Source organism: Salmo trutta, chromosome 39 (genome assembly GCF_901001165.1).
Source record: "Salmo trutta chromosome 39, fSalTru1.1, whole genome shotgun sequence".
In the NCBI taxonomy this organism is placed as follows: Eukaryota; Metazoa; Chordata; class Actinopteri; order Salmoniformes; family Salmonidae; genus Salmo; species Salmo trutta.
In genome coordinates this window covers 3652469-3708396 of record NC_042995.1, presented here as the reverse complement: position 1 = coordinate 3708396, position 55928 = coordinate 3652469, and the positions used below count along the sequence as shown (strand labels likewise).

General features: G+C 42.5%; 1 protein-coding gene across 5 annotated transcripts; it reads left to right on the top strand.

Annotated features, from left to right (window-relative positions):
- The first annotated feature begins 428 nt into the window (after positions 1 to 428).
- Positions 429 to 54607, top strand: LOC115179197 (prolactin receptor-like). 5 transcript variants are annotated; one of them, XM_029740572.1, is made up of 9 exons: positions 429 to 558; positions 32808 to 32920; positions 44966 to 45107; positions 46990 to 47159; positions 50505 to 50683; positions 51341 to 51494; positions 51648 to 51735; positions 51993 to 52065; positions 53633 to 54607. In XM_029740572.1, the coding sequence occupies exons 2-9, from the start codon at positions 32830 to 32832 to the stop codon at positions 54356 to 54358; spliced, it is 1623 nt and encodes a 540-aa protein (XP_029596432.1). In that variant the 5' UTR covers positions 429 to 558; positions 32808 to 32829; the 3' UTR covers positions 54359 to 54607. The 5 variants fall into 5 exon arrangements, with proteins under 5 accessions (XP_029596432.1, XP_029596429.1, XP_029596431.1 ...); XM_029740569.1 differs by lacking the exon at positions 429 to 558 and adding an exon at positions 1070 to 1774 and having other exon boundaries at positions 53636 to 54607; XM_029740571.1 differs by lacking the exon at positions 429 to 558 and adding an exon at positions 1071 to 1774 and having other exon boundaries at positions 51996 to 52065; positions 53636 to 54607.
- The last annotated feature ends 1321 nt before the right edge of the window (positions 54608 to 55928 follow it).

Below are 55928 nucleotides of genomic sequence, written 5' to 3'. Positions count from 1 at the left end.
CTCTCTCTCCCACACAAAGTAGCCCAAATCAATGAGGGAATAGTCCTACATTTCAGCGTTGGGTTTAAAGTTTAAACCTTGGTAGGTTATATATGCTACAGTATAGATACAGTATCTGTCACCGTGCAGCAGTAGGAGCAGAATCAGCCTACCCTAACCTATCATAACCCCATACCGATGGCTTTATCATAACCACATGTGCTTTAACACATGTCTAGATGTAAGTCAGAGGAATGGGAGATTCATAAGAAGCCTGTATCCCCGGGGAGAGTCTCCTGACTCTGGCTGATTCTCTCTGGTCATGGGTCAGGCTGCTGGCTGGTAGGGAGCGGCCCCCACCCTGCCACCGTCTGCGGGGGACACAATTAGACCCTTGTCTCTGGTTGTAACAGATAAAGCAGATTACACCAGGCAGTTAAATGTAATTAGGATAACACTTCTCTCTTGTTTCGTCTCCGGTCCCAGCAAGGCCAGCTAGCAGCACACTCCAGTCCACACAGATGCAGTCAGAGGCTCCCACACTGAGAGAGTGAGGATTCAACTCTGAGAAAGACCACGGTTTGCTTATCAAAATGTTTACAGTGTTGGGATTGTGTAGGGGCCTGTCTGTGTGTGTGTGTGTGTGTGTGTGTGTGTGTGTGTGTGTGTGTGTGTGTGTGTGTGTGTGTGTGTGTGTGTGTGTGTGTGTGTGTGTATTTAAGCAATAAAGGCCGAGAAGGTGTGGTATATGGCCAATATACCATGGCTAAGGGCTGCTCTTAGGCACAACACAACGCGGAGTTCCTGGACACAGCCCTTAGTTAGCCGTGGTATATTGGCCATATATCACAAACCCCTGAGGTGCCTTATTGCTATTATTAACTGGTTACCAACGTAACTAGAGCTGTAAAAATGTATGTATTTTCATACCTGTCTTATAGGTCTGATATATCATGGCTGTCAGTCAATCAGCATTCAGAGCTCAAACCACCCAGTTTATAATATAGTACATAGGAGATGGGACACACATGAACCATCTATAGATACCCAACCTAAATACAGGCTAACGTTGACCTGACATGCTTGCAAGCCATAAAGTATGCTAACGAAAAATGCAATGCATGTAAAATGATTATTAGGCTACAGTAAGTGAACTGCCTTCAGTCATATCTTACTGAGTGAGTGTGTGGGGAGCTGTCATATTGCCGAGACCAAGTGTGTCAATTTGCAATCAGCAGCAGACACGTTTACTTGACTCCAATTGCACAGATTTGTAATTATGTGTAGACTAATAACTTGGCCGCAGGTCACTTGTAAAAATAAAGGGAGAAAGCCATAACAATGTGTCAAGGTATTGGAAAACACGAGGGGGCCGGGCAATAATCCGTGAGGCGCGCGCCAACCAACCGCCAACCGGTGCGTTGGCTGCAGAGAGATAACGTGCAGATGAAGCAAGGCAAGATACGAACATAGCGAACAACCGTTGACCGCGTACAGACACCGATGGTTTGAGGAGTTTGGCGTATGCGTTACATATTTTGGCATGTCACTGTGACTCGTTATTATTTGAAGAATACATATCTTTAGGACCACCTTCAAGGCACAATTACATGAGCGTGTGAAGCGGGTGACTGGCCATGGTCTTGTCTAACTACCCGAAGATTTCCTCGAAGGTCTCTTTGATAATTCCGTTCGCCATCACTGAGAAAAATCCGCGTGAGAAGCAGACAGTTGCTCAGAGTTTTGGACCAGGGAGATTCCGAAGGAGAGAGGGAACATTCATGTTATTTCTAAGGTAAATTCCCACATCCGGGTGTCACTTTTAAATCCATTGTTTTTGTTTTCATTACTGTAGTTTAGCCTATTCTTATTTTCTGTTTTGTTTTATCTGTGTGAAGTTGCTATTACTGACTGTGCATTGTATTGGCTACATTGTTGCAATGGATTAATTAGTTCTCTGCATTTGTCTAACACATGCAATAGCCTAACACCAATAGTAGTTTAGCTTACTACATTTCATTGCAGGCAGCTTCTAAATTTAAAAAGTTGTATGGTAGGCTAGCCTATATTTGAGGCAGAATGTTGTTTAAAAATTTCAAATATTTGAAATATGTGAATTTGCATGTGAAAACATTTGGAAAGGCATCACGAGCTGAAGCATAGATATTTAAATGAAATTAGTATAAAATCTGAAAGCTGCCTAACCAAATTCCATCAATATTCATTATGAGATGCAATGTAAATTAATCTGTAATAGATTTTGTGTGGAAATCAATAGGTCTCTTGTCTTCAAGAAACAACATTTGGGTCCATCCAAATTGATAAGCAGCAACGCCGCGGACCAGGGATGGAAATGAAGCTAGCCCATAGCTAGTGCTTTTCAGCAGGGGCGAAAATCTGATATCAACTTTGGAGGGGACAATTACATGAAATTTTCTCAAGAGCAATTCCTGAGGGGGACACCAAAAGTAGTGCTGTAACACATAGCCTACATTGTAATAGGGTAAATGTATATTGAGGAACCAAAGAAATAAGGTGTTTGCCTTACTCCTAACTACCGGTACCCAAAACTACACAACTAATCACAACAGCAATACCATTGCCTTTAACAAATCTTAGTTCAGTTACCAGTTTAAGTTGAGAGTGGGGGGTATCCATGGCATTTTCCAATTATGTTCCTATTTTACAAGTCCAAAAAATTGAGAACCTTTCATAACTCAACAAACTTACCTGAGATTCCCTGTCTCTGCCAGTCTGTCCCTGCATATCTGTCCCCAACTCTGCTGTCTGTGTGCCATCTGTTGCCTGCTCTGCCTAATGACATCATTGTGAAACATTTCCATTAGAATTTCATTTCTTTCTTATGAACATTTTATCAACTAGTCTTTGAGATATTAGGCTACTAGGGTTCTTACTTTGCGTTTTGGTGTACTGAAAAATACTCTGATGTCCGTCTTTTATTTTTCTGCCATTTTTCTACCTGGCTGGCTGGCTACACACACACATATTGTGTAGGTTATTTACAGTAGGAGATGGGCTTCTATCATCTTATCTTTTATCATTCTAGTTGGGCTTCGATCTAAAAGGTAGCTAGCAAATGTGAAACGGATTAAAATGACAAGAGTTGACAGCTGTATGAGTTCACCATTTACACAACATATGCTGCAACCTTTTGTAATTTTAATAGTTTGTTTCATATTGGCTGGCTTCCAACAATAGCTGAATTTGCAAAGCTAGCGAGCACCAATTCCGTTTCAGTGGTGTTTGCTATAATCTTTGCTACCCGGGTTAAATAAAGGTGAAATAAAATAAATAAATAAAAGTTCCCTTGCGACAATTTAGCTTTTGCAACGAGACCATTAAATATATTTAAGACAATGGTAGAAGAGAGTGTAGTTCTGTTCAGTTTGGACTTCAGTTTATCGCTAACCTTATCACAGGGACTTTGAAGCACTAACTTACATCATCTGCATGCTGATCTTGGAATAAATTGACGATAGCAAAGATTCCATCTTTGACGAGGCCACATAAATGGAATAATTACTAGTTAGCTTAAGAGTTCATATTTGCCCGCTAGCTCTGCATATTCAGCTAGTGTGTGTGCGCGATTGACTGGATTAACCTCACGTCAGTTACGTTCATTGAGTGCCTTTCAGACAGTGGATACGACCCCTCTGTTACCTTGCCAACTAAGGAACTGGCAGTGGATCAAATCATTGTGAGGCAAAGGGTGGGGGGGGTCGCAATCTTTTGAAACTTAAAAACGCGCTATTAAGTGTCTATAATCAGCACAATTGCTTTCATTGCGTATTATTAATATTATTTACATTACATAGTTATGTTTCAGTGATATATTGGGGGGGACAAATCATATTTTTCCCAGGATGGGGGGGTCGTGTCCCCCCCGTCCCACCCGGGATTTCCGCCCCTGCTTTTCAGACTGGGCTTTTGGACCCTTGGCTACAGAGAATGTCATCAGGGCTAGTATAAATGTCATTCTACTAACCTGGCTGGCCAGTGCCCAAAATCCTTAAATTCCCTTCCTGGCGCCAGTATGTGACAATAAAACAAAATAAAATAATAAAACTATAGCCTACCCAGCTGTATATACACAGCTCCTCAGCTCAGCCAGACTTTAGCACCACACCATTATGCCAAGGAGTTGTACTTGGGTAATGCTAAAATGCAACAACACTTCCTTAACAAGGCAACAAAGTTGCTTTTTCGAATGCTTAAATAGCATTTCATAAAGAAAGGAATCACCTGAACACAATTTAAAGGTGCAATCTGCAACTTCTCTGTCTCATTTGGCAATAACATTAATAAAAACACAGCATGAAATAAATAACATAAAAATAGTAAACAAACAAGCAAAAATTCATAATATGCAATTAAGTACCTCTTCTCTCATTTTGGAGGACAGAGAGCGTCTTTGCCAGAGAACCACTTTTCAAATCAACGGATTACACCTTTAAAACATACCTATTGCTGCAACTTGATGTCAAAGAAGGTTACAACAAAAATGTACAATTTCTCAATAATTAAGAGGGAAATGAATGCGCTTGCTTCTTATTTGTAATTTATTTCAGGGACGACTTCCATCTCTTTGTCAAGCATGTATTCACAGTCTCATGAAGCGTATCATTAACCAGTTCCCAATGGGCCAGGTTGACTGTAGTGATCATGCATACAATCATCAACATATGTCTTATACAAGCTGGAACTACGGAACTCTGGGTCAAACATTCATCTTCTTGATACATTAGCTATTGAAACAAACAACACCCTCAACGTTATATAAATACTTATCTCCATATCATATTCTGTTAATAAAACATTTAGCATATGATAAGGGTGTTTATCTGTTTAATCACAAAGGGTGATTGTGATTAAGAAGCCTTACAGCTGTTAATACATAACTGATTCAGTAAAATAATGAGCAAAATAAGTAATTCCAAAAACTCCCAGTAACTCTGTTATGCCGATAACTCTGTTATGCTGATTGAATGCCTCCGTACCTCTGGCTGCCTGCCTGCGTTAGTACGCTGCCCGGGGGTGCAGAAACCAGGCGGATAGAGAATGGGTCAATCCGGAGCTCTGTGCTAGTACGTAGACACACACTTGTGTGCTAAACCTCATCAGCTGTGGATCAGCCACGGCAGTCAGGAGAAGGCCAAAGATAGCTGTGTGTAACGTACCTCTCCAGACCTTCTGGTCTGAGCTAACGGCAGCTCAAGCGAAAGAGTCGGCCATGACAGAGTCATTTTGCCGGATCCAAACTGACCTGAAGTGTGTGAAGAATACCTACTGGTCTACTGTAGGACTGATGAGGCTGATGTCCTGACTCTTTCTCTGTCAGTGAGGACCGAGGAGGAAATGATAATTCAATCAATGTGTGTAAGTAAACAGTGGGAAAATGTGTTGCACATCACGCAATCGTCAATTGTAGCATTTGGAACTGGCTTCTGATGATGTGCTGCTGTCTCCTCTAGTTACAATGATATGGGGGTTTTGATCACTGATTGTTTTTGCATGAACAAAATGGGAAAGTAAAAGTGTGAATATGCATATTTAAACATACTGTACATATATACACGTACACAGTAGACACATATATATATACACAGTGTACACGTACACATATATATACAGAGGATACACAGAATACTCATACACACACACACACACACACACACACACTTTTTCTAGTCAGGTCACATGGCCCAACAAAAAGGAGTCTACATATGAATACTAAAACAAATGCAGAGACACTAACATTACATTGTAGTTACAAGGCCACTAACATACTCCTTGTCCTGTATGTGTGTGAGCGTGTAAAGGCTTTGAGGGTGTCTTGAGATTACCGTTGGACCATATGTTTAGGTCAGAGACTTATCTGGACTGTAAAACACTTGTTGACCTTCCAAAGGAGCAACTTTCTGTATCAATCAATCAATCAATCAATCAATCGTTTGATTGATTGAAATTCTATTGACAAATCTCTTCAGAGCCACTGTAAATTGAACTGTCCATTTTCCCTTCAAACATTGTTTGTCAGTACAACACATAGTTTTGATGGCTGAAAGAAAATCTGTGTGGCTGAATCGAATTCATTGCTACTGTCACGTTCGTCGTTATAGAGGGACCAAGGCGCAGCGGAGGTTTGGTTCATCATCATTTTTATTAGAACGGTGAACCAGCAAAACAATAAACGATACCATGAACGAACAGCTTCACAGGCTACGAATAGCAATGCAAATACAATTCCCCACGAACAGCGTGGGGGAAAATGAACTTAAATGAGATCCCAATCAGAGACAACTAGCGACAGCTGTCTCTGATTGGGAAGACAGAAACCAACATAGAAATACTCCCCAATAGAGCCAACACAAGGCTCCAACGCAAAACAGAAAACAAACACAGGAAAACCACCCAACATAAACCACCCTGACCCAAAACACCTGAGTTCACCCGGTCAGGGCGTGACAGTACCCCCCCCTCAACGGTGCGTACTCCCGGCGCACCAAACTTAAGTCTATTAGGGGGGGGAATCCGGGTGGGCGCCTCACCCTCGGTGGAGGCTCTGGCCCCGGGCGTGTTCTCCCCCCCGCCTCCACCTTAGCCCTACCTCTCTGGCCCGGACTGGACCACTGTGGAGCGGCATGCCCAGGCTCTGGAGCGGAGCCGTCGCCCGGAACAGGATTGGGCACCGGTGGACCGGACCCGGGCCGTGCCGGACTGGGAACACGCACCACTGGTTTGGTGCGGGCAGCAGGGACGGGCCGGACAGGACTGGGGACACGCACCACTGACTTGGTGCGGGGAGCAGGGACGGGCCGGACAGGACTGGGGACACGCACCACTAACCTGGTGCGGGGAGCAGGAACGGGCCGGACAGGACTGGGAACACGCACCTCTGACTTGGTGCGGGGAGCAGGAACGGGCCGGACAGGACTGGGGACACGCACCACTAACCTGGTGCGGGGAGCAGGAACGGGCCGGACAGGACTGGGGACACGCACCACTAACCTGGTGCGGGGAGCAGGAACGGGCCGGACAGGACTGGGGACACGCACCACTGACTTGGTGCGGGGAGCAGGGACGGGCCGGACAGGACTGGGGACACGCACCACTGACTTGGTGCGGGGAGCAGGGACGGGCCGGACAGGACTGGGGACACGCACCACTGACTTGGTGCGGGGAGCAGGGACGGGCCGGACAGGACTGGGGACACGCACCACTAACCTGGTGCGGGGAGCAGGAACGGGCCGGACAGGACTGGGGACACGCACCACTAACCTGGTGCGGGGAGCAGGGACGGGCCAGACAGGACTGTGAACACGTACTGGTGCCCTGAAGCGTGGAGCCGGTTTAGCCACTCGTCCTGGCTGGATGCCCATCCTAGCACGGCATGTGCTGGGCATGTCCACCGGACGTACCGGGCTGTGCGGGCGCACTGGCGACACACCGCGCAACTCCGCTTCCCGTGGCCTGGAGCGGGGAGCAGGGACGGGCCGGACAGGACTGTGGACACGCACCGTGGGTTTGGTGCGGGGAGCAGGGACGGGCCAGACAGGACTGTGAACAGTATAGGTGACCTGTAGCGTGGAGCTGGTTTAGCCACTCGTCCCGGCTGGATTCCCATCTTAGCACGGCATGTGCTGGGTCTGTCCACCGGACGCACTGGGCTGTGCGGGCGCACTGGCGACACAGCGCGCAACTCCGCATACCAGGGCTCCTCCTCCAGATCTTCCCTCTGCAGGTCCTCAATCAACTGCCTCATCCTCGTCTCTTCCTCCGCCGTCATCCCCCACGAGAGCAGTGGTCTGGGCTCTTCCTCTGCCCTACCGGACCACCCCATTAGCCCCCCCCCAACATTTTCTTGGGGCTGTTTTCCGGGCCTCCTCGACCGCCGCCTGCGACTCCGTCTACCGGCTGGCTTTTCCTCCTCGACCTGGGAGTCCGTCCGCCAGGGTCCTTTCCCCGACATGATCTCCTCCCAGGTCCAGAACTCCTTTCCCTCGCGAGCCCATCTCTCGCGCTCCTTTTCCTCCCGCTGCTTGGTCCTGGTTCGGTGGGGAATTCTGTCACGTTCGTCGTTATAGAGGGACCAAGGCGCAGCGGAGGTTTGGTTCATCATCATTTTTATTAGAACGGTGAACCAGCAAAACAATAAACGATACCATGAACGAACAGCTTCACAGGCTACGAATAGCAATGCAAATACAATTCCCCACGAACAGCGTGGGGGAAAATGAACTTAAATGAGATCCCAATCAGAGACAACTAGCGACAGCTGTCTCTGATTGGGAAGACAGAAACCAACATAGAAATACTCCCCAATAGAGCCAACACAAGGCTCCAATGCAAAACAGAAAACAAACACAGGAAAACCACCCAACATAAACCACCCTGACCCAAAACACCTGAGTTCACCCGGTCAGGGCGTGACAGCTACCCAGGTATTCACATGAAAGTGAATGCCTGAATGCATTGGTTCTTAATTGGACTAATGCATTGGCTGGACTTATCAGGGGTAATGCAGGAGTGATAACAGGCATCAGGTCTGTATGTGGTCAGCCTACTCCCTTCTGTACCATCTGAAGCATTGAAATAGCCAATTGCTGTCCAGATAGGAGCTTATTTGATTGGATTGATTGGGTGCTGATTGATTGCATGTATGTGCATTCTCCAGCCAACCTGTGACATTGGTTGATCAATTAAGTGCCAAGGAGGAAACAATGAGACAGAGGAACTGATCTTATAAATACTGTACCTGTGTACACAGTATAACAACATTGTAATGCCATTTATATTTGTAATTATTCTGCTTAGTATTTACATGGTAATGGAGTCAAACCTTTTACTCTTTTAGCCTTGTGTTTTTAAGTATGAATTTCATGAATAAGATTTAACAAGTAACTAAACATGGGCTTTTTGGGGATTTGATCAAGTCTGACAGCTGAGCTGATTCCTCTCCTTGGTCTTGTGGAAGAATGGTTGTTGCTTCCTGAATTTCTGACATTTACAAATAACATGTAAATAACCAATCTTGTATTTCTTTATTGTTGTTGTTTACAAATGAGTTATGCGAGGCTGCTGGGTGGCCGTGGAGGTGTGTTTATCTCAGTAGATCCTTTGTGAAGCAGTGTGTGGCTCTGCATTAATTAGTAGGTGTCTAATTAATGGCTGAAGACTGCAGTGCTTCTCTGGTTAATCACGGGTCAGCACTGTTACTCTCTCAGGGAGTTTGTGCTTTGGTGTGTGTATGCCCATGTGTCTTTTTTTGTTGGGCTTTAGCATTAGTTTGAGTGTGTGCCTAGCTATCAGTGTGTATATGCAACCTGCGGTGCGTGCATGCGTGTGTGTGTGTGTGTGCGTGTAATGGTTCAGTGCAGCTCTCTGACCCAGACGGGTATGTGTACTGGGCACTGGCTGCTGGCTGCTTGCTGGCTGATCCACACGCCTCAGTGAGCTGTGAAATCCCTTCGTACCATATCGATTTGTCTTCCATCTATATTGACAGAGATCAACAGAGCCACTGTAACCCCCCCCCCCCCCCCCCCCCGCTCTTCTGAATCCAGCTATGGAGGGAGCTATGGTAACTGCAGAAAACAAGGCACCCAGATCTCTGATTGGTCAGCCCTGATACCAGCTGGGTACCAGGGGATTTAAGGTCAAGGGTTAAATTGGGCCATGTCGCGCAGGGAAAACACATTTGAAAGCCGTTTTAATGGCCATTGTTAAAAGTGGAGTATCACACCTACATCTATGAGCGAACTGAGCAAGCTGCACCAGAGTTTTTAAAGGCAGCATGATTTAAGCTCCACGATTCACCATGAGCACATACTGTAGGGAAGACGGTGGGGAAATGTTACACTACATTATAGTGTTTAAACCAGAGTTTTTTTGTGACATTGAAGTCATCAATATATTGCTAACTTTTAGCAAGATAATGTTTAGAGTTTGATCTAGGTCATGATTAGCCTAATAGTGTAAATGCAGATAGGCAACCCTATGCTTCAGCCTATTTCTTTATCAACCCTATGCTTCAGCCTATTTCTATATCAACCCTATGCTTCACCTATGCTTCATCCTATTTCTTTATCAACCCTATGCTTCAGCCTATTTCTATATCAACCCTATGCTTCAGTCTATTTCTATATCAACCCTATGCTTCACCTATGCTTCATCCTATTTCTATATCAACCCTATGCTTCAGCCTATTTCTATATCAACCCTATGCTTCAGTCTATTTCTATATCAACCCTATGCTTCACCTATGCTTCATCCTATTTCTATATCAACCCTATGCTTCAGTCTATTTCTTTATCAACCCTATGCTTCAGTCTATTTCTATAGCAACCCTATGCTTCAGCCTATTTCTTTATCAACCCTATGCTTCAGCCTATTTCTTTGTCAACCCTATGCTTCAGCCTATTTCTTTATCAACCCTATGCTTCAGCCTATTTCTATAGCAACCCTATGCTTCAGCCTATTTCTATATCAACCCTATGCTTCAGTCTATTTCTATATCAACCCTATGCTTCAGTCTATTTCTATAGCAACCCTATGCTTCAGCCTATTTCTATATCAACCCTATGCTTCAGCCTATTTCTATATCAACCCTATGCTTCAGCCTATTTCTATATCAACCCTATGCTTCAGCCTATTTCTATATCAACCCTATGCTTCAGTCTATTTCTATAGCAACCCTATGCTTCAGCCTATTTCTATATCAACCCTATGCTTCAGCCTATTTCTATATCAACCCTATGCTTCAGCCTATTTCTATATCAACCCTATGCTTCAGCCTATTTCTATATCAACCCTATGCTTCAGCCTATTTCTTTATTGACAGTATGCTGCATCAGTTGGGCTACAGGTGATAATGCTTATTGCTAAATAGCACAACTTTCTGATCAAATGGACCAATATGTGACTTGGATTATTTCTGGATGGAGAAATGATATTTTAGATTGGTGTCAGCCTAATTTAATAGTCATTCATTTACCTTTTAAAAAGTCCGCAGAACCGACCATCTCACAGTTGTTCAGTATGACTTGGTACACTGCAGCTATAGGAAAGTCTCCATGTTTTCCTGTCAACACTGATTCAGCTGGTATGCCTGATGCATCTTCAACCCCACACTGTTTTTAATAATCCAATTTCTAATTGGTTTGAATTCAATATGGCTGATAAAAACGTTCAAGGGGATCTTGCGTAAACGTAAGGGAGAAAAACCCCTCCAGGCATCTTTGGTCTGGATTACAACCTGTTGCTGAGACCAGAGCCATGTTGGAGAGTTTGGCTTCATAACTCTTTATTGATTCATTCATCTGTTTGAACACATACATGGGCAAACATAATGTTAAAATAACAAATAATTGAACAAATAATTAAGATGTTTTAAAAGAATAATATTGATAGAAACTTACATAAAAGAATAACCCTTTTGAAATAGTCAAAATCCATGGAGAAAATGATTAGCAGAGAAGAAGATTACCAAATGGGAGAATAGAATATTGATGAATTAGAGGCTGCCATAACCGGCCCCATGGGGAGCAGCTAACAGAAAAGCTCTGCTTCATTAGATATGTCGGCATGACTACAGCTAACACTGTGTGTATGTGTGTGTGTGTGTGTGTGTGTGTGTGTGTGTGTGTGTGTGTGTGTGTGTGTGTGTGTGTGTGTGTGTGTGTGTGTGTGTGTGTGTGTGTGTGTGTGTGTGTCTCAGAGCTAGGCTCTGGCGTTGTCATGGGTTCTGATCCCCTCTCTCCTCCGCCTTCTCAGTGTCTCTGATACATACTGCATGTGTGAACTGAATACAATATGGATGGTTTATCTGTCAGCCAGGTATTATCATATATTATCATAATGACTACCTATAGAACTCCCTCGTACCCATAGGGCACTTTTACTGAGCCAGTAGTTTGAAAATATATCCACAAACTACGTTCGAGATTGTATATAGAAGTAGCAATGTACTAGTATCACTTACCTAGAGGCCAGAGAGACAGAATTACAGTGTGGTCCAGGTATGCACATGTAACACAGTGTGGTCCAGGTGTGCACAACCCATATGCACATGTAAGACCGGCCTAGTCATCATAACAGGTTTAGGATGACTAAAGAGCCCAGAGGGTAAAAAGTGTCTTGAACTTGATGCTCATTTACAATAACAAAAGAACAGCGTGAGATGATAATAATAATATGACAGAGATAATAATGATATGATGATACTGTCTGTATCTGAGGTGATTGGCAGGTGGCCACTGGCCATGCTAGTATTTATAACCATTATTGGCTTTTTATTTATTTATCCAGGAAGTCCCATTGAAGTCAGGCTAGTCTTTTACGAGGGAGACCTGAAATGATTGTATCAAAAGCACAATAGAACATCTACTCCTTCACTCATTTGCCAATGATCAGATTACTAGACATTCTGTTGCTCTTGCCTCACCCAACCCCTAATACAACGGGTCCCACTCTTCTTTCCCAGTATTTGGCCGATGGCCCTGTTCCACTAGGTGGTATGTCTGTTTTCACACGTTTGTCTTAGATGATCGTGTTCCTCCTCTCCAGCCATCTGAACACATTACATCATCACTTATAAAACACCAAATACGCTGCAGTTCAGAGGTCACCGAGTTCAGAGTTCACCGAGTTCTGAATGGCATGTGCAGGGGGACTTTGAGCTGGGGCTTTATCATGGACAGAGTGTGAGATAAACGTGTGAAAAAAGAGAGGGAGAAAGGAGAGAAAGGGAGAGGGACTTTACGAGAGCTTTAGTGTCACGTGCAGCCAGGCTCCAAGGACATTCCCTCAGCTGTCAGCACGTTGTGTAAATCCCTGGCCTTCCAGAAACAGAAACACAGACAGACAGACAGACAGACAGACAGACAGACAGACAGACAGACAGACAGACAGACAGACAGACAGACAGACAGACAGACAGACAGACAGACAGACAGACAGACAGACAGACAGGGTTATCATAAATAAAATAGAACCACATGTACAGTGCTTTGCAAAAGTATGCTTTTTTAAACAGATTTAAGTCAAAACTGTAACTTGGCCACGTAGTAACATTTACAGTCTTCTTAATAAGCAACTCCAGTGTAGATTTGGCTGTGTGTTGTAGGTTATTGTCTTGCTGAAAGGGGAATTCCTCTCCCAGTGTCTGGTGTAAATCAGACTGAACCAGGTTTTTCTTTAGGATTTTGCCTGTACTTAGCTCCATCCTGTTTATTTTTATCCTGAAATGTTTTGATGTTTTGTGTTGGATTTACCCCAAACATAAGGATTTGCATTCAGGCCAAAATGTGTATTCCTTTGCTGTGTTTTTTTGCAGTATTACTTTAGTGCCTTGTTGCATACTTACTTGGTATCTTTTTTTCTGTATATTTGTGTTTCACTGTCATTCAAGTAATTATCGTGGAGTCACTACAATGTTGTTAATCCATCCTCAGTTCTCCCATCACATCCATTGAATTCTGTAACTGTTTTAAAATCACAATGGCCTCATGGTAACATCCCTGATCAGTTTCATTCCTGCCCTGCAGCTCAGTTCAGAAGGACGGGGGTTTAATACATCATCCACAGCATAATGATTAATGACCATGATTAAAGAGATATTCAAAGTCTGATTTGTTATTCTTACCCATCTACCAATCACTGCCCTTCTTTATGAGGCTTTCGAAAAGCCCCCTGGTCTTTGTAGTTGAATCTGTGCTTGAAATTCAATACTTGACTGAGGGACCTTACAGATGTATGTATGGGGGACAAGATGTATGTATGGGGACAGAGGAAGGGTTAGCCATAAATCATGTCAACCCCTATTATTTCACACAGAGTCCATGTCATTTATTATGTGATATTTAAGCCAAATTTGACTCCTGGTCTGATTCAGGTGTGCCTAAACAAACGGGCTGAATACTTATGCAACAATTATATTTTAGTTGTCATTTTTTATTTATCTAAAAAATGAAAATAATATATTCTACTTTGACATTAGAGTATTTTTTGTAGATTGTTGACAAAAAAATGACAACTAAATCCATTTTAATCCCACTTTGTAACACAATAAAATGTGAAGAAATCCAAAGGGTCAGAATGCTTTTGCAAGGCAACTGTGGCATGTATTTTTTTTTATCTCTGAGCGAGACAGGGAGATCATCAATGTTTATTTTGAGATGTACAGTGCATTCAGAAAGTATTCAGACCCCTTGACCTTTTCCACATTTCGTTACGTTACAGCCTAATTCTAAAATGGATTCAATAGTCCCCCCCCCATCAGTCTACACACAATACCCCATAATGACAAAGCAAAACTGGTTATTATAAATTTTTGCTAATTTATTACAAATAAAAAACAGAAATATCACATTTACATAAGTATTCATACCCTTTACTCAGTACTAGTGACGCACCGATATGACATTTTTGGCTGATACCGATATCCGATATTTTCCTTGCCAAAAAAATACCCGATACCGATAACCGATATTTAACATTTTAGGGGACTTTTAAGCATTCTAGTACAGTTAAATAGTTAACACACACACGGACGCAGCGGTCTAAGGCACTGCATCTCAGTGCAAGAGGCATCACTACAGTCCCTGGTTCGAATCCAAGCTGTATCACATCCGGCCGTGATTGGGAGTCCCATAGGGCGGCGCACAATTGGCCCAGCGGCGTCCAGGTTTGGCCGGGGTAGGCCGTCATAAGAATTTGTTCTTAACTGACTTGCCTAGTTAAATAAAGGTTACACACACACACCACACTGGCCAAAAAGTTATTTTGTTGACATTTACGTATGTCTCCATTACCAGTAAAACCTATTTCTTTCACTTACTTGCTGTGCTGTTTCGTTGTTCATTTGTTCAGTCATTTCATTCTCAACCAGGATTTCTATGGAACACGGTTTGGGTCTTTGCGTGTCAATAACACTATTTGATGTGTCAAATAACACTATTTGACGTGTCAAATAAGCTTGTTGACCAATCAGGACCTGAATATGACTGCACATCACGTAATAATTTAACGTGTTCATTAATTTCTTACGTAGTTATTATACATTGATTACACTATCAATCATATTTCATATTTCACAACGATTCATCGATACGTGTGCTATGATGCTGGTAAAGTTGTCTCGCGCACCTACAGATCTGGTCATAAAAAAAAGCTAGCTACTCATGGATGCAAACAATGTTCTTCCCCAAAAACATAGCAAAATGACGTCATCTGTTTCAGTAGCTATAGTTAGCTATATAGCTAGGTGTCATCATCTAAAATAACCCTCATTTATAAGACAGTTCTTATTTGATTAATAGTGGACAAACCCATCTATGTGAAGCTAGCCACAATAAGGATTAGCCACAATAGTGGACTTTGCGGTTAGCCTTGAAAATAAAAGTATGTCATTGACAGTGATGCAAATGAATACAAATAGTAGAATTATGCCATTATTGAATAGATCATGCTAAACGAGGTTGGAATGTTGTTATATAAAATCAACAAAAGACAATAATTTGTTAATTCTGTTGAAATCACACTGGATGTATTATACTTTAGAATTGCATTGGGGGCATACTTATTTCACTGTACGGCTTTACCTATGGATTGTGGATCAATGACATGGGGTATCAGTCTACTCAGTGACACACAGAACATTAGCTCTTATTGCAGGACTCTGAAACAACTGTGAATTGAGCCACATTTATTGTCAACCTATGTGTATTAAACACTATTCCTGAGGAAAAACAAAACTGCGTGAATGTTTTGGAGTCTGATAACTCTGAGGAGGACGTTGGGAAAAAATATATTGGGTATTGAGTAGACTGATACCCCATTTCATTGATCCCCAATCCTTAGGTAAAGCTGTACAGTGCAATATGTATGTCAATACACACAATAGGCTGACTGGGTAGGTGATTTCACACAGTCACAGTCCTGTGATAAGAGCTACAATGCTAATATTTGCGTAAACTCTTAGACTGATACCCCATTTCATTTTCACATTCCAACCTTGTTTAACATTATCTAGTCTAAATATGGCATGATTCCACCAATTGTAACCATCTACATCACTTTCGAAGAGGTACTTTTATTTATTTATTTTGCAGGCAAACTGCAAATTCCACTGTTTCAATCCATATTGTGGTTAGCTTCACAACACATAATTCGCCAGATGAAGCTAACTGGCTGCTTATAACGTTAGCTTTGAGCAACAGGGTTAAGTAGCTGGCTAGCTATTTATTTTATGAACTGAAGTTCAATTTCAATAGGCGAACAACAAGTGGCTACCTAGCTAATACTTACTCACAAGGATTCCTAAATCATTGATAAGAATAATGAAAATGACTGCAGTTTCTACTGGTCATTGGTTTCAGACTGGTTTTATTGGTGCTTGCTAGGTACCAAGCTAACGCTAGCTAGCTACCCCAGAATTTGCGGTCGAACAAATAATGCTTTATTACCAACGCAGTATTGTAAACACATTGTTCGTGGCCAGTGTTTGCTAGTTTACAGACTTTTTTGTACAGTTTTGACAGCACTACTGATAGTAGTGGTGGCGCTTGGCTTGCACGTGCAAATTCAGAACACACAACATTCTATAATAGAACTGTGTTATTTGACGTGTTTAATTTAAAGCTTATTTAATGTGTCAAATAGTGTTATTTGATGTGTATCTTTTTTGACACGCAAAGACCCAAACGGCATTCCATAGTATGTGGTGAAGCTAATAGCAGTGACGCTATTACTGTGTAACTCCGGTATGGCAACATCTGAAAAATAGAGCACTTGGTAGTGTGTACCGGCGATCGACCATTCGGCGAAAGCCAACATCACCCACGACAGAGAACGGTTGATTGTCAAGGGCAATGAATTCCATAATCTTGCCGTTAATGGATTTCACCTTTGAATTGTCTCGCTGAAATTTTCTTACTCTTTCAAATGACTGCTCGACTTGTTGACTGCTCGATCCACACAGCAGACATTGTGGGCTAGGTTAGGAATGCTGTGTTGCGTGTGTAGTGCGTGTGTAGTGTGGGGTCATTACGTCATGTACCTACGTTATATAGGTATGCACGTCAGCTTTGACATCGGTTTTGCACATTGCCGTTAAACTAGACATCGGGCCGATACTGATGTTGGCATTTTTAGGTAATATTGGTTGATTCCAATATGTTCACTGATATGTTCACCGATGTATCGTGCATCCCTACTCTGTACTTTGTTGAAGCACCTTTGGCAGCGATTACAGCCTCGAGTCTTCTTGGGTATGATGCTACAAGCTTGACACACCTGTATTTGGGGAGTTTCTCCCATTCTTCTCTGCAGATCCTCTCAAGCTCTGTCAGGTTGGATGGGGAGCGCCGCTGCACAGATATTTTCAGGTCTCTCCAGAGATGTTCAATTGGGTTCAAGTCCGGGCTCTGGCTGGACCACTCAAGGACATTTAGAGACTTGAAGCCACTCCTGCGTTGTCTTGGCTGTGTGCTTAGGGTCGTAGTCCTGTTGGAAGGTCCTGAGTGCTCTAGAGCAGGTTTTCATCAAGGATCTCTCTGTACTTTGCTCCATTCATCTTTCCCTCAATCCTGACTAGTCTCCCAGTCCCTGCCGCTGAAAAACATCCCCACAGTTTGATGCTGCCACCCCCATGCTTCACCGTAGGGATGGTGCCAGGTTTCCTCCAGACACTTGGCATTCAGGCCACAGAGTTCAATCTTGGTTTCATCAGACCAGAGAATCTTGTTTCTCATGGTCTGAGAGTACCTTAGGTGCCTTTTGGCAAACTCCTAGCGGGCTGTCATGTGCCTTTTACTGAGGAGTGGCTTCCGTCTGGCCACTCTACCATAAAGGTCTGATTGGTGGAGTGCTTCAGAAATGGTTCTCCTTCTGGAAGGTTCTCCCATCTCCAAAGAGGAACTCTGGAGCTCTGTCAGAGTGACCATCGGATTCTTGATCACCTCCCCGATTGCTCAGTTTGGCCGGGCGGCCAGCTCTAGGAAATGTCTTGGTGGTTCCATACTTTTTCCATTTAAGAATGATGGAGGCCAGTCTGTTCTTTGGGATATTCAATGCTGCAGACATTTTTTGGTACCCTTCCCCAGATCTGTGCCTTGACACAATCCCGTCTCGGAACTCTACGAACAATTCCTTAGACATAATGGCTTAGTTTTTGCTCTGACATGCACTGTCAACTGTGGGACCTTATATAGACAGGTGTTTGCCTTTCCAAATCATGTCCAATCAATGGGATTTACCACATGTGGACTCTAATCAAGTTGTAGAAACATCTCACGAATTATTAATGGAAACAGGATGCACCTGAGCTCAATTTTGAGTCTCATATCAAAGGGTCTGAATACTTATGTAAATAAGGTATTTCTGTTTTATATGTTTAATACATTTGCAAACATTTCTAAAAACCTGTTTTCGCTTTGTCATTAGGGGGTATTGTGTGTAGATTGATGAGGAAAATGTTTTATTTAATCCACTTTAGAATAAGGCTGTAACGTCACACAATGTTGAAAAAGGGAAGGGGTCTGAATACTTTCCGAATGCACCGTATATTGATGTATATAGTTGATACTTTTCACCAAAAATGTCCTTGCAGCAAAATACACATTCAAAACAGTAGACATTTGCAGGCTATAATTTTGTAGCGTGTATGTCAGAACCCAGAGCCAAATCTCAAGTAAACGCTGGCCAGCTATGTTAACAGCCTGTCACGAGAGACGAGCCTGTCACGAGAGACGAGCCTGTCACGAGAGACTGTGTCTGTGTTTGTGCGTGCATCTTTATTTTGGATTAGAGGTTAAATGAGTGCAAGACGTTGAGCAGCTTTCCGTGTCAGATGCTGTCCCAGTAACCCTCATGCTTAATAGAATTAGCACTAGTGGATTGCCTGAGGCTATGTATTAACCCCCCCTCGTACTGTACAAAGTGACCAATCAAAGCACACGATACTTACTGCTGATTCACAATGCTTTATCGTCATGATACAGAATATAACTAGCTTACTGACTCTGGAATAGCAGCAGTTTAGTAACGTCAGCTGCTCCAGCTCTTGGTACTTGTTCCTTGGATTTGATTGGTGATAAATAACTTACTTACTGGGGAGGAAAATCAATGTGCTGGTGAGCTTGAATGTGTAATAACTCTAAGATCTTTGAGGCTTGTTATAAGGGGCTCTTTGGCTAGTCTATGATGTGATAAATTATTACATTCTAATATAATTCACTAATTCAGAATCTTGGAGAAAAATAAAGGGAATAATGACCATTACTTAGTAAATAAATACATTTAGAAAAATGTATTGTGGGACTTCATTTTTCTTCTCATCGAGGCACTCTTGTTTTTCTTCAAGATTACCTTGATATGAAAAATAAGCCCCATGATAATTATTTCTAAATGTTTTGTTTACTTAGTGGTGGACATTATCCCTTTTGTTTTTCTCCAAGATCCTTATTGAATTATTGGATTATATTGGAATTGAATAATTTATCTAGAGGGAACTCTATAAAAAAACTATGCCTAACACAATACATAACACAGGACGCATTCCAGATGGGCATTTAACCATCTCACTCCTCAGCTTGAATTGTCTCCACCCGGGCTACCTAATAGTTTATCGGTGGCGTAAATGTCTCAGACGTCATCAAGGGGGCAGTCACATGTTTGTGAGATAAAGGTCCTGAGTCCCAGTCTAGATGTGAGCTGGTTAGGGATGAAGAGGTCCGTTAAACAAGCCCAGTGACCTCCTTCACATTATGCACAACATTATGCACAATGACAGTAGTAGCAAAACAGCATTACAGGCAAACTCTATAACACATTCACAGATAGTAAGACAACTACAAAGGTCCCCAGGCATTATGAGAACCTTTCTACTAAAAACAATCGTCATAGTAATGACAGGTCTGTGATCTCACCAACCTCAAGGACCATCATTATAGTAATGACAGGTCTGTGATTTCTCCAACCTCAAGGACCATCATTATAGTAATGACAGGTCTGTGATTTCTCCAACCTCAAGGACCATCATTATAGTAATGACAGGTCTGTGACCTCTCCAACCTCAAGGACCATCATTATAGTAATGACAGGTCTGTTATTTCTCCAACCTCAAGGACCATCATTATAGTAATGACAGGCCTGTGACCTCTCCAACCTCAAGGACCATCATTATAGTAATGACAGGTCTGTGACCTCTCCAACCTCAAGGACCATCATTATAGTAGTGACAGGTCTGTTATTTCTCCAACCTCAAGGACCATCATTATAGTAATGACAGGTCTGTGATTTCTCCAACCTCAAGGACCATCATTATAGTAATGACAGGTCTGTGACCTCTCCAACCTCAAGGACCATCATTATAGTAATGACAGGTCTGTGACCTCTCCAACCTCAAGGACCATCATTATAGTAATGACAGGTCTGTGACCTCACCAACCTCAAGGACCATCATTATAGTAATGACAGGTCTGTGACCCCTCCAACCTCAAGGACCATCATTATAGTAATGACAGGCCTGTGATTTCTCCAACCTCAAGGACCATCATTATAGTAATGACAGGTCTGTGACCTCTCCAACCTCAAGGACCATCATTATAGTAATGACAGGTCTGTGACCGCTCCAACCTCAAGGACCATCATTATAATAATGACAGGTCTGTGACCTCTCCAACCTCAAGGACCATCATTATAGTAATGACAGGTCTGTGACCTCTCCAACCTCAAGGACCATCATTATAGTAATGACAGGTCTGTGACCGCTCCAACCTCAAGGACCATCATTATAGTAATGACAGGTCTGTGACCGCTCCAACCTCAAGGACCATCATTATAGTAATGACAGGTCTGTGACCTCTCCAACCTCAAGGACCATCATTATAGTAATGACAGGTCTGTGTTCTCTCCAACCTCAAGGACCATCATTATAGTAATGACAGGTCTGTGACCGCTCCAACCTCAAGGACCATCATTATAGTAATGACAGGTCTGTGTTCTCTCCAACCTCAAGGACCATCATTATAGTAATGACAGGTCTGTGACCTCTCCAAACTCAAGGACCATCATTATAGTAATGACAGGTCTGTGACCTCTCCAACCTCAAGGACCATCATTATAGTAATGACAGGTCTGTTATTTCTCCAACCTCAAGGACCATCATTATAGTAATGACAGGTCTGTGACCTCTCCAACCTCAAGGACCATCATTATAGTAATGACAGGTCTGTGACCTCTCCAAACTCAAGGACCATCACTATAGTAATGACAGGTCTGTGATCTCACCAACCTCAAGGACCATCATTATAGTAATGACAGGTCTGTTATTTCTCCAACCTCAAGGACCATCATTATAGTAATGATAGGTCTGTGACCTCTCCAACCTCAAGGACCATCATTATAGTAATGACAGGTCTGTAACCTCTCCAACCTCAAGGACCATCATTATAGTAATGACAGGTCTCTGATCTCTCCAACCTCAAGGACCATCATTATAGTAATGACAGGTCTGTGACCTCTCCAACCTCAAGGACCATCATTATAGTAATGACAGGTCTGTGTTCTCTCCAACCTCAAGGACCATCATTATAGTAATGACAGGTCTGTGACCTCTCCAACCTCAAGGACCATCATTACAGTAATGACAGGTCTGTGATTTCTCCAACCTCAAGGACCATCATTATAGTAATGACAGGTCTGTGATTTTAGAATATTGTCCCTATATCCCATATTGTCCCTATATTCCATATTGTCCCTATATCCCATATTGTCCTATATCCCATATTGTCCATATATCCCATATTGTCCCTATATTCCATATTGTCCTATATCCCATATTGTCCCTATATTCCATATTGTCCCTATATCCCATATTGTCCTATATCCAATATTGTCCATATATCCCATATTGTCCCTATATTCCATATTGTCCCTATATCCCATATTGTCCTATATCCCATATTGTCCATATATCCCATATTGTCCCTATATTCCATATTGCCCTATATCCCATATTGTCCCTATATTCCATATTGTCCATATATCCCATATTGTCCCTATATCCCATATTGTCCCCATATTGTCCCCATATTGTCCTATATCCCATATTGTCCCTATATCCCATATTGTCCCTATATCCCATATTGTCCTATCTCCCATATTGTCCCTATATCCCATATTGTCCCTATACCCCATATTGTCCCTATATCCCATATTGTCCTATATCCCATATTGTCCCTATATCCCATATTGTCCCTATATCCCATATCGTCCTATCTCCCATATTGTCCCTATATTCCATATTGTCCCTATATTCCATATTGTCCCTATATCCCATATTGTCCCTATATCCCATATTGTCCTACCATATTGTCCCTATATCCCATATTGTCCCTATATTCCATATTGTCCCTATATCCCATATTGTCCTACCATATTGTCCCTATATCCCATATTGTCCCTATATCCCATATTGTCCCTATATCCCATATTGTCCCTATATCCCATATTGTCCTACCATATTGTCCCTATATCCCATATTGTCCCTATATTCCATATTGTCCTATATCCCATATTGTCCCTATATCCCATATTGTCCCTATATCCCATATTGTCCCTATATTCCATATTGTCCCTATATCCCATATTGTCCCTATATCCCATATTGTCCTACCATATTGTCCCTATATCCCATATTGTCCCTATATTCCATATTGTCCTATATCCCATATTGTCCCTATATCCCATATTGTCCCTATATCCCATATTGTCCTACCATATTGTCCCTATATCCCATATTGTCCCTATATCCCATATTGTCCTACCATATTGTCCCTATATCCCATATTGTCCTACCATATTGTCCCTATATCCCATATTGTCCCTATTTCCCATATTGTCCCTATATCCCATATTGTCCCTATATTCCATATTGTCCTATATCCCATATTGTCCCTATATCCCATATTGTCCCTATATCCCATATTGTCCTACCATATTGTCCTACCATATTGTCCCTATATCCCATATTGTCCCTATATTCCATATTGTCCTATATCCCATATTGTCCCTATATCCCATATTGTCCCTATATCCCATATTGTCCTACCATATTGTCCCTATATCCCATATTGTCCCTATATCCCATATTGTCCTACCATATTGTCCCTATATCCCATATTGTCCCTATATCCCATATTGTCCCTATATCCCATATTGTCCCTATATCCCATATCGTCCTATCTCCCATATTGTCCCTATATTCCATATTGTCCCTATATTCCATATTGTCCCTATATCCCATATTGTCCCTATATCCCATATTGTCCTACCATATTGTCCCTATATCCCATATTGTCCCTATATTCCATATTGTCCCTATATCCCATATTGTCCTACCATATTGTCCCTATATCCCATATTGTCCCTATATCCCATATTGTCCCTATATCCCATATTGTCCCTATATCCCATATTGTCCTTATATCCCATATTGTCCCTATATCCCATATTGTCCCTATATCCCATATTGTTCTTCCATATTGTCCCTATATCCCATATTGTCCCTATATTCCATATTGTCCTATATCCCATATTGTCCCTATATCCCATATTGTCCCTATATCCCATATTGTCCCTATATTCCATATTGTCCCTATATCCCATATTGTCCCTATATCCCATATTGTCCTACCATATTGTCCCTATATCCCATATTGTCCCTATATTCCATATTGTCCTATATCCCATATTGTCCCTATATCCCATATTGTCCCTATATCCCATATTGTCCCTATATTCCATATTGTCCTATATCCCATATTGTCCCTATATCCCATATTGTCCCTATATCCATATTGTCCTACCATATTGTCCCTATATCCCATATTGTCCCTATATCCCATATTGTCCTACCATATTGTCCCTATATCCCATATTGTCCTACCATATTGTCCCTATATCCCATATTGTCCCTATTTCCCATATTGTCCCTATATCCCATATTGTCCCTATATTCCATATTGTCCTATATCCCATATTGTCCCTATATCCCATATTGTCCCTATATCCCATATTGTCCTACCATATTGTCCTACCATATTGTCCCTATATCCCATATTGTCCCTATATTCCATATTGTCCTATATCCCATATTGTCCCTATATCCCATATTGTCCCTATATCCCATATTGTCCTACCATATTGTCCCTATATCCCATATTGTCCCTATATCCCATATTGTCCTACCATATTGTCCCTATATCCCATATTGTCCTACCATATTGTCCCTATATCCCATATTGTCCCTATATCCCATATTGTCCCTATATCCCATATTGTCCCTATATCCCATATTGTCCCTATATCCCATATCGTCCTATCTCCCATATTGTCCCTATATTCCATATTGTCCCTATATTCCATATTGTCCCTATATCCCATATTGTCCCTATATCCCATATTGTCCTACCATATTGTCCCTATATCCCATATTGTCCCTATATTCCATATTGTCCCTATATCCCATATTGTCCTACCATATTGTCCCTATATCCCATATTGTCCCTATATCCCATATTGTCCCTATATCCCATATTGTCCTACCATATTGTCCCTATATCCCATATTGTCCCTATATCCCATATTGTCCCTATATCCCATATTGTCCCTATATCCCATATTGTCCCTATATCCCATATTGTCCTACCATATTGTCCCTATATCCCATATTGTCCCTATATTCCATATTGTCCTATATCCCATATTGTCCCTATATCCCATATTGTCCCTATATCCCATATTGTCCCTATATTCCATATTGTCCCTATATCCCATATTTTCCCTATATCCCATATTGTCCTACCATATTGTCCCTATATCCCATATTGTCCCTATATTCCATATTGTCCTATATCCCATATTGTCCCTATATCCCATATTGTCCCTATATCCCATATTGTCCTACCATATTGTCCCTATATCCCATATTGTCCCTATATCCCATATTGTCCTACCATATTGTCCCTATATCCCATATTGTCCTACCATATTGTCCCTATATCCCATATTGTCCCTATATCCCATATTGTCCCTATATCCCATATTGTCCCTATATTCCATATTGTCCTATATCCCATATTGTCCCTATATCCCATATTGTCCCTATATCCCATATTGTCCCTATATTCCATATTGTCCTATATCCCATATTGTCCCTATATCCCATATTGTCCCTATATCCCATATTGTCCTACCATATTGTCCCTATATCCCATATTGTCCCTATATCCCATATTGTCCTACCATATTGTCCCTATATCCCATATTGTCCCTATATCCCATATTGTCCCTATATTCCATATTGTCCCTATATCCCATATTGTCCCTATATCCCATATTGTCCCCATATCCAATATTGTCCCTATATCCCATATTGTCCCTATATCCCATATTGTCCCTATATCCAATATTGTCCCTATATCCCATATTGTCCCTATATCCCATATTGTCCCTATATTCCATATTGTCCCTATATCCCGTATTGTCCCTATATCCCATATTGTCCCTATATCCCATATTGTCCCTATATCCCATATTGTCCCTATATCCCATATTGTCCCTATATTCCATATTGTCCCTATATCCCATATTGTGCCTATATCCCATATTGTCCCTATATCCCATATTGTCCCTATATCCCATATTGTCCTACCATATTGTCCCTATATCCCATATTGTCCTACCATATTGTCCTATATCCCATATTGTCCCTATATCCCATATTGTCCCTATATCCCATATTGTCCCTATATTCCATATTGTCCCTATATCCCATATTTTCCCTATATCCCATATTGTCCTACCATATTGTCCCTATATCCCATATTGTCCCTATATTCCATATTGTCCTATATCCCATATTGTCCCTATATCCCATATTGTCCCTATATCCCATATTGTCCTACCATATTGTCCCTATATCCCATATTGTCCCTATATCCCATATTGTCCTACCATATTGTCCCTATATCCCATATTGTCCTACCATATTGTCCCTATATCCCATATTGTCCCTATATCCCATATTGTCCCTATATCCCATATTGTCCCTATATTCCATATTGTCCTATATCCCATATTGTCCCTATATCCCATATTGTCCCTATATCCCATATTGTCCCTATATTCCATATTGTCCTATATCCCATATTGTCCCTATATCCCATATTGTCCCTATATCCCATATTGTCCTACCATATTGTCCCTATATCCCATATTGTCCCTATATCCCATATTGTCCTACCATATTGTCCCTATATCCCATATTGTCCCTATATCCCATATTGTCCCTATATCCCATATTGTCCCTATATTCCATATTGTCCCTATATCCCATATTGTCCCTATATCCCATATTGTCCCCATATCCAATATTGTCCCTATATCCCATATTGTCCCTATATCCCATATTGTCCCTATATCCAATATTGTCCCTATATCCCATATTGTCCCTATATCCCATATTGTCCCTATATTCCATATTGTCCCTATATCCCGTATTGTCCCTATATCCCATATTGTCCCTATATCCCATATTGTCCCTATATCCCATATTGTCCCTATATCCCATATTGTCCCTATATTCCATATTGTCCCTATATCCCATATTGTGCCTATATCCCATATTGTCCCTATATCCCATATTGTCCCTATATCCCATATTGTCCTACCATATTGTCCCTATATCCCATATTGTCCTACCATATTGTCCCTATATCCCATATTGTCCCTATATCCCATATTGTCCCTATATCCCATATTGTCCCTATATTCCATATTGTCCTATATCCCATATTGTCCCTATATCCCATATTGTCCCTATATCCCATATTGTCCTACCATATTGTCCTACCATATTGTCCCTATATCCCATATTGTCCCTATATTCCATATTGTCCTATATCCCATATTGTCCCTATATCCCATATTGTCCCTATATCCCATATTGTCCTACCATATTGTCCCTATATCCCATATTGTCCCTATATCCCATATTGTCCTACCATATTGTCCCTATATCCCATATTGTCCCTATATCCCATATTGTCCCTATATCCCATATTGTCCCTATATTCCATATTGTCCCTATATCCCATATTTTCCCTATATCCCATATTGTCCCCATATCCAATATTGTCCCTATATCCCATATTGTCCCTATATCCCATATTGTCCCTATATCCAATATTGTCCCTATATCCCATATTGTCCCTATATCCCATATTGTCCCTATATTCCATATTGTCCCTATATCCCGTATTGTCCCTATATCCCATATTGTCCCTATATCCCATATTGTCCCTATATCCCATATTGTCCCTATATTCCATATTGTCCCTATATCCCATATTGTGCCTATATCCCATATTGTCCCTATATCCCATATTGTCCCTATATCCCATATTGTCCCTATATCCCATATTGTCCCTATATTCCATATTGTCCCTATATCCCATATTGTCCTATATCCCATATTGTCCCTATATTCTATATTCCCAGCTAGCCTACAGCTTTATTATTATATTCCCTGGATCTGAAAGTCCTCACTAATCTCAGATAAAATATGTTGGTTTGTGATGCAAGTGAGAGAAAGTAGAACAGGGGATTAGTTGTTTCCAAGTCCATGGAAAATCATCTGTTGCTTTGATTTAATCTCCAGGTGTAATTGTGTGACCCTGCAATCACCTTTTGTCCAGATCAGATCAGCCATGTGCCAAAACCTCTAAAAGAGAACACGTTGGCTCCCTGTTGTTGCTGCACAAGAGAGAGTTACATTTGTAACCATGGAGAGCCTTCTCTTGGTACAAAGGCGACCCCTTCTCATTTTTTTTGTTGCTGCTGGACATGAAAAAAAACCAAGATGTTCCATCAAAGTGGAGCAGCTTTACAGTCCAGCAACTCTTCTGGTGAAAGAGAGGCAAATAATACTCTGTGGGCAATATCAACTCCTTCTGTCTTATTCAGAGAGGCTGAATGACATGATGAATAAGGCTAAGTCTGTTTACCAGTGAGTTTTAAAGTGCAGTGGCAATGGCCAATCATTCTCTATGAGGCGTCTTTCATTACTGTCCTCAACTGCCGTTTGTAGAGTTAACTGGGGACGAGAAGTTAAGATAGAATTGACTCCAACCCAGGGGGCCGAACATACACTGTGTACTAAGCATCCTATGTGATGGCACAGCAAAATGTCAATGTCAGATGCACATATGTACTGTATTGGCTTGGACACTGGGTCATGGCCCTATGCCTTAGGATCTGTATTTGGGTCACAGTACTGCACCACTAGACTGTCTACCTGGGTTCTAAAAAGATATTAAAGGTTTCTGAGTAGGAGGCTATTTTGAGGAGGTCTTCAGGTGATGTTGTGAGGGCCATTGAAAGAGTTTTAGTAGGTCAAAATGTCATCAGAGATTTGTCTGAGGACAAAGAGCTCTAATGGAATGTTGGCCGTGTTCCAGTGCTCCCTGAGGTGAGTTCAACAAGTGTTCTATTTGCAGCAAACATGTTACTTAGTTACAATGTCAGTTGAACATTCCAAAATGTCACGGTTAAACGTCAAACCGAACATTTTTGTAAGGATAACTGTCGCAGTTTAGCAACAATAATCAAACTGCAAATGACTTTTCTATTCCCACTACATGTAATAGCCACATTAATGGCCACATGATCATTCCTAGTGACAGTTTTAGGGGGACCCTTCTGAATGCTGGATTAGCTTTTCCTCGAGGGCCGTTGTGGCTGCTGGTTGCAGCTGGACCGCTAGCCTACATCAGTGACTGATTTTGAGCGGATGAAATAAAACTAATTTCATAAGTTGAAGAATGACAAACAAAAGGTGTAATGTGTCTGCACGCAAAAACATCTCTCATAAATCTTACTTCATTTTCTTTTCTTTTCATTATTATTTTCACTGCATCTGGGATAGCGTACACAGACGTTCCGGCTCTGCAGCCTTCTTCAGTGTGTACATACAATTTTATTTGAATTGAGAACCACATTTGCAGGGAACACAAGGTGCTTAGGTGCTGCTAATCAGGGTTGCCACTCATCTTCCAATCAGGGATGTGGCTTTTCTGGCCTACCTGTATACACATTACAGTCAGAAAGAAATACAGAATTAAGGGGATGGGAGTGAGCACGAAGGGCAATTGAGGACATCAGGCGTGAACCATTCAGTTGAAGAATGCTCATGTTTCTTACTGTGGAAATCTCTGGCAGACATGAAAGCAGGCTAGCAGATATGATGATGATGCTCGATGGCTGGAGACTGAAACAGTTGCAGTAGCCTAAGCAACTATTGGAAAGGTTACCCAATCTCAGAAAAGTTCACCCAGACTCTCTAGGAAATTGTGGAACTTCCCTACCGCAAATAATTTGAATAAACAATTATACAAAATAATTAGGTGAGTGCTTTTATTTGTCCTCTTTCACACATGTAAAAGTGTGTATTATACATGTACACTGAGTGTACAAAACATTAGGAACACCATGACAGACTGACCAGGAGAATCCAGGTGAAATCTATGATCCCTTATTGATGTCAGTTTTTAAATCCACTTCAATCAGTGTAGATGAAGGGGAGGATTTTTAAGCCTTAAGACAATTGAGACATGGATTGTGCATGTGCCATTCAGAGGGGAATGGACAAGACAAAACATATAAGTGCCTTTTGAATGGGGTATGGTAGTAGGTGCCAGGTGCACCGATTTAAGTGTGTCAAGAACTGCCACGCTGCTGGGTTTTTAACACTGAACAGTTTCCCGTTTGTATCAAGAATGGTCCACCACACAAAGGACATCCAGCCAATCTGACACAACAGTGGGAAGGATTAGAGTCAAAGCATCCCTGTGGAACGCTTTCGACACATTGTAGTGTCCATGCCCTGACGAATTGAGGCTTTTCTGAGTGCAAAAGGGGGTGCAACTCAATATTAGGAAGGTGTTCCTAATGTTTTGTACCCTCAGTGTATAGCACAGGGTCAAGGAGCTAGTTCTGTTCCTGTGACAGTTGTCTGGGATGCTGTTCTGCCGTCTCAGACATTAAGTCCCTACATAGTTCATCATTTTAACCTACTTCACCATGCAAACCTCATGTGAGTGCCTCCCACCAGACCACAGTCAAGTGGAGTTAGTCATATATACAGTAACAGTACAGTACACTGGTGTCTGGTAGAGCTATGCTTTTTGAATGAAATCCAACTGTTCCAAGGTTCAACTCAACCGACCGTTGGCTTTGTGGCCAGTGAGTGGGCATATTTATAAATCAGTCATAACACACAGTAATATTCAGACACAGGATTTTTTTTACAGTGTAACTGTTGTCTTTACTAATTGGTCTGTTGAGTCAGGTGGTCAGTTGATCAGTTGACCAAAAAGACATGGAGAGCCCATAGCACTCGGCAGAGGGGAGGGCATGAACAGGGTCATTTGAAAAGGATTGGTTGAACACTAGCTGTAGGTCACTGTCACTCATAAGGTGTTACAGGGTGACCAGATACTCCTGCTTGGGACAGAATAAGAGAGGGAGAGAGAGACCGTATTTCCCTCAGATTACACAGACCTACAAAGAATTTGAAAACAATTACAATTTTGATAAACTCCCGTATCTATTGGGTGAAATACCACAGTGTGCCATCACAGCAGCAAGATGTGTGACCTGTTGCCACAAGAAAAGGGCAACTATCAAGGCACAAGGCGAGACCCAAATAAAGACACAGGAGGCAGATGGTTGGAGTCTTACAATGTTTATTAATCCAAAGGAGTAGGCAAGAGAATGGTCGTGGACAGGCAAAAGGTCAAAACCAGATCAGAGTCCAGGAGGTACAGAGTGGCAGACAGGCTCGTGGTCAAGGCAGGCAGAATGGTCAGGCAGGCGGGTACAAAGTCCAGAAACAGGCAAGGGTCAAAACTGTGAGGACTAGAAAAAGGAGAATAGCAAAAAGCAAGAGAACGGGAAAAACGCTGGTTGACGTGGAAACATACAAGACGAACTGGCACAGAGAGACAGGAAACACAGGGATAAATACACTGGGGAAAACAAGCGACACCTGTCAATCACAAGAACAGGTGAAACAGATCCGGGCGTGATAGCAACCAGTGAAGAACAAACACCATTGTAAATACAACCCATATTTATGTTTATTTATTTTCCCTTTTCTACTTTAACTATTTGCACATCATTACAACACTGTATATAGACATAATATGACATATGAAATGTCTTTATTATTTTGGCACTTTTGTGAGTGTAATGTTTACCGTTCTTTTTTTATTGTTTATTTCACTTTTGTTTACTATCTACTATGTAAACATATGTTTCCCATGCCAGTGAAGCCCTTTGAATGGAATTGAGTTGAGAGAATGAGAGACAGCCGATCCTTTCTTATCCTCCAGCTCCTGAGGGCAGCCCAAGCTGTGAGGCTGCAGCTTGGGAAGGAGGGGTAGAAGGAAGGGGTTGCTTGGTGAAGGAGGCGGGTGGGGTCAAAAAGCACCAGCCTCTGAGTGGATCAGGGGTTTGAGCAGTGACGTACACTCTTGAAATGGTTCTTCAGCTGTCCCCATAGGAAAACCCTTTGAAGAACCCTTTTTGGTTGCAGGTAGAACCCTTTTGAGTTCCATTTAGAACCCAAAAGAATTCTACCTGAAACCAAAAAGGGTTATATTTGGAACAAAAAAGGTTTCTTCTATGGGGACAGCTGAAGAACCCTTTTGGAAGCCTTTTATATAAGAGTGTAGCCCTGGGGGATAGAGGCCCAGGGCAGGGGCTGGGGTTAGAGAAGGAGAGGCAGGTGACTTGCTTCAGCCACAGATCAAAAAGCCGATTATCCCCAATGTCTGATGACATAGGGACCGGTGGGAGTTGATTGGAGCAAATCTCTTGTCTTTCTTGATGTCCGTTTTAAGCTGTTAAGCTCTTTTGGTGCAGTATTTGTCTTTAGAGTATAATTCTAAAAGGCTTGATATCTAGGGCTCAAATGCTCACACTTTACTGGGCTTTGTCAGAACACGTGCCACCATGTTCTGACTGCTGTGTCACCAGATGACCCTCCAAACAGCCTCAAACAACCCCAACAGTCCACCACCAACTGAAACAGTAAACTAGGAACACTGAAATCACCTCAGAATCACAAAAACTGTCCTTAAAGTGAACGTTTAGGAAATTAGAATGAGCACCTTTGAGTAATATTAAAAATACATTTACTTAGCTTTTATTTACCGTGTTTATCTTTACTTACCCCTGATGACCAGACAGCCAAATTAAATAATTAGCCCCTCAGCGCTAACATTGGACAATGATGGCTTTGTGGCTGGCCGGTCCTACATGACTGAGTGAGCTCTGTGGTCTTTTCCAAGGGGCTTCTATAACTGAATAAATGTGCACTAGTCTTGATTAGTAGAATAAGCTACTACTCTCTAGCTCTATTTAACTCCAAGTCTGCCATCATGAATAGTCTTGAGATGAGAGGCACTGGCTTGGGCTTGTCAGACTTGACCCAGGGAATAGGCACAGGAGCACACACACCCACACACACACAGGTCCATCTGTTCCCAGGGGGATTTGAATCAGGGGATGAACCCAGATGTTGTTGACTATATAAATACACAGTAGGCCCACAGTCAGATGTGTAACTGTAGCCTGTGTGTGTGTGTGTGTGTGTGTGTGTGTGCGTGTGTGTGTGTGTGTGTGTGTGTGTGTGTGTGTGTGTGTGTGTGTGTGTGTGCGTGCATGCGCGTGTGTGTTGGCAGATCGTTGGAGAACAGCTGTGTGATGCTGTGGCTGCTGGTCCTTGTCCTGCCCGGGGTAGCATGCAGTGCCCTGACCCAGAACCTTCTACAGCTAGACAATGACCACGGAGACGGTGAGTCACACGACCCACTACACCCTGACCTCAAAGTCTACCTGATAGACTGTCTCTGTGTATCTCTGTGGGTGTCTCTGTGTATCTCTATGGGTGTCTCTGTGTATCTCTGTGGGTGTCTCTGTGTATCTCTGTGGGTGTCTCTGTGTATCTCTGTGGATGTCTCTGTGTATCTCTGTGAATCTCTGTGGATCTCTTTGGGTGTCTCTGCATCTCTTTGGGTGTCTCTGTTTATCTCTGTGGGTGTCTCTGTGTATCTCTGTGGGTGTCTCTGTGTATCTCTGTGGGTGTCTCTGTGTATCTCTGTGGGTGTCTCTGTGTATCTCTGTGAATCTCTGTGTATCTCTGTGGGTGTCTCTGTGTATCTCTTTGGGTGTCTCTGTATCACTTTGGGTGTCTGTGTATCTCTGTGTATCTCTTTGGGTGTCTCTGTGTATCTCTGTGGGTGTCTCTGTGTATCTCTGTGGGTGTCTCTGTGTGTCTCTGTGTATCTCTGTGGGTGTCTCTGTGTATTTCTGTTGGTGTCTCTGTGTATCTCTGTGTATCTCTGTGTATCTCTGTGTATCGCTGTGGGTGTCTCTGTGTATCTCTGTGTAGCTCTGTGTATCTCTGTGGGTGTCTCTGTGAATCTCTGTGTATCTCTGTGGGTGTCTCTGTGTATCTCTGGGTGTCTCTGTGTATCTCTGTGGGTGTCTCTGTGTATCTCTGTGGGTGTCTCTGTGTATCTCTGTGAGTGTCTCTGTGTATCTCTGTGGGTGTCTGTGTATCTCTGTGGGTGTCTCTGTGTATATCTTTGGCTGTATCTGTGTCTCTGTGTGTCTCTCTGTGCAGTAGTCGCAACATTGTGGTCCAATTGACATTGGATTCTATTTCTGGTGCCTCCCGTTCCACTTTGTTTGGGCAAAGGAGGTAATTCCTGTCGTTCCATGGGTTCAGTCTGTATGGCACCCGTTTGTTGTTTGTTGAGCAGCGTTCGGTTCAAGAGAAAAATGTCTAAATTCTCAGAAGTCGACACAGAGAGCCCAGTGTGCCCCATTGAATCAGCCACTGCCATGCTTAAGACCAAATGTCTTGCTGGTGGCTCTCTTTAGAAACGGCCCAGGGACTTCCGATGTTGTTGTTTGTTCTTTTGTAGTGTGGAATACTTTACAACAGTGTTCTTCAGTCCAGGTGTTACCCAGGTTTTAGTTACAGTCAGTGCATCACCACCTGATTAAACTAATCACGGGCCTGCTGATTAGTTTAATGAATAATTAGATAACTAGTTCAATTTATAATCAATTATTCTAGGATGTAAAAATGCCTCCACAGTCCACACCCTTGTCGACCAGGACTTGGGTTTATTACGCAGCATTTTCATCCTTTCTGTGGAAAACATTTAACTGAAACAAAAGCAGGCAGTGCTCCTAATTCTGTTGTCTCGTTCCCCCTCCAGTCTGAGTAACAGATGTGGGGCAGGCAGCAGTCCTCTCGTAGTGGAACCTGGTCGTCAGCTTGTCATTTGTGTGATACCCTGCTCTTCGCTGCTTGTTCAGTGAATAAAACAGAACATGAGTTGTGAATTATATATCAGACCTACCTGCCTGCCGGCCTCCACGGACATAGCAACGCTGCCTCTGCAGAGGGAGGAAGACAGCTGGTCTGGTTAAACCTTGATATCGGTTTATGGAAGAGACTGAATAATCATATACTTAGCTGAGCTGCTGAGGTACCAGTTTGTTCCTGGTTAAGCCATCTGCTTAGCCTGCTAGTTGTTAAAGTAAGGCAGCAGTTGTTGAGCTAAGGTAACGGTGTATTAGATGATTTCTTCCCTCCACCATCTTCCTCTTACATGAGTTTATCATCATCAGATAATGTGTCTACATTTAAACTCATTCAGGGAGAATAGGGTGGAGAGAAGGACACGGAGGCTGTCTATTCTACTACGTCCTACATTGTCTGATCTGTGTACCCTGCACCTCTTCAGAACTCACAGTGGGAGACTCATCATGGACAATGTGGCCAGTGCAGTACAGTACAATACATTCCCTTTTGACAGAACAGTAGCTTGATTAAGGACAGAGGGGAACAAATGAGTGACATTTTCAGTGTGCTTCATTTAGTAAGATGAATATTCAATTGATATTCAATTCACCGGTGCTAAAAATGCTAGTGTTGTTGTTGCACTTTGGATAAAACATTATGCAGTCAGGAAACCAATCTTAAGACTTTATATAACTTTATGTATGTATGTATGTATGTATGTATGTATGTATGTATGTATGTATGTATGTATGTATGTATGTATGTATGTATGTATGTATGTATGTATGTATGTATGTATGTATGTATGTATGTATGTATGTATGTATATATGTACAGTACCAGTCAAAAGTTTGGACACACCTACCCATTCAAGGGTTTTTCTTTATTTTTACTATTTCCTACATTGTAGAATAATGGTGAAGACATCACAACTATGAAGTAACACATATGGAATCATGTAGTAACCAAAAACGTGTTAAACAAATCAACATATATTTTAGATTTTAGATTCTTCAAAGTAGCCACCCTTTGCCTTGATGACAGCTTTGCACACTCTTGGCATTCTCTCAACCAGCTTCATGAGGAATGCTTTTCCAACAGTCATGAAGGAGTGGAATTTATTTTCTTCTTAATGCGTTTGAGCCAATCTGTTGTGTTGTGACAAGGTAGCGGTGGTATACAGAAGATAGCCCTATTTAGTCCATGACCAAGTCCATATTATGGCAAGAACAGCTCAAATTAGCAAAGAGAAACAAAGAAATGAAGGTCAGTCAATGTGGAAAGTTTCAAGAACTTCAAAGTTTCTTTTTTTAAACCTTTATTTAACTAGGCAAGTCAGTTAAGAACAAATTCTTATTTACAATGACAGCCTAGGAACAGTGGGTTAATTGCCTTGTTCAGGGGCAGAACAGCAGATTTTTACCTTGTCAGCTCGGTGATTTGATCTAGCAACTATTTGGTTACTGGCCCAATGCTCTGACCACTAGGCTACCTGCCGCCCCAAGTGCAGTCGCAAAAACTACTTTGATGAAGCTGGCTCTCATGAAGACCGCCACAGGAAAGGAAGACCCAGAGTTACCTCTGCTGCATAGGATAAGTTCATTAGAGTTAACTGCACCTCAGATTGCAGGCCAAATAAATACTTCACAGAGTTTAAGGAACAGACACATCTCAATATCAACTGTTCAGAGGAGATGGTGTGAATCAGGCTTTCGTGGTCGAATTGCTGCAAAGAAACCACTACTAAAGGACACCAACAAGAAGAAGAGACTTGCTTGCGCAAAGAAACACGAGCAATGGACATTAGACCGGTGGAAATCTGTCCTTTGGTCTGATGAGTCCAAATTTGAGATTTTTGGTTCCAACCGCTGTTACTTTGTGAGACGCAAAGTAGGTGAACGGATGATCTCTACATGTGTGGTTCCCACCATGAAGCATGAAGGAGGAGGTGTGATGGTGTGATGGTGCTTTGCTTTTGACACTGTCAGTGATTTATTTAGAATTCAAGGCGCCCTTAACCAGCATTGCTACAACAGCCTTCTGCAGCGATATGCCATTCCATCTGGTTTGTGCTTAGTGAGACTATCATTGTTTTTCAACAGAACAATGACCCAAAACACACCTCCAGGTTGTGTAAGGGCTATTTGACCAAGAAGGAGAGTGATGGAGTGTTGCATCAGATGACCTGGCCTCCACAATCACCAGACCTCAACCCAATTGAGATGGTTTGGGATGAGTTGGACCACAGAGTGAAGTAAAAGGAGCCAACATGTGCTCAGCGTATATGGGAACTCCTTCAAGACTATTGGGAAAGCATTCCTCATGAAGCTGGTTGAAAGAATGCCAAGAGTGCAACGCTGTCATCAAGCTAAAGGGTGGCTACTTTGAAGAATATAAAATATATATGGTTATTACATGATTCCATATGTGTTATTTCATAGTTTTGATGTCTTCACTATTATTCTACAATGTAGAAAATAGTAAAAATAAAGAAAAACCCTTGAATGAGTAGTGGGTGTGTCCAAACTTTTGACTGGTACTGTATGTATGTATGTATGTATGTATGTATGTATGTATGTATGTATGTATGTATGTATGTATGTATGTATGTATGTATGTATGTATGTATGTATGTGTGTATGTATGTATGTATGTATGTATGTATGTATGTATGTATGTATGTATGTATGTATGTATGTATTAGAGGTCGACCGATTATGATTTTTCAACGCCGATACCGATTATTGGAGGACCAAAAAAGCCAATACCGATTAATCGGACGATTTTTTAAAACATTTTTATTTGTAATAATGACAATTACAACAATACTGAATGAACACTTATTTTAACTTAATATAATACTTCAATAAAATCAATTTAGCCTCAAATAAATAATGAAACATGTTCAATTTGGTTTAAATAACGCAAAAACAAAGTGTTGGAGAAGAAAGTAAAAGTGCAATATGTGCCATGTAAAAAAGCTAACGTTTAAGTTCCTTGCTCAGAACATGAGAACATATGAAAGCTGGTGGTTCCTTTTAACATGAGTCTTCAATATTCCCAGGTAAGAAGTTTTAGGTTGTAGTTATTATAGGAATTATAGGACTATTTCTCTCTATACGATTTGTATTTCATATACCTTTGACTATTGGATGTTCTTATAGGCACTTTAGTATTGCCAGTGTAACAGTATAGCTTCCGTCCCTCTCCTCTCTCCTACCTAGGCTGGAACCAGGAACACATCGACAACAGCCACCCTTGAAGCAGCGTTACCCATGCAGAGCAAGGGGAAAAACTACTCCAAGTCTCAGAGCGAGTGACGTTTGAAACGCTATTAGCGCGCACCCGGCTAACTAGCTAGCCATTTCACATCGGTTACACCAGCCTAATCTTGGGAGTTGACAGGCTTGAAGTCATAAACAGCGCAATGCATTGCGAAGGGCTGCTGGCAAACGCACAAAAGTGCTGTTTGAATGAACGCTTACGAGCCTGCTGCTGCCTACCATCGCTCAGTCAGACTGCTCTATCAAATCATAGACTTAATTATAAAATAATAACACACAGAAATACAAGCCTTAGGTCATTAATTAATATGGTCGAATCCGGAAACTATCATCTCGAAAACAAAATGTTTTTCCTGTCAGTGAAATACGGAACCGTTCCGTATTTTATCTAATGGGTGGCATCCCTAAGTCTAAATAATCCTGTTACATTGCACAACCTTCAATGTTATGTCATAATTACATAAAGTTCTGGCAAATTAGTTCGCAACGAGCCAGGCGGCCCAAACTGTTGCATATACCCTGACTCTGCGTGCAATGAATGCAAGAGAAGTGACACAATTTCACCTGGTTAATATTGCCTGCTAACCTGGATTTCTTTCAGTTAAATATGCAGGTTTAAAACATATATACTTCTGTGTATTGATTTTAAAAAATGCATTGATGTTTATGGTTAGGTACAGTCGTGCAACGATTGTGCTTTTTTCGCAAATGCGCTTTTGTTAAATCATCCCCCATTTGGCGAAGTCGGCTGTCTTTGTTAGGAAGAAATAGTCTTCACAGTTCGCAACGATCCAGGCGGCCCAAACTGCTGCATATACCCTGACTCTGTTTGCAAGAGAAGTGACACATTTTCCCTAGTTAAAATAAATTCATGTTGCAGGCAATATTAACTAAATATGCAGGTTTAAAAATATATACTTGTGTATTGATTTTAAGAAAGGCATTGATGTTTATGGTTGGAGCAACGTGTACCTAAGCGATTATATGCAACGCAGGACAGGCTAGATAAACTAGTAATATCATCAACCATGTGTAGTATGATGGGTTGCCTACAGTATATGTTGCAACACTACTACTGAAGTCAGTGATGCTTATCTGGTGAACAGGTCACATGAACAATGACCTTACTCTGACTGGACCCGTCTAATTTGTCTAAGGTATTCTGTATCCTACTCAATTAAGCACTGACCGTCTCTAACTAGTGTTGTGACTACTGCACCTAATAGTGCTAATACAGTGGAGGTAAGCTCTCACAGCACAGTCCCTCTATGACCACAGTCATAGCACTAATAAAGTGGAGGTAAGCTCTCACAGCACAGCCCCTCTATGACCACAGTCATAGCACTAATACAGTGGAGGTAAGCTCTCACAGCACAGTCCCTCTATGACCACAGTCATAGCACTAATAAAGTGGAGGTAAGCTCTCACAGCACAGTCCCTCTATGACCACAGTCATAGCACTAATACAGTGGAGGTAAGCTCTCACAGCACAGCCCCTCTATGACCACAGTCATAGCACTAATACAGTGGAGGTACAGCAAGCTGGTTGTTCATAGTCTAATATGTAGCGGAGGTAAGCTCTCAGCTGGTTGTTCATAGTCTAATACGTAGCGGAGGTAAGCTCTCAGCTGGTTGTTCATAGTCTAATATGTAGCGGAGGTAAGCTCTCAGCTGGTTGTTCATAGTCTAATACGTAGCGGAGGTAAGCTCTCAGCTGGTTTTTCATAGTCTAATACGTAGCGGAGGTAAGCTCTCAGCTGGTTGTTCATAGTCTAATATGTAGCGGAGGTAAGCTCTCAGCTGGTTGTTCATAGTCTAATACGTAGCGGAGGTAAGCTCTCAGCTGGTTGTTCATAGTCTAATAGGTAGCGGAGGTAAGCTCTCAGCTGGTTGTTCAAAGTCTAATATGTAGTGGAGCTCTCAGCTGGTTGTTCATAGTCAAATACGTAGCGGAGGTAAGCTCTCAGCTGGTTGTTCATAATCTAATATGTAGAAGAGGTAAGCTCTCAGCTGGTTGTTCATAGTCTAATATGTAGCGGAGGTAAGCTCTCAGCTGGTTGTTCATAGTCTAATATGTAGTGGAGGTAAGCTGTCAGCTGGTTATTCATAGTCTAAATGTAGTGGAGGTAAGCTCTCAGCTGGTTGTTCATAGTCTAATATGTAGTGGAGCTCTCAGCTGGTCGTTCATAGTCTAATATATAGTGGAGGTAAGCTCTCAGCTGGTTGTTCATAGTCTAATATGTAGTGGAGCTCTCAGTTAGTTGAGGAGGTAAGCTCTCACAGCCCCGGTACTGAACTAGCTGAACCATCAAACCACAGAAGGGGGTTGTTGCTGTCTGCCTTAGTGGTACTGACAGCTGAGTTGACGTAGGACTGTGTGTAGGGTAGGTTAGTGCTGGAGGGAGAACCATGGTATTGAACCAACCCAGACAGGCTATAGTTGAGACTGGAATGGGAAATACATGCCACAGTAAGGTGATTACTGCATTGCCCAGGAGGGAAGGAAGGGAGAAAATCCAGATCACATGAATGGTAGAAGACGTAGAGAGGAGGAACATCTTAAGAGGCATTGTCGTCCTTTTTCTAAATCTAGTTTCCTCTACTTCCTGTTTACTGATATCTGCAGCTGGGATTCGCCAGAGGGTAATGGCTATTCACTACAGTAACAGTGTTAGTTGCAAACACCCACGTGTACACACACACCCACATGCACACACACGTGCACACACACGTTACCTAAAGACAGCTAATCTCGCTCAGACAATGAGACCCCACCCACAAACACTGGCATATAGCGCTACTGTATTTTGACATCCTAGGAGGATGGTGGGAGGAGCTATAGGAGGATGGGCTCATTGTAATAGAGTCAAATTTCCATTTATTCCATTGCAGCCATTACAATGAAAGGAAAGGGAAAGAGGGATACCTAGTCAGTTGTACAACTGAATGGATTCAACTGAAATGTGTCTTCCGCATTTAATCCAACCTGACATCCACGTCATCAATGAGACCGTCCTTCTAGCGCTCCTCCCACCAGTATATTGACCCTCTGGTTGACATACCAGTATGTATGTTGACTTGGTATATTGGCCCTCTGGTTGACATACCAGTATGTATGTTGACTTGGTATATTGGCCCTCTGGTTGACATACCAGTATGTATGTTGACTTGGTATATTGGCCCTCTGGTTGACATACCAGTATGTATGTTGACTTGGTATTTTGACCCTCTGGTTGACATACCAGTATGTATGTTGACTTGGTATATTGGCCCTCTGGTTGACATATCAGTATGTATGTTGACTTGGTATATTGACCCTCTGGTTGACATACCAGTATGTATGTTGACTTGGTATATTGGCCCTCTGGTTGACACACCAGTATGTATGTTGACTTGGTATATTGACCCTCTGGTTGACACACCAGTATGTATGTTGACTTGGTATATTGACCCTCTGGTTGACATATCAGTATGTATGTTGACTTGGTATATTGACCCTCTGGTTGACATATCAATATGTATGTTGACTTGGTATATTGACCCTCTGGTTGACACACCAGTATGTATGTTGACTTGGTATATTGACCCTCTGGTTGACATACCAGTATGTATGTTGACTTGGTATATTGACCCTCTGGTTGACATATCAGTATGTATGTTGACTTGGTATATTGGCCCTCTGGTTGACATACCAGTATGTATGTTGACTTGGTATATTGGCCCTCTGGTTGACATACCAGTATGTATGTTGACTTGGTATATTGACCCTCTGGTTGACATACCAGTATGTATGTTGACTTGGTATATTGGCCCTCTGGTTGACATACCAGTATGTATGTTGACTTGGTATATTGACCCTCTGGTTGACATACCAGTATGTATGTTGACTTGGTATATTGGCCCTCTGGTTGACATACCAGTATGTATGTTGACTTGGTATATTGGCCCTCTGGTTGACATACCAGTATGTATGTTGACTTGGTATATTGACCCTCTGGTTGACATACCAAAATGTATGTTGACTTGGTATATTGGCCCTCTGGTTGACATACCAGTATGTATGTTGACTTGGTATATTGATCCTCTGGTTGACATACCAGTATGTATGTTGACTTGGTATATTGACCCTCTGGTTGACATACCAGTATGTATGTTGACTTGGTATATTGGCCCTCTGGTTGACATACCAGTATGTATGTTGACTTGGTATATTGACCCTCTGGTTGACATACCAAAATGTATGTTGACTTGGTATATTGGCCCTCTGGTTGACATACCAGTATGTATGTTGACTTGGTATATTGATCCTCTGGTTGACATACCAGTATGTATGTTGACTTGGTATATTGACCCTCTGGTTGACACACCAGTATGTATGTTGACTTGGTATATTGGCCCTCTGGTTGACATACCAGTATGTATGTTGACTTGGTATATTGGCCCTCTGGTTGACATACCAGTATGTATGTTGACTTGGTATATTGACCCTCTGGTTGACATACCAGTATGTATGTTGACTTGGTATATTGACCCTCTGGTTGACATACCAGTATGTATGTTGACTTGGTATATTGACCCTCTGGTTGACATACCAGTATGTATGTTGACTTGGTATATTGACCCTCTGGTTGACATACCAGTATGTATGTTAACTTGGTATATTGACCCTCTGGTTGACATACCAGTATGTATGTTGACTTGGTATATTGACCCTCTGGTTGACATACCAGTATGTATGTTGACTTGGTATATTGACCCTCTGGTTGACATACCAGTATGTATGTTGACTTGGTATATTGACCCTCTGGTTGACATACCAGTATGTATGTTGACTTGGTATATTGAACCTCTGGTTGACACACCAGTATGTATGTTGACTTGGTATATTGGCCCTCTGGTTGACATACCAGTATGTATGTTGACTTGGTATTTTGACCCTCTGGTTGACATACCAGTATGTATGTTGACTTGGTATATTGGCCCTCTGGTTGACATACCAGTATGTATGTTGACTTGGTATATAGACCCTGTTTTCATCTTGTTCGTTGTTGTAACGGGCGTCATAAGGATTGCACCAAGGTGCAGCAGGAACGTGTATACTCATCTTCTTTATTAAATCAAAAGAAGGAAAAAACAAACAAATCACGTATACAAAACAACGAACGCCACTAAACAATCCATTACAAAAACACCCCTATACATAGGACCTTCTATCAGAGGCAACAAGGAACAGCTGCCTCCAATTGAAGGTCAATCCAATGTATTGGATTAGATAGACTAGACTGAACATAGAAATACACTAACATAGAACATAGACCAAAAACCCCGGAACACACTAAACAAACACCCCTCTTACATAAGCACATAGACCAACAAACCCTGAGACACTCTAAACAAACACCCCCTCTTACATAAGCACATAGACTAACAAACCCCGAGACACTCTAAACAAACACCCCCGCCACGTCCTGACCAAACTACAATAACAAAATACCCCTTTACTGATCAGGACGTGACAGTTGTTGTCATGAATAACTCATTATGTGCCTCAAATTCATACTTATGTAAATAAGATATTTCAGTTTTTTATTTCGAATAAATTAGAAAAAAATTCAAAAAAGTTGTTTTTGGTTTGTAGTTATGGGGTATTGTGTGTAGATTGGTGAGGATTTTTATTGATTTAATTAATTTTAGAGTAAGGCTATAACATAACAAAATGTGGAAAAAGGGAAGGGGTCTGAATACTTTCCGAATGCACTGTACGTGTGCCTCAAACACTGCCAAGCACCTATGAATAGGAAACTGCCATTGTCATATATATCTAAAGTACAGCACAGTGTCTGTACTGTTATACAGGCCTATCACATGTAGTCTATAAGCCCAGTTTCCAGAGTGGACCTGCTTTTCCTAGTAGGATTTGGGATTCTGAAAAAATCCATTGGCAAGGTTCTTTGCTTTTGTTTAATTTGCTGACTGACTGAGATTACTGGTCCATTAAGAAGTACAGTATGTAGTAATACTTCTCAATGGACCAGTAATCTCAGTCAGTCATTAGACAATGTGTAGGTCAAGGCCTGTTCTCTCTAGTGACCTCACCTCACCTCATATGTTACCTGGATGCACCTCCACAGCAGGGTGTGTGTGTGTGTGTGTGTGTGTGTGTGTGTGTGTGTGTGTGTGCGTGCGTGCGTGCGTGCGTGCGTGTGTGTATGTGTGTGTATTTGCGTGCGTGCGTGTGTGTGACAGTCAGTCTGTCACTACCGTACTGCCTCAAAAACACTGTATTTCCTGACATGGGAAATACATAGAACATTAACTGTCAATTGAACAGCCTTATTCAAGACGGTCATGTTCATTAGCCTCATAAAACTTGTCATGGTTTAATAGCCTCATAAAACATATCATGGGTTAATCATTAAAGCAAAATGTACTGTCTATACAATGTTTATCTCATAAGTGTCCACGTCACTGTAACTTACATAATGTGCTTCTTCAGGGAAATAAAGGGATTTAAACAGTAACTGTTTGTTCCAATCAGCCCGAGTGTCACTGTTGGAGATGTAATCCTTCTCACGAGGTCCTGCTGTTTGATTTGGGGTCCAGTTCAGTTTCCTACCGGCTGCTTCTCTCAACAAGAGTCATAAGACCAACCTGTATATTAGCTTCAACTTGTTTTTGATGCAACTAGACCCCCCCTTCAGTGTGTGTGCTATGCTTTACAACTGTTTGTTTTCAAACATATAAGATCTCTGTTTCGAGTTCAATGACATAAGAAGAAAATAACTTCACAAAACACTAGTGTTCAAACTTCCTTAGTTTGTATCACATGGGGTTGTTCCAGCATCGCCATCCAGACAAACTCACCTCACCCTTTGTGAGCTTCTATAATGGTTAACGGATTAACAGTTTTTAGCGTTCGCCCAAATGTCATAAACCTGGATTAACAGTTTTTTGCAATAGTCCAAATGTCATGAACCTGGATTTGAGTTGCCCTGACAACCAAGGCACCTGAGAGGCCCGGTGAAATGTTAAGAGGCTGACGTATTATAATATGGATTATTTTGATAGCTGAATGATTTTGGCATGTATTTCTTCATGTTTATAAATGGTTGATCCGGCGTGTATTCACCAAAAAAGTGCATAGAAAAATATATCAGTCTGTTAGAAAAAAAACGACAGTGAATGCAGATATCCATAGAGACGGTTAGAGTCATTAACCTCTCGTTTTATCCCCCAGGTACTGTTGCCGTGACGACCCGGCCCCACATCTACTACTGCCGCTCGCCCAACATGGAGGTCTTCACCTGCTGGTGGCATCCCCTTGACAACAACTCCGAGAGTGACGACAACATTACCTACAGCCTCACCTACTCCTTAGAGTACGTACTATTACTGTACAGTGCATTCGTATTCAGACCCCTTATTAATTTACAGCCTTATTCTAAAATGGATTAAATAAAAAAATGTCCTCCTCAATCTACACACAATACCCCATAATGACAAAGCGAAAACACAGCTATTTTCAGGTCTTTCCAGAGATGTTAGATCGGGTTCAGGTCCGGGATCTGGCTGGGCCTCTAAAGGACATTCAGAGACTTGTCCCCGAAGCCACTCCTGCGTTGTGCTTAGGGTAGTTGTCTTGTTGGAAGGTAAACCTTTGCCCCAGTTTGAGGTCCTGAGTGCTCTGGAGCAGGTTTTCATCAAGGATCTCTCTGTACTTTGCTCTGTTCATCTTTCCCTCAATCCTGACTAGTCTCCCAGTCGCTGCCGCTGAAAAACATCCCCGCAGCATGATGCAGCCACCACCATGCTTCACCGTAGGAGTGGTGCCAGGTTTCCTCCAGACGTGACGCATGGCATTCAGGCCAAAGAGTTCAATCTTGGTTTCATCAGACCAGAGAATCTTGTTTCTCATGGTCCGAGAGTCCTTTAGCTGCCTTTTGGCAAACTCCAAGCGGGCTGTCATGTGCCTTTTACTGTGGAGTGACTTCCGTCTGGCCACTCTACCATAAAGGCCTGATTGGTGGAGTGCTGCAGAGATGGTTGTCCTTCTGGAAGGTTCTCCCATCTCCACAGAGGAACTCTGGAGCTCTTTCAGAGTAACCATTGTATTCTTGGTCACCTCCCAGACCAAGGCCCTTCTCACCCGATTGCTCTGTTTGGCTGGGCAGCCAGCTCTAGGAAAAGTCTTTGTGGTTCCATACTTCTTCGATTTCAGAACGATGGAGGCCACTGTGTTCTTGGGGACCTTCATTGCTGCATAAATGTTTTGGTACCCTTCCCCAGATCTGTGCCTCGACGCAATCCTGTCTCGAAGCTCTACAGACAATTCCTTAGACATCATGGCTTTTGCTCTGACATGCACTGGCAACTGTGGGACCTTATATAGACAGGTGTGTGCCTTTCCAAATCATGTCCAATCAATTGAATTTACCACAAGTGGACTCCAATCAAGTTGTAGAAACATCTCAAGGACGATCAATGGAAACAGGATGCACCTGAGCTCAATTTCGAGTCTCGTAGCAAAGGGTCTGAATACTTATGTAAATAAGGTATTTCTGTTTTGTTTTTTATGAATGTGCAAAAATGTCAACAAACCTGTTTTCGATTTGTGATTATGGTGTATTGTGTGTAGATTGTTGAGGGAGTTTTTGTATTTAATCAATTTTAGAATAAGGCTGTAACGTAACAAAATGTGGAAAAAGACAAGGGGTCTGAATACTTTCCGAAGGCACTCTATATACACACACCATGTACTATATGCTGTATATATACACACCATGTACTATATACTGTATATGTACACACCATGTACTATATAATGTATATGTACACACCATGTACTATATAATGTATATATACACACCATGTACTATATACTGTATATATACACACCATGTACTATATAATGTATATAATACACCATGTACTATATACTGTATATGTAAACACCATGTACTATATGCTGTATATGTACTACATGTACTACACACCATGTACGATATACTGTATATATACACAGTACACACCTTGTACTCTCCTTGTTGCAGGATTGGTAGAGGATAAAATCCTGTATTCATTAAAAAACGCCTTGAAATACTCTAAGATAAATTTTTAATTTCAAGGCTTTTTTTCCCAATATATGCAGGTATTTTTGTTCTATCACATCGTGTAGTAACAATGTACCCTAAGAGACCGTCTTCATTAAAATAAATTAGTTGAATTGAATTGACCATATCATTCCTTTCTTGTTTGTCACAGAAAGGGGCCGAGGCGTGAGTGTCCAGACTATGTAACGGGCGGCCCCAACAGTTGTCACTTTGACAGTGGCCACACATCTATCTGGACCATATACTGCATGAACGTGATGGCCAGGACCTCCCACGGAGTGTTCAGCTCCAAGGACCACTGTCTGGACGTGGCTGATATAGGTACAGGGAGATATAGATCACTGTCTGGGTGTGGCTGATGATATAGGTACAGGGAGATATAGATCACTGTCTGGGTGTGGCTGATGATATAGGTACAGGGTGATATAAATCACTGTCTGGGTGTGGCTGATGATATAGGTACAGGGAGATATAAATCACTGTCTGGGTGTGGCTGATGATATAGGTACAGGGAGATATAAATCACTGTCTGGGTGTGGCTGATGATATAGGTACAGGGTGATATAAATCACTGTCTGGGTGTGGCTGATGATATAGGTACAGGGTGATATAAATCACTGTCTGGGTGTGGCTGATGATATAGGTACAGGGTGATATAAATCCCTGTCTGGATGTGGCTGATGATATAGGTACAGGGAGATATAAATCACTGTCTGGATGTGGCTGATATAGGTACAGGGTGATATAGACCACTGTCTGGATGTGGATGATATAGGTACAGGGTGATATAGACCACTGTCTGGATGTGGTTGATATATGTACAGGGTGATATAGACCACTGTCTGGATGTGGCTGATATTGGTACAGGGTGATATAGACCACTGTCTGGATGTGGATGATATAGGTACAGGGTGATATAGACCACTGTCTGGATGTGGCTGATATAGGTACAGGGTGATATAGACCACTGTCTGGATGTGGCTGATATAGGTACAGGGTGATATAGACCACTGTCTGGATGTGGCTGATATAGGTACAGGGTGATATAGACCACTGTCTGGATGTGGCTGATATAGGTACAGGGTGATATAGACCACTGTCTGGATGTGGCTGATATAGGTACAGGGTGATATAGACCACTGTCTGGATGTGGTTGATATTGGTACAGGGTGATATAGACCACTGTCTGGATGTGGCTGATATAGGTACAGGGTGATATAGACCACTGTCTGGATGTGGCTGATATAGGTACAGGGTGATATAGACCACTGTCTGGATGTGGCTGATATAGGTACAGGGTGATATAGACCACTGTCTGGATGTGGCTGATATAGGTACAGGGTGATATAGACCACTGTCTGGATGTGGCTGATATTGGTACAGGGTGATATAGACCACTGTCTGGATGTGGCTGATATTGGTACAGGGTGATATAGACCACTGTCTGGATGTGGCTGATATTGGTACAGGGTGATATAGACCACTGTCTGGATGTGGCTGATATAGGTACAGGGTGATATAGACCACTGTCTGGATGTGGATGATATAGGTACAGGGTGATATAGACCACTGTCTGGATGTGGCTGATATAGGTACAGGGTGATATAGACCACTGTCTGGATGTGGCTGATATAGGTACAGGGTGATATAGACCACTGTCTGGATGTGGCTGATATAGGTACAGGGTGATATAGACCACTGTCTGGATGTGGCTGATATAGGTACAGGGTGATATAGACCACTGTCTGGATGTGGCTGATATTGGTACAGGGTGATATAGACTACTGTCTGGATGTGGCTGATATTGGTACAGGGTGATATAGACCACTGTCTGGATGTGGATGATATAGGTACAGGGTGATATAGACCACTGTCTGGATGTGGCTGATATAGGTACAGGGTGATATAGACCACTGTCTGGATGTGGCTGATATAGGTACAGGGTGATATAGACCACTGTCTGGATGTGGCTGATATAGGTACAGGGTGATATAGACCAGTGGTTCCCAAACTGGGTCAAAATTGGGTAGTACATCATCAGTTCCTCTTATCATGCTAGTCATTACATACCTTAGAGAGCTATTTATAACTTGTCAGAAATGTCCAGCTCCACTAGCCCATGTCAGCTAAAGTTTATTTATATATGTTTTTTAGCCCATAGATATTGTTGTACGTTTTTAGTCACTCAAATATAACATGAATTCACATTAGACATGGCAAAATGAATAGAATTGCAATAAAATTAGCTTTAAAACTGCTAAATGTTCTTTGCACCACATGACAAAATGTGTATAATTACAGAAACCTGCAAAATTCTCTCCACCAACAAGAAGGGTGTGAACAGTTAGTGTCATGAACAGTGCTTGTGCCCATAGAAATAGACATGGCATGTGTGGGGGGGCACAGGCTGGAATGAGGGCCCCAAGTGGAAATCCTGCTCCTGAGATCAAAAACCATCTGGCTAGTGATTTCTCTTGCCCCCCCCCCCCCCCAAACACTTTCTGTAAAAGAAAACTGTAAAACCAGCAGCAATTCAGCTAAAATTTTGTTTAATTTAGGAAATCTGTTCCCAAGTATTCACACAAATAAAAAAAGAGAAATATGTGATGTTGTCTCAATGTAATCAAGGTATGAAATTACTGTTCTTTTCAAATACCATCTATTTTGGGGCTTAGTTGTGGTCAATTTGCAGTGTACAAATTATTATCATATTATCATTTCCAGCCCCCAACCATTCACTCCAACATAAGTCGTCCCGCAGCTGAATCTAGTTTCCTATCTAGTTGCCCTAGATAGTGTGCTACTTTTGATCAGAACCTAAGGGGAATAGGGTGCTATTTCAGTACACTATAGTATATGGAATAGGGTGCTATTTCAGTACACTATAGTATATGAAATAGGGTGCTATTTCGGCTCAACCTATGACTGTTGTGTTAACCCACTGTTGTGTCTGATATTTGTGATGTCTCTTCCTGTGTGTCTGGCGTCTGCCACGCCTCTTCTCCCTGTTTGTGTGATGTCAGCTCTTCCTCATTTCAACCCAGTCCAATGGGAGTTAGTCCCCTCCCAGCAGGGCACATCTGATCCCATCAGAGACATTCTGTCCCCCTTACTTCTCCATCAGTGAGTGCACTCTCAAAGCCGATGGAAAGAGCACCCTGATTTGTGTGTGTGTTTGTGTACACGTGCATGTGAATGTTCAATACTGTATGCGCATTGCAAACAGTCACCACTCATGTCTACATTGTGCTTCCGTATGCACAGAGAATAGTAACGCATGTGAAGGAAAATAGAACTGTTCCTCTCCAGGCTCTCGGCTTTTTCTCACGGTAACAATAGAGATGTCATTCAGAACCTATTCAGCTTCCCCTTCTTACTCTGAACCCCCTTCCAACTGGCCTTTCTCCATTTTCATTATAAAAGATAACCCCATTCACGTACCGTTACCGCAGCATGTTGCTTGTTGTCTCTGTTGTCCCTCCACATCCTGTTTGCTGTTCATTGTGTATTCTCCCCTCCCCCTGACTGCCAGCCTAGGCCTTTTCCTTTCACCATCCTCCCATCCCATTGTTTCTCTATTTACGTTCTAGCTCTTCTTCACTCCCTGTGCAGCATACAACCATAACAAGCCCACGCCATGCAGTTTTCTTGTCTGTCTGTCTGCAGTGGAGACAGAGGCTCCGGTTAACTTGACCTACACCCTGTTGAACGAGACGGAGGAGGAAGCTGGCCGCACCGCCATGGTGTCCTGGGTTTACCCCAATCCCTCCCACATCCAGTACGGTTGGATCACCCTGGTCTTCGAGCTGCAGTACCGATGCATCGCCGAGCCCAACAACTGGAAGGTACAGAGAGAGAGAGAGAGAGAGAGAGAGAGAGAGAGACAGAGACAGAGACAGAGACAGAGACAGAGACAGAGAGAGAGAGACAGAGAGAGGGACAGAGAGAGAGGGAGGGGTGTAGGTGCAGTGTTTATCAACACCATTTGAGGGTGTTAAGCGTGTGACGTGGGAAGCATGTCATGTCCATGATTGATTCTTTAAGAGGAAGATGTGCTTATTTCACAGGTAAACTGGGAGTTTGTCTGTTACCCACGTTACGACCGATGATCCTGCCTCTTTGTCAGATGAGAGAAGAGAAAGAACAGAAACAAACAGAAACGCAGCAGCTCTCTATGGCTCCGTGGTTTAGTCTGGCTGAACGGCGAAGGATCTTTTTTAAACAGTACCATATTATTTCAACAGTATCAGATTTTTTAAACTGTCACTTTAACCAGTATCATACTACTCTATCACCTTCTGTCACCTCTATCTTGTGTAGCTCAGTTGGTAGAGCATGGTGCTTGCAACGCCAGGGTTGTGGGTTTGATTCCCATGGGGGACCAGTATGAAAATGTATGCACTCATTACTGTAAATTGCTCTGGATAAGAGCATCTGCTAAATAATGTATGTGTACTGTAACTGCTACTGACAGCTCACTATTGCCCCCTGTGTGTCTGCAGGTGAAGGGCTTGCTGAGAGAGCCTTGGCTGGAGCTGCTGGATCTGCCTGTAGGAGAGTACATTGTCAGGGTGAGATGCCGTTCCCGCAACAACGGCCTCTGGAGCAAGTGGAGCACCCCTGTCCTACTCTGTGTCCCGGCCAAATCTACCCCTGGTAGGGACTCTTAACTGTCTGATGATTCAGTTACTGTCTGCACAGTCAACTCCTAATCTCAAGCACTGTTATATGACCCATATGATATGGAATGGCATATGGAATGGAGTGATATGGAATGATCTTGGCGTGTGCTGTCTTTCTCCCTTACAGATAATCTGTTGGCTCTGCTTTTGGTGACCGGTGTTGGGGTCATGTTGTTGCTAATCATCGGCTTTGGAATTATCCTACAGGGCAAGAGGTAGGGAAGCACACACACATGTAAACAACTATGTAAACAACTTTGTAAACATCAAATACATGTTTGATTTCTTTCAAAGATTTAAGATACAGCGTTCACATAAAGGACAGGTTTAGAGATAAATGTGTGCAGGAGTGATCTTGTATTGATATATAAACCATTCTATATTAAACACACATGCTATATAGGCTGTAATATCATGAAATATAAATGTAGAAAGTGTATTGATGGTTCTCTCTGATCCCTGTCTTTCGCTGTAGGATAAAAGCATTCCTTCTGCCTCCAATTCCCAAACCACGCATCAGAGGCATCAATCCCCTGCTTCTGAAGGTAAATACACACACACATACACACACGCACACACATATGCACACGCACTCACACACACACACACACACACACATATGCACACGCACGCACTCACACACACACGCACTCACACACACACACACACACACGCACTCACACACACACACACACACATATGCACACTCACACACACACACACACACACACACACACACACACACACACACACACACACACACACACACACACACACAAACACCAGCCTGGTGACCTATAACTCATTGTTCACTCAAGCTTCACTGAGTCATTTGTTTTCTATTTTTTTCTATCCATCAATCCCCTTCCTGTCTTCTCTAACCCCTCCCCTTCCTATCTTCTTTATCACCTCCCCTTCCTATCTTCTCTAACCCCTCCCCTTCCTATCTTCTCTATCCCCTCCCCTTACTATCTTCTCTATCCCCTCCTTCTCTATTCCCTATCTTCTCTAACCCCTCCCCTTCCTATCTTCACTGTCCCTTCCCCTTTCTATGTTCTCTATCCCCTCCCCTTCCTAACTTCACTATCCCCTCCCCTTCCTATGTTCTCTATCCCCTCCCCTTCCTATCTTCTCTAACCCCTCCCCTTCCTATCTTCTCTGTCCCCTTCCTATCTTCTCTAATCCCTCCCCTTCCTATGTTCTCTATCCCCTCCCCTTCCTATCTTCTCTGTCCCCTTCCTATCTTCTCTAATCCCTCCCCTTCCTATCTTCTCTAACCCCTCCCCTCCCTAACTTCACTATCCCCTCCCCTTCCTATGTTCTCTATCCCCTCCCCTTCCTAACTTCACTATCCCCTCCCCTTCCTATGTTCTCTATCCCCTCCCCTTCCTATCTTCTCTAACCCCTCCCCTTCCTATCTTCTCTGTCCCCTTCCTATCTTCTCTGTCCCCTCCCTTTCCTATCTTCTCTAACCCCTCCCCTCCGTAAGTTCACTATCCCCTCCCCTTCCTATGTTCTCTATCCCCTCCCCTTCCTATCTTCTCTGTCCCCTTCCTATCTTCTCTAATCCCTCCCCTTCCTATCTTCTCTAACCCCTCCCCTCCCTAACTTCACTATCCCCTCCCCTTCCTATCTTCTCTGTCCCCTCCCCTTCCTATCTTCTCTATCCCATCCCCTTCCTATCTTCACTATCCCCTCCCCTTCCTATGTTCTCTATCCCCTCCCCTTCCTATATTCTCTGTCCCCTCCCCTTCCTATCTTCTCTGTCCCCTCCCCTTCCTATCTTCTCTAATCCCTCCCCTTCCTATCTTCTCTGTCCCCTACCCTCCCCTTCCTATCTTCTCTATCCCCTCCCCTTCCTATCTTCTCTAACCCCTCCCCTTCCTATCTTCTCTGTCCCCTCCCCTTCCTATTTTCTCTAATCCCTCCCCTTCCTATCTTCTCTATCCCCTCCCCTTCCTATCTTCTCTAACCCCTCCCCTTCCTGTCTTCTCTGTCCCCTCCCCTTCCTATCTTCTCTAACCATTCCTCTTCCCATCTTCTCTATCCCCTCACCTTCCTTTCTCTTTTTCTTCTCCCTCCTTGTCTTTCTCCTCCCTCCTTCTCTCTCAGAAGGGGGGCTTCGATGAGATCAACCGTCATTTCATCTCCTTCCATGGCTATAAGCCCCCAAGCTACAGCGAGGAGGAGGTCTGGGACCCTGTCAGCATGGACGACAACCAGTCTCTCCAGGCTCCCCTGGGGAGCCTAGCAGTCCGGAAGGAGGATTATGATATGGCCATCCACAGCCAACTACTGGTCCAGACCACCTCCAGCCACGCCCCTTATACCCCAGTCCCCGCCTCTTACACCCCAGTCCCCGCCCCTTACTGCCAGGCTCCAGTGGAAGCCTTCCCGACCGCGTGGGATTGGCCAACAGCAAACCCCGACCAGCCGGAGCTTCTGGTCTTCCCGGGCACTGACTACAGCATGATGGTGGATCCCACCCCCGTCCCGCCTCCGGACCAGCAGGCCCCGCCCCCATCATCCACCCAGGACTTCTACACGTGCGTGAACGTGCTGGGTGACAACGGACAAGTGCATCTGGTGCCCTGCCTGCCCAACCACCTGAAACACAGCCCCTACGTACAGCTGGAGGAGGAGCTAGAGGAAGGAGGGCTGGAGAAGAGCAGCCAGTTAGATGACTACCTGGCTAAGAAGATGGAGGCAGTAGCCAACGGAAGTGCTCCGGGAGAGACAGTGGTAGAGACAGAGGTGGAGACAGAGAGTGTGGAGCATAGTGAAGTGGCTGTGCCTTTACTGCATGGAACCACTGGCACACAGGGCAACCGGGTGTGACCAGTTAGCACACACACACACACACACACACACACACACACACACACACACACACACACACACACACACACACACACACACACACACACAGCAACAGGAATTACTCCAGGCTGAAATGAGGATGTTAACTCATGGATGGACCTTTGAATGTACCTACTTAATATACTAACATAATGATGTGTTTTTGTGAGTGCACCGGCCTGGGACATGAGTCCTCTGTGTCTATCCCCCCCAATCCCCCCCCCCCCCCCCCCCTTGCCTGCCAAATGACAGACACTGCAGCCACCTCTGTTAACTGCTGATATGGCAGGGACAACGTTCTGACTACATTCTCTCTGCGGGGAATCAGAGATGCAGCAGGTTTTCTTTCAGAGGTCGGGATGCAAGATGGATTCCTTTTGACGCAGAAAATCTGACAAGATGAAAGAAACATAAACTTGCAAAGTGTCTTGAACAATAACAATAGATTCTCCGTAGAACTACAACTGTTGTTGTGTGGACTGAGTCACTGAAAGGTTAATATACTCACCTGTTCTTCGGTCCAGTCTTGTTAGAAGATAATGCCTGTGAACTCTCTTGTTGTTGGATGTAGAATTAATGACCAATCACTCTGTGAAAGACCCTTTGATTTTTTAACAGTCATGTTTTAGGGCTCTGTGAACTGATTTAACTGGATTTAGGTGAAAAGTTTGATGAATGCAAGAATACCAGTTGTACCTCACTGAGACCAATCATAGCCGTTCTGAGGCCCTGGCAGAAGTTAGCATGCATTTAGAGAACAGTGGAGCACACCAAAGATCTGAACAGCCAGACCAAGAGAGCAGTACACTTCTTCAAATAGAAATGCATTTTTAGAGAGAAATGATTGTAATTATTAGAATGAATGAATTACAGAGGAAATACTTTAATATATCAAATGCACTATTGACGAGAAATATAACGAGGCAATGTTATAATAATAATAATAATAATGATAACAGTAAAGTACACTTATAAAGTGAACTGTCTGGGTTCAGTCCATGAACTAAATCACAGATTTAACTGTATGCTTCATACTCAGGAAGTCAACCAAGCATAGCACAGTAGTAGCACAGTAGGAAGTCAACCCAGTAAAGGTGCAATCTACTTTCAGTCCCGTGTGACGGCACAAACACGCGTACACTCAAAACTTGTTTTCCTTTTCTTGAATTTTTGGTCAGAAATGAAACTACAGATTGCACTTTATTCAAAACAAGTGATGGTCATTTTTCGTAACATCTATAATTGTCAGTCTGAAAAACAGTCTTCACTATGCAGTGCTACATGTGCTCTGAATATGAATTACATGCTGGATTTGAAAGCACTTATTTTACTAGAACATAACACATGCAGCTCTCTCAGGGGAGAAAAGAGAGTTGGCTAAAGAAAAGAGCACTGTGATCATTTTATTGATTTTTACTTAGAAAATGAGGCGACCAGACGAGTAGGGAGAAAACACATCATCTGAAGGTGACCGATATTACAACAAGGACAAACAATGGTTAAAGTGTCTAATGATGTGTATAGGAACAAGACATTTTCACCACACCCA

What these genes read in the sequence shown, in the direction of transcription:
- LOC115179197 (XM_029740567.1), top strand. Translation starts at nt 1,617, where the DNA reads ATGGTCTTGTCTAACTACCCGAAGATTTCCTCGAAGGTCTCTTTGATA. An exon ending in ACATTCATGTTATTTCTAAG is followed by an intron (nt 1,775 to 32,807) that starts GTAAATTCCCAC and finishes GTGTGTTGGCAG; the next exon opens with ATCGTTGGAGAACAGCTGTG. An exon ending in CCCGGCCAAATCTACCCCTG is followed by an intron (nt 51,495 to 51,647) that starts GTAGGGACTCTT and finishes TCTCCCTTACAG; the next exon opens with ATAATCTGTTGGCTCTGCTT.